Here is a 56008-nt window from a genome sequence, read left to right on the forward strand (position 1 = left end):
CAGCTGCTTTTATACTCTCGGAGTTGAGGGCAAGAAGGAACGCCTCGATAGAGGCGCACGTGACGGCGGGGCCCGGACACGTTGAGACGAGTAGTGGCGCATCCGCCGGGCCGGCGCCGGTCAGACCTCCTCACTTCACAGTTGGGGAGCTCCTCTCCCAGGCTGCCGCGCTTTGACAAGCGTGAGCACCAACATGCACACACACACACGAAGACACGAGGCATTGAAACATGCCTGGACGCGCTTGGCAGGAAGCGTTGCGGCAGCGCTGAACGGGCCAAAATGTCCGCCGCTTTGAACGAAGCCCAGGCGTCCGTTGCATCCGCGCCGGCTATACCGCGCGTCGTAGGCGAAACGTAACAGCGCCGACATCAGACGGACACGACGTAAAATTCTCGCAAAATGTTAGAATAAGTTGGCACTGACAGAGCAGAATAAACAGAGATGGAGTCAGTCAGGATCACAGCTGAAGTAGCACCGTAGCTGAAGGCGTCGGGAGTTTTCGGGAGTGACCACCCATTGTGGACTGTCCATTTCGGCCGTCGCTGATTGGTTGGAGCTGTATCAGTGAGGAGACTTGCTGGGGGCGCCTGTCTGCTTCCCACTGGTGCCCTAGCCCAGCCAATCAACACTCCAGCAGCAACCGAAATCACTTACATAATATCTCGCCCCCCTTCCCACACACACTTCAGTTCAATGAACGTCTTCACTCAAAGTTTCTGTGGCAATCACTGTATTTATTCGGATGTTCTAGAGGTAGCCTTCCAACAAGACCTCTATAGGCATCTGATAGGGAGGCGTTGAGCATTCTTAGGAAATATATTATTAAACTCAAACCTTACTACAGGAGCCGGTACATTTAGGAAAAATACATCACACATTAGTACTCCTAGTGGCTCCAACAGCCTCTGCGCAAAAATTACCTTGGCACAGTGTAGCCGAAACCAGTTAATATAAAGAAATGCAGTCCGCTGACGAACGAACACACAGCAAGAGCGTCTGTGGGAACAAGCATATAGATGTACAGAAATGTTTGGACAGTCAGTAAACAAAGCCGAGTTTGAGGCGAAGCAAGCGTGTCTGAATATATTGAAAGTTTGTGTGAATATATATATATATATATATCACTGTATCGAACTGATTGCGTACATGCATCCGTGTTTCGGCAGTCGGCAGCCAGTGCAGTTTATTATCAGTGGCATGCTTTTACACAGTTGGGGCATGCGCAGCGTTGCCAGCTTGCTACACGTTACACGCTCTTTCTTTTTTTTTCGAAAAGAAATCGTTATTGACAATTGGACAACTAATGAACCACTTAGAAAGTCAATTGGTTTGGCGAAATTGTTCATTGTAGCTCAGCCGGCAGGGTGGTCGTCTCTCACTTCTCGACCTGCGCACCACGGGGCTGGGGCTGGTAGAGGGCAGCCTGCTCGTGCGGAGACTGTGGCTGCGCCCGCAGTCTTGGTGGCGTCGCTTCCTCCCGTGTGCCCGCTGGGCTGTTGGCTTCGGGAGGCGAGCTCCAAGCAGTTTCTCTTCGTTACGATGGCGCACCCACAGACGTTGCACTACTTTCTGATGGCGATCTCAGAGGTTGCACTGTTTTCCGATGGCGAACCCATCGGGCACGTGTCTTATTCGTTGAACGGTTCCGCTGTTCGCCTAGGGTCTCAACGGCTTCTTCAAAGCAATCTTTCCTCTTATGCGAGAATCAAGTACGAGCATGGGCATACTAGCTTATGCTATGTTCAGACTACGTTCGTAAGGCGCCGATATTTCGCAACATGCGTAAGCGGAAGCGCCACAAGCCTATGCATCTAGTTCAGACTGCGAACGTAAAGGTACCGACGTTCGCAATTCACGCAAAAATCGTGGGTGAGAGTGTTAAAGGGTCGGCAACATTTACGACTGCGATATTACGACCGTTGCGACACAGCCAATGACCGATAAGCTTTCAGTTTTCAACAACCGGTGACGACACTTCCGTCCTCCCGTCTGCAGACAGCTCCGGGCGCGGGAAGTGCCATTCCGTGCGCACGATTAGGTTGGCTGTGTTCATGAAAATTTGTGCAGTGCACCTTGCGAGACTGTTTTCAGTTCATGTGGTTTATCCGCCGAGGAAATCGATGGCCGCAGATGCGTGCTCCGAACTTCGATGAGTGGTCTCATTAGGTTTTCAAGGAAGCGGGACTGCTGGGGCGACATGCGCATGAAGTTATGAAACATCGCAGCGTCACCAACTCGAATCTTGGCGAAAAGGTTGTGAAAATCGCCGTCCACGGCCCTGTCGAGAAATACTTGCCGCACCCAAACCCTTCTGCGTCGCCTTCGTCGTCTTTGTGCGATTGAATACATGACTATAAGTTTGTTTTGAGCGTGAATTTCTTCGATCTCGCCCAGCGCTCGCACGTTGACAGGAGCCATATTGGACCGCTGGTGACGTCGATTCTGCAGCTCCAAATTTGATTGGCCTGTTGTAAAAGCCGTAATTTACGCAGCAGTAAATGTGAACAAAGGTGCTGGCTTAACTGCCGTAACCTTCGATACGCCGAAAGAGCTGTTACGCGCGTTACGACCGTAGTGTGAACATAGCTTTAAGGATCTTGGCTTTGACGCGCCCGCTTCTATTAATCCTAATTCGAACAATATCACCTTCTAGAAGCGGTGGTAGCCGCTGGCCTCTTTGCATGTTCTGTTTATGTTTGACAGGCTGCGATTCGGGAGAGAGTCGAAATTCAGGGAGCGATGTACGAACGAAGGTTTCGGTGCACCAACAGTGCCGCTGGCGACCTTCGAGTGGTGAAGTTTTGTAGTTTAGTAGTCCCAGCCAGAGGTCGCTCGCTGATCCCACTTTCTTTAGTAATTGTTTGATGGCCTGGACTCCTTTCTGGGCGAAACCATTTGATCTAGGAAACCGGGGGCTGGAAATAACGTATTCAAAGTTAAATATCCGTGAAAAATCTTTGAATTATTTCGCGGTGAACTGCGGTCCTCCCTCAGTACAGAGCTGTTTGAGTAGGGCATATCGAGCAAAAATGCAGGATAACTTACTCACCACTGCTCCTGTAGTCGTTTCCTGAAGCTCCTCAAAGTCCGGAAATTTTGAATACGAATCATATACATTAATATATTGTCTTCCGGAATATTCAAAATGGTCTGCTCCTACTCGGTCCCATGGATGTTTGGGAGTATCCCGTAGAAGCAATGGTTCGTCGGCTTGTTTGTTTGCATGCACTTGAGAGCAAGCGCACCGCTTAATCATAGCAGTCATATATATAGTCATTCATTCGCGGCCAGTACATTAGCTGCCGCGCTCGTGCTTTACCATTTCCAATTCCTGAGTGACCGCGGTGCAGGCGCTACAACATTTCTTTACGCATTGAAGTGGGAATGACCACTCTTTTTTTCCTTTATGCAGTACGCCCCTGACAACAGATAGCTCATTTGCGTATCTTTTAAGCTCACCGTCGATGGGCTAAGAAGCTTGTAGGCTTTTTATCACCATCTGCAATTCGCGGTCCGTAGTGGTGGCATGAGTTAATTCTCCCATCGTTTTCGGACTTACTCGATCAAAAAAAGTGCTTATAGCATGAATTGCAACGTCTGCAGAAACAGCTGACGAATATTGGCTCTGAATGCAAGAAAGCATGTCTGCTACTATCAGCTTTTTCCTAGGAATGTGCTGCAATTGATAGTCATACTTTAACATGCTCAAAAAAAGTATTTGCAGTATATCGCCGAGCCCTTTTTAGGAATGGCTGTCAAGGAGCTGTGATCGGTTTCGATGATTTTCTGTCTGCCAACGACAAATTCGTTGAATTTTTCGCACCCGAACGCAATACTCAGGGCCTCCTTCTCTATCTGCGCGTACCTGCGTTCCGGGTCTGTTAACGTTTTGGACGCCTAGCCTACCGAACGCCAGTCTTCACGTATTTGAAAAAGTGCAGCTCCTATAGCGAAGGCCGACGCGCCGGCGGATAGCTTTGTAGGGGCTGAAGCATCATATATGGCAATGACAGGGGCTTGCGTGAGCATTTCGGGCAAGAGAGCCCATTCTCTGTCGTGCGATGCTGTCCGTTCAAAGATGGCATTTTCACGCAACAAACCACGAAGCGCTTTAGTTCGATTGGCCAAGCTTGGCAGATACTTGGAAAAGTAGTTCACAGCACCCAAAAGCCTTTGCACGTCTTTCTTGGTTGACGGTGTCGGGCAGTTCGTTATGCATTTCACTGGGTTTTCGTTCGGTTCAATTCCAGAAGCACTGATCTTAGCACACATGAAGTCGATTTGGGACGTTGCAAGTCTGCAATTATCCCACTTAAGCGTTAAACCAGCAAGCAGTGTTCAAAGTGTTATATAGCCTTTCGGTGTGCTCTTCCAACCTGGCTCCCCAGATAGTGATGTCGTCCACGTAAATGCGTACGCCGGGCAAACTGTCAAATATTTCCATCATCGTCCTCTGAAATACTTCTGGCGCCGAAACTATCCCAAATGGTAGCCGTAAGAACCGGTATAACGTCCGAAAGGGATGCTAAACGGGCATATTTTTAAAGTCTCTGCGTCTAGCAGAATTCGATGAAAGCCACTATTTGCATCCCGTTTATACTAAAATATTTCGCGCCCGCAAGCTCGCTCTCAAACTCTTCCCTGCGTGGAAGTTAAAAGTGCTCCCTCTTTATCGCTTCATTCAAGTTTCTGGCATCCATGCAGATACGCAAGTTTCCGTTTCCTACTAGTGCGGCTCACCCAATCAGACGGTTCTCGAGCTTTCGTGGTGATGGCAGTTGCTTCCAGGCGGTCCAGTTATTCCCTGAGTTGGGGCCGCAGTGCGAGTGGAACACGCCTTTCCGGCTCTGCTAATGCACGGGCGTCGTCCTTCAAGGTCGTTCTGTACTCCCATTGCAGCTTGCCAATACCTGTGAACAGGTCTTTAAACTCAAGTTGTGTGCGCTTAGACATTTCGCTTTCACTTTTCACGTCAAGCACTTCGTTTACGCCCACCAAGCCAAACTGCTGACTTGCTTCAGGCCCCACTATGGTCTGTCTTCCTTTTTCCACGACGAAGAAAGCGACAGGGTGCCTTTAGAATCCTAGCTGAACAAAAAGACGGACCTTTCCCATGTGTTTAATTTCGTTTTCTTCATAACTGTGAAGAATGTCCTTTCTTTGTAGCGGACGCTGTCGGGCATTCAATGCCTCGAATATGCGGAGTAGGTTCGCTTGGGCACCCGTGTCAACTTACAGCTTTACGTCACCGTCAAGGATGCGAGTAACGACAAGCTAGTCCCGCTTTGACTTATCGATACTACTGCTGCCGTCTGCGAAAATTTCAAGCACGCCGAAATCGCTATTGCTGTCCTGCATTACGTCGCTTTGCTGTGTGACGTTATCTACCCTTGGCGGCTTCATTCTGCAACACACGGCGAAATGCTTTGGCTTATTGCAATTCACACGCGTTTTACCAAAAGCTGGGCATTGTCTAACTTTGTGCGCTCTGTCGCAAAAGCCGCATCTGCTTTTTCCTTGGTATCTGTCTTGGTGTTTGTCCTTTGTGTGCTTTACGGCAGCAACACTTTTTTCCGCCTGCCATATTTTAATGCGTGCAAGAGCAACTTCCTGTGCTTTTGCTCCCTCGACGGCCGCCTCAAGGGTTAAGTTTTTCTTGGCTAACAGCTTTTCTCGCAGGTTCTTGGTTACAGTTCCGAAAACTATCTGGTCCCGCAACATCGAGTCTCGCAGTGGGCCAAAATTACAGCTCCTAACCTTCATTGCAGGTCCCTGTAGAGCTGTTCTAATGGGTCCCCATCAGCTTGCACTCTGCTGCTAAACACGTACGTCTCGTACGTCTCGCTGATTTGCGCCAGGGAGTAGGCTTCGAAAGCTTCCACCAGCTTTTCGTAGCCGACTTTGGCCTCTTCGCTGATGTTCAGGGTGTTTGACACATCGATGGCCTCTTGCCCGGCGAAATGAAGAAAGATAGCAGCTTTCTGCGCCTTGCTGCGTAGCTTCTGCGGTTCCTGTGGCTCGGTGGCGGAAAAGTAAAGCTGTATTCACTGCTTGAACTTCAGCCAGTTGTCAGGAACATTTTCGCCAAGCCGCAGCGGCTCCGGTGGCCTAAGCTCTCTCTGTCAAGGCTCTCGCAGGCGTGGTCGTGGGCCGGGCACTCCTGATACCATGTATCGAACTGCTTGCATACATGCGTCCGTCTCTCGGCAGCCAGTGCCGTTTATGATCAGTGGCATGTTTTTCTACAGTTGGGGCATGTACAGCGTTGCCAGCTTGCTACACGTTACAATATATGACGTGGGTTCGAGGCCGCCTAGCACCGGAGAAAATTTAAACGCTCTTTTAAAGGTCATCAAGGAGTACTACATGCACAGTGACCCAAGTTATCGTCAAAGATGTTCATTGAAGAGTGACACATACACAATGTCACATACTTAGTGACACAAGTTGTTCAAACGGTTGATCTCAAGCCTGATTCCACCAGCACAGCAGCTCGATGCTCTGCCCATTAGACTGCGAATTACTCAGTTCCCCCAAGTTAGCGTGAGAGGAAAAAGTTTATGACTTATATGTTAGGTAAATAGTCGCCGGAAAGTGCTTGAAAAAATCCTAGGAATGCTAATTGCAATAAAAATATTTGTTACAGTACATTGAATTGTCTTCGCCACTCCCTCTTGCAGGCGTCCATTACATGAAGTCTTTTCTTTTTTTCAAAGCTGAAACGACGAAAATTCAGGCCAGAAGCATATCGTGATCAATGAATTGCTAAACAAGGTTTCAGTGACAATAGAAAAGTACTGGATTTACTGAAGCCCAGAGGTACGTGATAGCTGTGTTGAACATTCCTTTTTGATGTTTCTTTGTTGTTTGCGTGAAATTGTCCAGCTTTGAATGAAAGCATTGATTTTCTTCGTCACTGCAGTCGTTTTCGAAGCGGCAAACCACAGAGCGAAATGTGGGATCCCTTTTGTATATAAACACGGAAATCCTTAAAACCTAACTGTTTGCGTCAACAACGGCACACTGCTAACTTCAAGCAATGATAAAAATAAACCACACCTGCACATGTGCGAATATCTTCGTTAAGATGCATTGTATGTCTATGCGTCTTTCTGCAAATAAATAAGCATGTCTATTCAAGAGAACTATAGCCCGAGTAACCCGCAACAAGGAGACAATGTTGCATCCATTTGTTTTGTATGTTTAATGCCGCAAGCACCGAGTTTCGAAGCGACGTTTAAAGTTGCTGACTGTCCCTGTGCCCCCACTCACATCTACGGCAGAACAGACGCCTTCATCTTCCGCGGCTGAAAAAAAAAATCTGAACCGCATGTAGCAGAAAAAAAAGGTTATGTTGAGACAGACCCAACAAGGTGGCACCTCTCAACTTTGGCTTTGGAAGGGTGCCGGACGCTCAGTTGGGCACGAAACTTCATTTCTTTTTTTCAGCGACGCGAAGGCTGTGCCAAAGCTGTTCACAATAACAAAACTACTCTTTGGGTACTCGGGTCGGTAAATTTTCTGAAGCCGATGAAAGGAATCGTTGCCACAAGATTCGCCGCTTTACCGACGAGAAAGCAGCGAAAAGTCTTGTCGAACAGCAGGTCTTACTTAGCCAAGCAGTTCCCCGAGCACAACCGATCGACACATGGATCAGCCTCTCACTCGGACGCGGCCGTCACCCTGGGAGACGACATGAGAGCTTTGAGGAAGAGAGACTTCCTGCGGAGCGGATTGGTCACGATCTTGTAAGACATGACCACCAGGACGCCCAGGACGATGCAGAGCGCGACGAGAAGGACCGAGAGGGCGATGACCTTGCCCCAACCGTTGTTCCACGAGAAGAACGACGACGGCGGCGGCGGCTGTCTTCGCTGGTGCGCGTGCGGTCGCGGTCGCAGGTGACGCCTCTCCCAGGGCGTCATGCCACGGGCGGGTTTGACGCGGCCGCTCGAGGGGGCAGGCGGAACGCCGGCCGACGAGCCGGCGCCCGAAACCACCGAGCTGCCCGCTCCGGAACTGGCAGTGCTCGAGGTCGCCGAGCTCTCGCCCGGGTCGGACTGTCCCGTGGTGGACACCATAGCGCGCTGTATTCGAGATTCTTCCCCGAGTCTTACGTTCGCGGTTTGTCTGGGAGAAGCGGCAGGGCGCACTCTTCGGACCATAGAAGAATGCTCTACTAGGCGAGGTCCAACTTGCGGACTAGTGGGGCCACGCGGCTAGTATAGAAAGTGCAGTTCCGCGGTGACAGCGCGACCCGCGGTGGGACGTTTCCTGTCGCCCGACGGGCCAAGCGCGATGTACGCAGCGGCTGGACCACTTCGGACAAGTCGAATCTGCGACGATGATGTTTGCTCAGGAAGAGTGACCTATACCCACTGTGGGGAGCAGGAAAGCGATCGGGCAGCGTGCTCGGAGAGATACCGAACGGTCTTGAACGTGAACCTATACGAACGCTAGAAAGGACTGGAAAGTACGTGAAAGTAAGAACAGTCGGAGAAGCATACGCCGATAGAAAGGAAATCGGTATACGTTGGTGCGGAATGACTTGCGTTTTCTTCGTTGTCCTCATTACAAGCGTTAGTTGAATTGACGCGGGGGTAGGCTGCACTGATCTCTACATAGTACAGATCAGTGGTAGACTGCCTCAACGAGGGCCAACAGTTGTGTTGATAACAGTAAGATGTTGTGTCGGCAGCGGCAGGCAAGCGGGGGGCCCCGACCAGCGAACGCGCGGCTAACGCCGGCGCAGTAAAGGAGACGCGGAGCGAACTGCTCCCGTTGAAAACCGGAACGAAGACTCCCCCGACCGGCGGCTGTTTATTGCTTATAAAAGGTTCACACGCCAGATGACACCTCCTGATTGGTCCAATGCTCGTCTCATGACAGAAGGGGGGGTACGCCATCTAGCTAAACAACTGCAAAACATGCATGTGCGATGACACATAGATCTGACAGGGGGCGACACTATACTACATAAGACATCTTTCTTATATAGTGCAGCCGCAGGAGTAAGAAGGCGCTTTCGTACGTACATGTTCCTTTTCTTGCATGCTGACAAGGATCGCTTGCTGATTGACGGTCTAGACTCTTGTCAGGCCACAGGAATCTGCTGAGCATCTCTTGTCGAAATGCGCTGAAATGCACTAGTTTTCCATATGTAATACATGTTTCCATGTCATATAACAGGAAATTTATTTGTGACTTACTTTCACTGTTCCTGTGAAACATATAGCGGCAGCCGCTTCTGGTGTAACCTGGTTTGGTGCAGAGATAAAGGGGTCTTTTTTTTCTTTTCTTCGTAGTTACAACCGCACGTAGTAAGCAGATAATGATGACAAGAAAGCCATAAAGGAAATAACTGACTTGCCGCACTTGGAAGCCGAACCCACAAGCTCCAGATTACGCGCGCCACGCTCTATACCACTCAATTATCACGTGGCCCCCCTTCTGTCCACTTTCTTGAGTATTTGTGTAGATCTAGACTTGGTAGTGTTAGCCAGCTACCCTCATGATCATGGCGGTGGAGGTGGAACACGATTTTATCTGCAGGCGTCACGTAGTTAATGATTTTATAGGGCAATTGGACAATAACTAGTTGTATACTATAGCTCATGACATTAAGGCTGACAAATTCGAGAGACCGTCACTGTACAATGGCCGAGAACGATGAGGCGAAACCGAGAGGTGGGGGGGGGGGGGGTCGATTCTGCATATGTCACAACCTCATCAAGTCAAGAGACTTCGTGTTGTGTGCCGTTTATCATTATCATTGTCATTATCAAAAATGTGCCCTGCATGCGAACAACACGACATAGACAAATTGTCATGCTCTTACAGCCGCTCTGCGCCGTACAGAATCGACACTATATAGCGTCTCCATTAAACGTACGCCACAGATAACGCCCCGTTCTAGGAGATACGCAACCCTGAACAAAACTACACGTACCAATAATTCCGCGATAAAGCAAATTTTCTTCTCCGCCAATGCATGTAACTCGAAACAAAGTCGGCATAGCGAAATTTCCAGTGCACTCGTCAATTTCAGTTTGTGCGTCTCACCTGCGAATACGTTTAGTTTTATTTTTTTCGGCAAGACTGCAGTGGTCTCTATACTTTAGCTCGTGGGTGCACTTGTTGGACCATGGCAAGAAATAGCTCGGTCTGTGCACGGCGAACTACGAAGGCTCCTTTAACCTTCTCGCGACAATCTGCTTTCGTCGGGATACCATGACATTAGCTTCGGATGTTTCCCATCCGTGTATGTTGTGCTAGTTCGTCGCACGCTGCTGTGTGCGTGTCATTTCATACTTCGTCGCGCTCATCTCTAGCAGGCTAGGCGAGCCACCAGGCAAACATCTTCTGGTTTCGTTAAGAATACTATCTCTAGCTAACTTCTTTTCTGAAGAAGGAATCATTCTTTAGCGGGTTACTACCACTTTTCCGTATAGGGCATGTTTCTAGCCTCTGTCGCGAGCCGATCCCGGAGATGTAGTGCAGCCTAAACACTTGGGTCGATGTGTGCTAATGGGTGCGTGTCCCTGGAACCGCTGGTCGCCATCAGGGCTTGGCAGATATACTTTGCAAATGCATCGTGATACAGAGAGAAGATACTGAGCCGATAAGTATTAGAGATTCACATACGAGATACAAGCAAACTAATTTTGTCCCATACAGGGCTTGCTATTTGTATCTTAAAGTATACCCTGATGTATTAGCTAACTCCTCATTGGGCTATAGCTCCACTTTGGGGCAGCTGCAAGCTTGCGGGTGTTTGCTTTGAAATTTCTTATCTCCCGCAGACATCGTTCCTTTCAAATTTCCGCTAGTAACATGCAAGAATGTTTTTCGACATACTAACCAAGCATTGGTATTCCGCAAAAGTCTGTATAGGGCCTACTGAACTTGCATAAGATCAACGCAGGAGGATGATGGTGCAACCTACGGGCGGATCTAGTCAACATTCGATCCTCCCTCAGGTATTCTGCGCACCGAGCGATTTTTCTATGCCGCCTTTACACTCGGTGCGATGCACTGCTTTATATGGTGCAATCATAAAGTGGGTAAGCGTGTTGTTTTGCTGAGCGTTCGCTCGTACGTGTTCGTAATTGTCCCGCACTATAAGCAGCTTTAGTGCGTAATCTGCAAATGCGCTGAAGGGGCTGCGCGCGTTCTGCGGACGTATATACGTTTATAAACAATGCGTCACTCTTTGCATTTTTCGTTTCTGTGCTTAAGTAAACGACAGCTAATGTAGCGTAGGTTGTCAGGGCACTTAAGTATGTAGAAACGCCGGAAGGTCGAAAGAACGAACTTGTTGAAACGTGCCACCACTCTCTTTAAAATGAAATACCTGTCTTCCGTACAGGGTGTCCGACGTAAATTGAGCCAAACGTTAAAAACATGCAAATGTCAGGTAGCTGGACAGAGCCAACGTAATGTCGTTTGCCGTCGCTTGGTGATACTCAGATTATTTTTTTTTCATTTCGTCTAATTATACAAGTACCTTTAATTAATTAATCAACTTCGCAAATATTATAATTAGACGAAAAGTGTCATTGACAGAATTGCAGAACAACATGAAAAACTCCCGATACAGCTTTTTGCTGCGTGACACGTGCTGCATAAAAGTATTTCTTCCGAGCGTGGAGGAAGCCTGCGAATGCACGCAAAGTGCCTCGAGCGGCCAGTCGCGCGGCAATTTTGCGTGTGTTTTCGGGCTTCATTCACGCTTTTAGGGTCCAGTCTTGCAGAAGACAACTATGTAAAGTTTTCAAGCGAATTTCAACTCCCCATTTTTATGCACGCCCACACCAGCAAACGAAGCGCTCCACTTGCGAAGCGTGCGGTGTACTTCCACACGATACTTCTAAGCGAACCCCTGAAGGCTTACGTTCTTGTAGAAAAAAATAATAAAAACGTTTCATTACTTCAGCGCTTTGAACAGCGGTGAAGATATGCGCGGCGTTTTCCCATCCACTTTCCGGGGTATTTATGCTTGTCTACTCGAACTAACCTTGGGAGCGTTAACCAGCGCCACCACTAACAGTCTTGGTGGCGGATGCGGAACATCCTTGTTTTTTCATCCACTTTCATTTCCATTGATTTATCATTTCTTTAATGGAATTATAGGAACTGCAGATAATTTACCCTATGCTGTCCTTGTTTGTTGGCTTCTTATATGGCATGGCTTCTTCACATATATACATATACATATAGACACACGCACACACATAAATATATAATGACGCGAACAGGAGGTTGCGGACGGAGACAAACATGGTCGCCCGAACACGGCCTTTATTCTTCGTCTACCTCTTTGAGCTGCGAGTTCGAGCTTGCGCGGTGTCCGCTCTTCTGTCGTCCTCGTAATTTTCGCGCTGCACCCTTGAGTACCTCGTATCCACGAAGCCGAGGGATCTGAAATTGCACGTGTACTTATTTGGCGACTCGTGAAACGTGCGGCGCATTACTATGTAGTCCGGAGGGCGGGGGGGGGGGGGGGACGCTACTAGTCGTCGAACTCCGTCACTGGAATATCCGGCATGGCGCGAGGGGCGATGCGCCGTCCTCGTTGGTGCATCCTCGTGGCGACGTACACGAGGGCCCCGAGCACCGTGCACGCCATCACCAGCACCACAGAGAGGCACATCAGCCAATACGGAGGCGTCTTCCGCACAGTCGCGCCGGGTTCATCCAGGCGGAAGCGGGCGATGCTGCCACTCTGGAAGTTTGGAACCACGGGCCCTGCTTTGAAGAAGGGAGAGGAGGAAAGACGGAGAGGTTATCCTGGGCGTAACAAGAGACAGAGGAGATGCATCCTAAAGAGAAACAATTAGGAGGTCGGCTTGTGCAAACGCGTACCAATCCTTCGTCGTGAATTCCATATCGTAGTGTATACAGTCGTCGTCATGCCCTCACGGTCATTGGTCGACCCAGGCGAGCTAGTGTGATTAAGAATGTGGCCCGATCCAGGAAACAGTGTATGTTGCATCGCTAACAAAAATCGTAAAAAAAGAAAACGGTTCAGTTTCTATTGACATATTGTTCCACGCGATAGACCTTCCATTTTAATGCAATTCAATGTCATACATGATTTTCGCAAGGGATATAGCTTAGCCAATGGAAATCTCAGAATGAGGACTATAGATTCTAAGTAAAGGTGCATTCAGAAATATAGTGTGTCGCTATACCTTGCTTGGATGCTAGTAGCATTAACATCGACAGTGCTTGTGAGATGGGTTCTGCCGGAATGTTCACCATTCCTGTACAAAATTAACGAAGGCTGAGCTTCATTTCTTCCAGCATGAACCAGCAACAAGTGGGCCAGGATGTCCTACTCAAGCCTGTTCCTTGTTTTCGATTCCGCGCAGGAACTTGAACAACGCTACACCAAAGTGGCGTCATCAACTTCATGGCACCCTTTCGTGCTTCTGCCATTTTTATAAAGAGTACCTCTGTCGAACGTTGCTATGTTAAAGTATTTGATTGTTTCAAAATTCAACGCAGTCTTTGTTTACCGGCAAGACAATTAGGTCGACCCTAGCTGGAGCCGTCAAAATCTCTGTCGCATTGGCGAACCCGTGCGGGGGACGTCAGGGTGACGTCAGGGTGACGTCGCCAGCCGTATTGGGTTCTCGTGCATTTCCGGTCGGCGAAGCATCATCTCGTGGTAATAGTTGGCATTTCGATATATCGGAAACCTGAGTTGACAATACAAGTTAACTTAATATCCCTCTTAGCTGTCCATTTAAGGTGAAGCTTTTGCACCGGAGCTCCTATCTAAATTCCTGTGAACGGATAAAGCGTTTCCTTCGGTTGGTGAGTATTGTTGCATCTAAAAGGAATAGTTAAAAATCTAGAAGCTATTGGAAGTAAATTTCCAATTTAGACCATTAATTTTTTACAAAGTTTCCTAAAAACTGCAAGAAACTGTATATCAAGTTGAAAAATTTGTAACTCTGGAATAAAAAACGGTATCACACTTCTGTGATACCGTGATACATTTAAAGCGGACACGATTGATATTTTACGCACCCCTCTGAAATATACCAAGGAGCTTTTTAGTAGGACTTTTGCAAGACCCTCGTAAACGTTGTATCAGTTGACATTGTGTTCTTTTGTAACTGTTTATACTGCTGACACTGTGCGACATGTTTCGGGTCTCCTGGAAATGGAAATGAATATTCCTTCCCCACTTGTATTCAACTAAGTATTCTATTGACAGCTGCTATACAGTATAAATGGTGAATGGCCCCCGCACTAGCCTGTGGCTATGGGACCATAGTGACTGTGCATACCTTGTCAATACGACTCATCAGTAATAAAAACACGCAGATATACCGTAATGTTGAAGTCTATTTGATGCGAAAGTTGCTTGAGTAAACGAGGTAGCCACAGTAGCGGAGGACACGAGTCAAGCCACGCCACCTGTAGCTGTCGGTGTCACGTGGTCAAAGGCGACGTACGACGCTTGTCGAGGGAAGAACGTTGACGAAAGATTTACGGGCACCGAGAAGTACGACGTAAGTCTAGATACATTTAGGTCTTCAGTACCACTCGTGTCACACTGGCACTTACTCGGGAACGCACATTCGAGCGCATGCGCAGTGGCACGTAGTCAACGACCCAAGTTGTTGTCCATTCGGCATGACAACAGCCAGAGACAAAACGAAAGAGACAAAGAAGGCGCCGCGTTCAATCAATCAATCAATCAATCAATCAATCAATCAATCAATCAATCAATCAATCAATCAATCAATCAATCAATCAATCAATCGCAAGCATTATTTTTCGAAACAAACTACACATTTCACGGCGTTAATAAGTCCTACGTCAAACGTACATAATTCCGGTAGGAATAATTTACTTTGTGTTGGAAAATAAAGTTTGTAATTGATTAATCGGTCGATTGATTGACTGACTGAGAATTCAGAACCTTACCGCCAGTATGATTGAGCCTTGCCGGTGGAGGCGCGATGTTGTCTGCCACGTTGGCAGTCGGTGGCGGCGCGTTCTTTGGATGCGGCTGTTGGACGGCGCGCTGGCCAGGAGCCCCAGAGGCAGCAGCGGAAGGGGCAACGTCGAGCCAGCCAGGATAGGCAGCCAGGGCATCACTCACCGTCCAAGGATCACTAGCCGGATACCCAGATGTCCCTGCAGCAGGTACGGCCCCTGTGTCTATAACTGGTGCAAACCCAGCAGGGAGGTCTCTGCCCGTTGTGGGCGGGGGAGACTGTGCATCGTCTTCGTTGTAGAAGCGCAGGTACTGCATGGTGAAGGCGTCGTTGCCGCTGATGTGCCCGCTGTTGACAGTGAAGTCAGGCCTTGTAGCCGGTTTTGTTGCTCTGAAAACTGCCGCACGAAGTCAGTCGCCCCTTAGCCTTCCTCGGGTTCCTCCTTCTTTCTTTCAGCTGCACCCCATATGATCGATGATGATGATGATGATGATCGCGGCGAATGACACACACTCACAGCGGGAGATTGGCCAAGAAGCGGGCGATAGGATAAGAAATGTTGCGGAGGAGGGGAGGGCAATACCAGCAATAGTATAAAGAGAATAAATAAAGCTACAATTTAGTGGTAATATAACATTTTGCGGCAATATTTAGAGGGAATAATAAAATAAATATGAAATAAAGAATACCAAAAAAATTTGTTGTTTAGCAGCCGGGTGTATTATATGCACAAAGAAAGAGAGCCGTGATCATGGAGGATTATTGGCTGAGAATAATACGATCTTTGCGCCAGAATGTCGAAGAAAGAAAAAAAAAGAAAACTGGCAGACTCAACTGTAGGTGACGTAACGATCTGTAGAGAACGGTTGCATAAATAATGTGACTGTTGGATAGCAAACGGTTATGTAGAGATTATAGGTGCACGGCAGGGGGGTGTATATTTATAACAAGTAATTAAGACAACGTTTGAAATGACAAAATATAAAATTGAAAGAAAACTGAAACACAGTGGCACGTACCCAGCGTCCCACTGCAGATACCCAGTAGCCCCTGTGGCACATAATTTTATAGAGTATGATCAGCGGAACTGGCCCACGGAAACGGCGAGATAGGCCCGCTCGCCGTAAGGTGCATGGCTGGACTGGGAGAATGCTTCGCATTAAGAAGGCAAATATACCGCAGCAATATTTTCCTGTTGCAAATTAAATTCCACACTGCCAGGCAAACATCCATGTAGCTGAAGGTCATCGCCGTGACCCCGAGAGAAGACATAGTTTCATGGAAGTCAAGGAAAGTTCAAATTGGCGAAACGAAGGTTCTAGAAGCTTCTCTTTTTGCTAGTGGTAGTGTAATCCATGGTTTCGCGTAGCAGTGGCATGTACTCGCTCAGTGAGATTCGCTAATAACACGGGCAGCACGATCATAGCGGGCGGCAGAAAGGTAGGTGGGCGGATGAGATTAAGAAGATTAAGAGGATGAGATTACCGCCTGTGCTGTTTATGTGTTTTCTTCCTCTGTCCCCGTCTTTTTTGCGGTCAATATGATTTGCAGTAAATACCAACTAGGCCAAACTGAAGTTCTGGAGATTAAGAAGTTTGCAGGGACAACATGGCCACAATTAGTACATGACTGGGGTAGTTGGAGAAGTATGGGAGAGGCCTTTGCCCTGCAGTGGGCGTAACCAGGCTGACGATGGTAATGATGATCATAAGAAGTTGGAGAATATTTGTATGCAACAGCATTGAAACAGAAGCAATATATAATTCGTAAAGCTATTTAACTTTATTCCATTCTCCTGACGTCATATGTATGTCACAGCCGACGCCAGCGTAGCGGGGACCAGCAATGGTTTCTGAAGAAATATACTTTAGAAGAGTTAACTGCTGCGCTAGTTGGTGATCTTGCATACTGAAAATATTTTGCGCCAAAATATAACACACACAAGAAAGACGACGACATCACGGGCGCTAGTTCAACTGTTTAACGAGGGTGAAAGCACTCGACATACATAGCCCTTCAAAACACCGCGCATGCCTACAAGGCAACATGGAGTACAAAGTTTTATCAGTGTAGGCACGATAGAAACTTCAGCTCAGCCTCGTAATGAAAAACTGGTGTATCACTAGCACAGTTCGGATCCGCTTTCTGTCTTACTGTGTTACTGTGTAACTGTGTTAGTGATACATGAGTGTTTCATTACGAGGCTGAGCTGAAGTTTCTATCGTGCCTACACTGATAAAACTTTGTACTCCATGTTGCCTTGTACGCATACGCGGTGTTTTGGAGGGCTATATATGTCGAGTGCTTTCAGCCTCGTTAAACAGTTGAACTAGCGCCCGTGGTGTCGTCGTCTTTCTTGTGTGTGTTATATTTTGGCGCAAAATCTTTTCAGTATGCTTTGTGAAGAGTCCAGCCAAAAGCTCTCCTCGTTTAGAAGCAGTCCGTTTTGTTTGGTTTTTAAAGGGCCCCTCCCCAGGCCCCATAGCAAATTTCGCTTATGCGCTGTAAGCTGTTACGTGTCCTCTAGGGAGCGTTCTGCAGCAAAAAATTTTCAAATCGGCTCAAAATAGCCTACGTAGAAATATTTCAGTGCCGCAAACCCATGATTTCAGGAGGCGAGCTCCACTGCCAAGCGAGACACTCTCTCGGCTTGCCCCGTCTAGCTTCTGCTAGCGAAATTCCTTCCCTGCGTTTTTCCATACCGGACCTCGGGGATCGCGTGACGCATACGTCACGGGCCCTGACTTCATTTCTTTTTTCTCGTCGCTTTCTTGCGGCGCGGCGCACTTCCGCTGACGGCGGCGCGTGCGAGACTGTTGCGATTGTCTCGTTTCGCGCAGCACACGATTTTGCGCGCTGTGCACGAGGACGCCCGACTAGCGGCATAAGTCAGTGCTACGCGAATACTGAGGCAGACACAAGCGGACCACAGAGCATGCTCCCGCGCTGTAAGCCGGTAGAATGACGGTGTCTGCGCGTGCGACTGCACGACATGGGAACAAGCAGAGGAAACGGAAGTACATCTCTCTTGCTGCGGTGCGAAGTAAAGCAAAAACATGCAGACATTCAATTTGCGTGTTTTATTATTTCTCTAAGCTTTAATCAGTCTGTTCAAGCAACATATATTACACGGATAACAGATGTTGCCTTGAATAATTCTCGAAGTCAGGCGTCACTACGAGCGACGTCACAGTGCAAAGACGTGCACGTAGGCGCACTGGCACGTGTACGTCAGCCTCCGGCTTGGAGCGCGGCGGCCGCGAGGAGAAGAGAAAACGGCGTTCTGTGTGAAATTTCAGGTCTTTCCGCGACGCGTAGTGATGTAATCCTTTGCAGACATGATCGTTACCGCGCAATGTAAGCTCTACGCTTGTCAGCTCAAATTGGCCAGACCTGGTGAGGGTCCCTTTAAGCAAATAGCATGGCCTGTGTTTTGCTTATCTCAACAGCTGAGGAGAGGCGAAGAACGCACAGAAGTGCATCACCGGAGAAAGCGTAGGTGGGTAGGTATTTATCGTGATAGAAAAGCTGAGAAGTCGGCCAGAATCAATGTTCTGACTTAATACTCGGCGTTGAGGGAAGGGAAGGGGAAAGGGTGGAGAACGAAGAGAGAACACTTTGATTATGAAGATGAAGATGGTGGTGAGAATCACGCACGCTCTAAGATTCTTCAAAGTCTCTTGTCCAGTCCGCTCTCATACAAAAATTTGTTGAGAGCCTTCAGACTATCAGGTTGATGACGAGGATCGGGCGGAGGTCCCAATAGGACCTTTTAGGTTAATGGTCCTACGACAAATTTTGACAAGATGTCTGTCAGCGGTTTTCTCTGTACATCAAATCGCGGGCAGATGCACAAGAGGTGTTCTGTCGCCTCAGGAATACCGCATTCCTCACAATTCGGACTGTCCGCCCGTCCGATGAGATGTAGGTAGCACCGCGTGAACGCCACACCTAATCGGAATCTGTGTAGCAAGCTTGCATTGCACCTTTTCATGTTCGCTGGTATCCGTATTTTCATCTCTGGACCGAATTCGTGAAGGCGGCGGTGACGATGACAGAAGGAGGAGTGTTACGCTGGCCTCTATACGATTGGGCTGAGCAGCGCTAACTCACGCCGACGAAACAGATGCTATCTTCGGCTGGTCGTTTCTGAGCACTCTGGAGCGCTCTCGCGAGCGGCGTAGTCTTCGGCTGGTTGAAAGACGGTGCGCGCCCTGCGTTCGGCTGGTTCTTTACGATTGCTCTCCTCTATCTTGGAGCGCTCTAAGGCGCTCCGAGCCCTGTCGTCGGAGCAGTCATCGAGATTGAAACGTCATCGCAGCGCCGCGTCGCTGCTGTTGGCGACGGCCCACCGTAACCTTGGCAACCTAGGCCACTGCATGCTGGCGTCTCGACGAATGTTCGTCCCACCGGCACGTCCGCCGGTTTTTCCGGCAGCGCTGGGAGCTTTGGATAGGCGAAACATCGGACGTTGGCAGTAGTCACGTGGTTTCGCATCAGCAATTTCCTCCTCCGAGAGTGAGTCGCACGTTCGGCTTGCGCGCTTGTCCTCTACCTCTGAGCTCGGGAACCGACCGATCTACCCGACTCTGCTTCGGGCCATACAGGCGACCAGTCGAAGATACCAAGAGGAGAGGCGGAAGTGAGCAGGTGGTGGCCGGCGTCTCCGATTGGTCCGCTTCCCCTTGCCTTGCGCTGGCTTTTCGACGATTACGGCGACGTGCAACGGGGTACAAAGGACGTGGTCCAAACGGATCGTCACCGGAAAAGATTTGGCAAAGCGAACCCTTTCTTCGATTATTTAGGAAGGTCCCTGCATTTTTTTTTTTACATGGAGGGGCCTTACAGCAACTTCATTTTCGATAGAAGCGCTTAATGAACAATTGCGAGCCACTAAAACCAACATCATATCTCTTCATAGCAAAGGCGGTCCCAATACATTTCGAAATAAACGCGGATACGCAAGTTTTTTTTTTTTTATAGAGCCGTAGTGATACATGCGTCGATTCCGCGTTCCATATATATTGTCCAGCGCCCGCAAGGTGGTATCCGCTGTGGAAACAGCTGATCGGCTGTACGAGTCGCGTTGTTTTTGCCCGAATTTGACGCTTTTGCTGCAATCAAGCGGGTAAACCATAAGAGCAGAAAGAGAGCAAACACCGTTTTACGTAACTTAGATATACGGCATACGTTGGTATACGGGAATGAAGTGCGTGGTGCTTCACTCAGAATATACAAATGACGCTTGATATTCCGTTCCGAACTTCATTTTCATCGTACACAAAGAAATCCGGCCTGTAGCTTCATGCCAGCCAGCGCCAAAGCGATCGGTGGGAGTCATCGTCAATTGCTTTTGGAACGGGGCCAATCCAAGGCTATTAAAAAAAAACATATTCAGTTTTGTTCGGCAGAATTACACACCTTTAATGCGTACACGTCACTGTGACGTGTTCAGTTTTCTCGGTTCCGTGACAGACAGGCGAAGCGGGCGCGACCCGACATATTTTTGCCAATTGTGGAGTGCCAATGACGACAAAGCGTAGAATCGGCAATAACTTGTCTTTTTCTTTCATATTCATGCATAAACATTGTGTACATCTCATTTTGAGAAGCGCCGTTTTCGCCGTTTTCCTGTTTTGGCGGGACAGACAAGCAACGTGGCAGTGGCACAACATTTGTGATCAGTCGCGGAGCGCTAATGGCGGAAATGGAATAGAAAACGTTGGATAGATTTACGTAATAACGACACAGGCCTGGAGTGTGAAACCAAAAAATAAAGATCGGAGAATATGTAATAATAAAATTGAATCAAATTAAACTTCACAGAATAATTCAGTAAACAAATTATGCAGATTCAACACACATGTTGGAATCTAATGAAACATAGCTGTAGTATAATGAAATGTTTTGCATCTAACGGCGATGCGCACAATTTTGTTTATTTTCATTCTATGCAACAAATAATCGGACACAGCTCCAGTGGCACATAACGAATGGCTAAATGAATGTGAAGTAAACCTAATAAGTTGTAAACAAAGTCGCAGTTTCGCCAGGAAGGCGAAGCATAGATTGCGACAGCGAATTAGTAGACAGCTATATGAAGTAAAGATAGTAGTGTTATCGCCCATATATATAAACTTGCAAACATTCGCTCACTAACTAAATTAACAAGCATGGTGCCATGCGCGCACAAGCAAACATGAACACATCTCACTCGATGACCGGGAACTCGCAGTCAAAGTGCTGGAGTGAAGAAGCGCGGCAGCAGCAGCGAGCGAAGTGACCTTCGTGCTGCCTCTCCGACGCGAACAAAGCGGCGAAAACACAGCGCACGCTAAACTATGAGCCCTCGGCCCACCTCGACTTTGTCCTCAAGGCAGATCGTTTTCAAGATAGGGCCCGCTCAGCCGCGCTACAGGTAGCATCCACCGTAGTAAACGCACCCCCCCCCCTTCGGTACCTTGCACGCGACTGAATACGGCGCGATTGCTCCCCGCTTTCCTCCCTTGGGCGCGTGAATGAGCCGCCGTCGTCGGCTCACCCTCGCGTGCTTTTAAGCCTGTTTCACATGATGCGATTTTCGTCGCACCGGAAGTGCGATTTCCGTCGTTTGCGATGAAAATCGCAGTCGCAGTGCCGTCCCCCCGATTTTCGGCTGCGACCAACCGGTTGGTCGCACAGTCGCACCGTCGCACCGATCGCTGCGATTTTCCGTCGAAATTGCGTGGAGAGCTGTCAACGGAGCTATTTCGCCGGTTTGTTTTGATGGCGTCTCGCACGACAAGTGCAATCGCGGAGACGTGGATCGTCGAATTAGGTACGTGCGCGAATTAAGGGAGAATAAAAAACTTGTACAGATTGCATTCTCCTATTGCTATGCGTTTGTTGACACGCTACACAGCAAATGAAGTGCATTTTCACGTTTGCTTCGTGCGCCTTTGCGAGTTGTCAGTCCTAGGAGGTGTTCGATCCCCAGCAGACGACGAGGTCGTCACAATTTTCTTTTGTTGAGTAGCATGCAAAAATCGCGCTTACGGAGCAGCTTGAATTATTTCAACCTCGGCAAGGGCAAATGACAAGACAGCAAAGTACCCGAAGTTTCTACGTTGCGCTGAACGCGGTACCGTTCAGTTGCATTTTCTTGTCGGTTTTCAAGCATGAATTTCCCGATGCATCTTCAAAGCTTATCTTGCCTCTTATTAAATTTGACAGAGCAAAAGTGTAGGCTATCGTAATGAATTTGCTACGGTAGCATTAAATCCGTGGCTTGAATAAAATATTACATGCACGTTAAGTTGCACCTCTTCTCTGGAGATTTTTTTTTTCTTGCACAGAAACCAGTAAACATAGACTATGTTGCGGACTTTGTATCCTTACTGCATCTGTATGAACACTTGCTCTGCAAGGTAATTAACTGTACAGCTAGCAGATTAATTAAATTGCTTGCTATATTGGCAAAGTGACAACGTACCCTCCAGCACAATTATGTAGAACTCGTGCAACAATGCGAAAAGCAGGCAAGCGGCCTGTTCTTGTGGGGATAAAACAGTATAAAACGACACGCTGAAGAAAAGTAAATCAAAACTGTGCAGTGAAGTCAGCAAGTACAAGCAGTTCTTGCACATTCACAGCGGATCAAGTGTGCAGAAACATTCATGCCTTACATGTTTCTAGTAAGTTTCTAATAAGTTTGTGATCACATATATTAGTGTGTAAATCCATATAACGATATCCGCTGCGATTATTATCTTTATAAGTAATGAAATACCATGCTACTTGCAAGAACATATATCACCCGAGGATTTCAGAACAAATTTCTGCATTTCAACTATACACAATATGTGGCTTATTCAATAAAAGACCATAAACTGGGCTTTTTTGCAATGACAAACTTATACCAAACTTTACTTACATACAGGCAAGAAAAAAAATTATACACAGAAATATTGTTCTTCAATTTGTTCACCTGCCACTGTGGCTATAGCATTCTGCTGCTAACACAAGGCGAGGGGTTGATTTGCCAGCCATGGAAGTCGCATTTCGATGGGAGTCGTAGGTGAGAAAAAAAGCTCTTGCACTTAGATTTAGTTCATCACCTTTTATTGAACCCTTACACTTCAAAATACTATTGCATAGGGGGGCATGCTTATGCAAAATCTAACACCAATAGAAAGCAAAGGGCAGAATTGTAAAACAACCATCTTTCGTGATAATTCGAATGTGTAAATATTCATTGCATCGATATGTATTGTTCAACAGCACTGCACAAATAAGCATGATCAGGTATAGCAAGTACTCTGTCAGGAAGCTGGTTCTACAGATGTACAAAAGGCATGAATGCTTATACTACGTCGCACACATAGCACAAAGAAAACCTTTTTCAAGAGTTGTCCCTTTTGGCAGATATGAGTGGGCCATAAGCAGCAGAAACTTTATTGCAGGACATTGTGTAATACCGCTTATGAAAGAATGAAGAGAGTGAAAAGGCTTTTAACAGCAGTACCTCATGCTGCTCTAATAAGAGGAACGATGAGCAAAAGCATTTCTGGTAGAGCACTTAAACAGTAACTTTCTGAAAGACAGAAAATTCCAGGTGAGAGTTGGAGGTACATTTGACCCACATGCACCAACAACACGGGCATACTACAAGAAACACTACAGCCTATGGTGTATTACAGTCCATGGGAAAGCTACCTTATACAGAAATCAAGAATGATGCAACAAGCCCTCGACAACACTGCAGACTTTCTTGGCCAGTCTGGCCTCTCGCTTTCTGATAAGTCGGCTCATATCAACGTCGGAAAAAAAAAAGACTAGAATCAAGAACTACCCCAGATTGCACATTGTGATCCTCATAGCTGGACAAATATGCCCGCAAGTCAACATCCACAAATCCTCAGCTAGTGTAAGCCCATGACGGCAGAGCCAGCACGTGGGTGAAACAATTATGCAGTGCCTGGATGCAACTTCCACATCTGGTGAAAAGAATAATCTCGAAATAATGGGGGTGGACGAGTGGATACTATAGAAAATCACAGATGCTGTGCTTGCGTCCAAGGTATCGTACGGTATGAATTACCAGCAGTACACAAAAAGACAACTCATTGAATACAGGCATCGGGTAGTAATAACAGGTCTTTCCAGCTGTACCATGCTTGAAGACCTCTATGAGAAAGTAACGAACAAGCACCTAGACGGAGTAGGGTTGCAGCCTGCAGCACAAATTCTTTGTCTCAAGAGCTCAGAACCTCGTCCCAAGATACTATGCCAGCTAGCATATGAGATGCAAAGACGACTACCTCTCCCTTCAGAAACACAACGTCGGGAGTACCTGAACTTGAAACACAACAGGCCCATACCGTGGAATATGGGGGCAAACAATTAGGCCAGAAGACTATATGCAACTGCAAAACACACAGAGGAGGTTGCTAATCATGAAGATGCAAGCAAACATAAGGCCCATATAGTACACTGATCTGGCAATAGCAGTGTAACAGTAGTACGACACTACATAAACTAAACCCCATATAAGTGAGTACCATTCCAGGTCATCCTATACCTAGCAAAGCTGAACTGAAAGCAATCAAAGCAGCACTTGTAGTGCAGATTACACCCTGCACAACACCCTGCATGGATTCACCAGAAACTGTCTGTGCCTGCACATCACACAAGATTGTCAGGAAAATCAGGTGATTGACACGCGACTTGCAAGCACATGGCCAGAAATTAAATTACAGGATACGTAGCCATGCAGATATTCCAGGACACAAGCAGGCTTATAAGCCCGACATAATAACTGAAAACTAGATGAGTTTGTGTGTATTCATTATTAACTAAAGTGCAACAGATAGACAACAGACAAGAACGAAGCGCTCTGTGTGTTCATTTCGTTCCTGTCCATCACATTTCTGTTGCAATATAGTTAATGAATTCACGAGGCTGCACAGAAGAATGATACCTCTGCCCCAGGGCGCGATTTCACATCCAAATCCATGCCTGTGTGCGCGCGCACACACAAATGTTGCAAAAGTGCATAGCGTGAAGCAGTATCAACAGGATGACACTAGATATGGATGAGGACTAACTTTCAACTGAGGTTCATTTGTAAAAATGTGGCGAGTCATATAAATTACCAGAAAAAAAAGGACGATGAGCAGGACGAGAACAAGGTGAAAGCAGGAGCCAACATTTCGACAAGTGGACTTGTCTTCTTCAAGGTCCACGTGTGGAAACGTTGGCTCCTACTTTCACCTTGTTCTCATGTTGCTCATCATCTTGAATTTCCATCTCCTGCCTTCCCCGAGTTTTCCTCACAAAAAGAAAGACATCTTTGAAGGATAGATAAAAATTGGTGCTTGATGCAGCCAAACATAAATAAAAATGCTACAGAAAGAAAATAGAGAAAAATTCCAAGTGCAGGAAAAAATCATTACAATTGCCAATCCTGCATGCCAGCACCTTTCAGGAAACACTGTTGTTATTCCAATAGACAGACTGACCGCTTGCTTATGCAAGCACATTCTTCCAGTTCCATGCCATTGGGAAAAAAATGAGTTTCCTGGAAGGTAGCCACATGCACACTTGGTGATCACAATGTTTTTTTCCCTGGACTTGTATATCTATATGTATTTTCTCCCTTTCCTGCTTTTATGTTTGGTTTCATCAAGCACTAGTCTTTATCAGGTTTTATTGCTGTACTACTTCGTGGTAGCCTTTATAGATCACTGCATTTTCACAATAGACCTTTTAATTAGAAGTTAGCATACCCTGTTCTTACTGCTTCACACTGTACATTCTTGCTACATTGGCCAAATAAAAAATTTTGTAAGGTATCATGAGGGCCATTAAAGTGACTTGTTGCAGTCTAAAAAAAAAAAAACGAATAGCCTGGCTGCAAATGGCAGCAGAGAACACATAGGACAAACAAGAAAACCGATATGATTTAACAACCAAAAGTTTAATGTACACACCGAGTAAATGCTCGCTGACAAGCAATAGACTGAACATACACAAAAAGGAGAAGCAAAAATTCATGTGCATTTCCTGACAGGAAATGCATCCATTTCTAACGGAGGCTGTGCTGACAAGATTAACCCAGCATTTTTAGATCTACAGCTGCCGTAACTTCTCTAGGCAGCCGATCTGCACAGAATGCTAGCTTCTTCCTCTACAATGCACATTCAGATGTGGAGAGTGCATCGTAGAGGAAGAAGCTAGCATTCTGTGGAAATCGGCTGCCTAGAGAAATTATGGATGCTGTAGATGCAAATACACTGGGAGAATCTTGTGTCAGCATGGTCGCTATTACACTTTCAGAGATGGATGCGTTTCCTGTTGGGATCTGTATTGACACACATCAGATCTTGCTTCTGCTTTTTGTGTAAATTCGATTTATTGCTTATCAAACAGCATTTACTCGGCATGTTAAATAAACTTTCATTTGTTAATACACCTCATGACTGTCTCGGTCTCTAGCAGAAAGGTGTTCATTCTTTTTACAGTGAAGCTGTATATGCCTATGTGAAACACCCATGGTCCAATCCCAAAAACCCTAGTGTAGGGGTGTGAGCCATTGCATTCGTCTTGCATGATGGACGGAGACATTTATTGTTGGGTAGACATAGAAATGCTTATGCATTTCAAACATACATTTATCTGCGTATTATTGCAGGGAAGGGACACAGAGGGGGATGGGGTTAAGACAAGATCATGATGTCATTATTATCTCACAGCAAAGGTGTGGTGGGCCATTGGCTAGACCGATAGTGACGTCGTTTCTCTCTAGCAGCAGAGCACGCGTGCAGCAGTCTCTTTCAGACTTCCCAATAGGTTCGAAAATGTGTCCCTGTATTTAATTAAATGAAATGTGCAGCCCCGGTGTGTCACTTCGTAACTACAGTGCATAACTGAGTCATAAACATTATGATTAACGCATTACAAAACACAAGTGCATAACAGTATTCAGAAAGACTTTGATGGACCCGCTGGATTAACACAATGAACCACTCATTGCACTTTTTATGAAGGTGATCTTGCAAAGTGCAATGTGTGGCATTCCAAATAAACAATGTGATAAACCCAAGCCAAACATGTGCATAACCTCATTAAGAAACACAGACATAACCAATAATATAGAAAGACTTGAATAAACCATTGGAATTAACCCAGTGATAAACACTGGGGCTGCACATTTCAGCTTCGCTGGTTTACCGTCTGTACAGGGTGCATGGGCAGTAACTTTTTCTGTTATTGTTTGTCAAGTATTGTATAATGTTGTGCCAGTAAAACATGTTGGGCTAGTTGGTGCAATGTATTGGTACTGCTTTTTTTGCTGGTTTTTTTCTTAATGTTGTGCCCTTCTTCCTTATGTAACAACTTTCTTATTCCCCCTTGCATAATACTCCAACCTTGCAGCCTGCGAGGTATATAAATAAGTACATAAGCACGTCATTCATTCATCTGCATACACCTCGCACCATTCCTTGCTCAACAAACGTCACTGTGTTGATGTCTCGCAGCGTGCATCTACATTAACTGCCATTTGCGTTTCGGTATGGTTTGTGAACAGTGTAATGCATAAAGATTACATGACATTAAGGTTGTGACCTATGCGGTGCATAAGCAAACCTTGCAAAAGATGACATGTTGGATTGTTTAAAATAAGACAAATTGTATATATCGCAGTTACTTTAACAGCATTTAATTGACCACTTGACAGACACCTCACTTTGCATAGATTCCAACACCTACACTGAATATGCAGTTTTCTTTTTTGCTTATTAATGCATGGGCCATGGTATTACTGCATGGCCACATGGTAGATTTGAAAACAAAGTGAAATAAATTAGTTTGTTGCAATATAACAATATGTGTAGATCACTGCGATTGTAACACGAGAACTTAATACAAACATGCACACTATAGGATGCAGACAAATGCTCAGGACAATCTCCAGAATGTTTGCATCCTGATACTTATGAAAGTGAATGGTTTCATTCCATGGCTGTCAATGAGAGGGAGAGAAAAACTTTATTGTGTTCGTGGAACAAAAACGCATTGATATGCTTAGACATATAGTCATTGCTTAACACTTTCGAAATGAATAATTATAGCTTGCTATCGACATTGGAGCAGCCTTTCGGCAGCAAGAAAAGGAATCAGTTTTTCCAGCTCTGAACATTGAATTGCAGGAAATGCAAGCAGGCATAAAATTCTGCCAATATAATCTGTTTAGGAATACGAAATTGGAATAAACATTGAAGCTTGCACTTGTACTTTCTCTGGCTGAGCAATCTAGTTTGAAATGACTCCCATAAGCATGTCATAACAATGTTGACCTAATACAGGTTAAATGCATGACTAGCTTAAGAAATCTGGATGATTGCTATAAATTACAGTGAAGAAACTATAATATCTAATAACATTAATAATATAATAATAATATTTATTTCCACAAAACAGGCTAACCGTGAGAGGCGTGCGAGGCTGAGCAGAAAGCTGAAAAATTCTACAGCAAGTGCGCCTGCCGTGGGCCTACGATCCTGCATTATGAATAGCGCGTATTGATATGGTCTTCTTGTTAGAAGTTCCGAGTATACTACCAGCGCGAGACTCGGGACAACAAAGTGGACGAGAAGCGTGTCTTTTAGAATGCTATATTACAACGTACAGGTTTCTACAAAAGCGACGGTAACTGCTCGAAACATTTAATGCGTCGGCTTTTGCGCCTTTAGAAATATTTAGAGAAGGCTCCCATATATATATTCGCAGCGCAAGCACGGCGATGGACGAACCAGGCTAGCGCTAAGGTTGGATTTCACAACACAGTTTTCATTCCACGTCCTAATCACACTGATCGTTTGAGGCTTCGTTCAGGGGCACACGCGGGCGTTCGGGTTGGTGCTTCTTGTTGCGTTTGGCGTAAGAATATGGCTAGGAGCAGGCACCACATATGCGCAATGACGGGCAATATACACGCATCGTTTCTCCAGAAGCTGACGCCGAGCACGCGTAGCGCGAGGATCTTGCTGGGCTGACACAACTTCGTGGCAGCCGAATTCCGAATACTGCATATACGGTGAGGGTAGCTATATGAACTTGTCGATAGGTCATCTTGTAGATTGTTGAAGCACAGGCAGAACGAAACGGTCATAGAATGTAGATAAGACAACACACAACGCTGAACCATAGAATAAAGAATCGCTGGCTGAACCACCTGCGAACAGCTGTTTACGTGCGCGATGTCGCACTGAACTAACAAAACCGCCGTCGCGCACCCCAAGACAAATCTTAACTAACGTTCTTAAATTAGTAAACGCACATATTATTTGCTTCTAATCAAGAGAAGTCAATAATATTATAGTGTAAACGTTTTATTCACTAAAATAAAAGAATTATGCACCGTGTGTCACGAAACCTGGCAGTAAGCAACCCTGGGCGTGGCACCAGTCGCATTGTTGAAATCGCAATCATGTGAAATGAGCCCTCTAAAAATCGCATTGCGACGCGTGCGACAGCACCGATTTTCGTCTTTGCAGTCGCAGCATGTGAAACAGCCTTTACTCGCTCCTACAGCATAGGGCGCGCGGCCGCGATGTGATCGCCCTTGGACTTTATGCGAAACATCACGGCGACGACAGAATGCGCCTGGAGTGTCCATATAATTGCCGTTGCAATAATATAATCAACCATTTTATTAATAGATCGTTCTGCTTTAGGCATATCTGTGAGTTGACATCGTACTTTCATGTTCATGTACGAATCGTACGTAGTGGGACACGCCCATTCTGGAGGAGTGGTCCGGAACGTGGTAGGAAATATGGATGTTTAAATCAAAGAAAACAGAAACTGCCAATCCAAGCACTCCGTACAGATGGTTAACATGCGAAACTGAAACGTGCGGCCCCGGTGTTCATCATTGGGTAAATCCCGACGGTTCATTAAAGTCTTTCTCAATTGCTGGCTACGGCTTCGTGTTTTTTAAGAATAAATAAATAAATAAATAAATAAATAAATAAATAAATATAACGAAAACAGGATCAGTGGCACGAGCGCGTTCGCGCGCTAAGGCCGAGTGGTGCGAACGAGCCAGCTGTGAAAGAAGGCGACGACGCTGGACCCAATGCTGATGATGATAGTTTTTTCTATACGTGGACACCATAGTGGGAAAGGAAGGAAGGAAGGAAAACTTTATTCGGTCCTGCAAGTAGTGATAATTAACCACTAAGCGGGCCGCTCCCACGTCGGGACCGGAAGGCCAAGCCTCACGGCCACGTCGTGAGCCTGCGGGACAGCCCAGAATTGTTCATCCAGGTCCGGGCTGCGAAGTGCAGCCTCCCACCTGGAACTTTTCTCACCATAGTGGAAAAAGTAGTAGCCCTTAACAACTTCGCTGTAAAAGAAGTCAGAGGCGATTTAGCGGTAAATGCTAGAGAAATGCGCTAGCATTACGTCACACCTCCTTGAGGTCCAAGATACATGATTTACACCGTGTTCACCATATTGGAACGTGTTGTTCAAGAAGCTCATTCGACATACGGCTTGGCTTGTCTCTTCGAGGAGAGAAGTACAACTGATGGTGGTCCGGCGTAGTAACAGCAGATATATCATCATCATCATCATCATCAGCCTAGTTAGGCCCACTGCAGGGCAAAGGCCTCTCCCATACTTCTCCAACTACCCCGGTCATGTACTAATTGTGGCCATGTTGTCCCTGCAAACGTCTTAATGTCATCCGCCCACCTAACTTTCTGCCGCCCCCTGCTACGCTTCCCTTCCCTTGGAATCCAGTCCGTAACCTTTAATGACCATCGGTTATCTTCCCTCCTCATTACATGTCCGGCCCATGCCCGTTTCTTTTTCTTGATTTCAACTAAGATGTCATTTACCCGCGTTTGTTGCCTCACCCAATCTGCTCTTTTCTTATCCCTTAACGTTACACCGATCATTCTTCTTTCCATAGCTCGTTGCGTCGTCCTCAATTTCAGCAGAACCCTTTTCGTAAGCCTCCAGGTTTCTGCCCCATATGTGAGTACTGGTAACACACAGCTGTTATACACTTTCCTTTTGAGGGATAGTGGCAACCTGCTGTTCATGATTTGAGGATGCCTGCCAAACGCACCCCAGCCCATTCGTATTCTTCTGGTTATTTCAGTCTCATGATCCGGATTCGTGGTCACTACCTGCCCTAAGTAGATGTATTCCCTTACCACTTCCAGTGCCTCGCTACCTATCGTAAACTGCTGTTCTCTTCCGAGACTGTTAAACATTACTTTAGTTTTCTGCAGATTATTTTCAGACCCACCCTTCTGCTTTGCCTCTCCAGGTCAGTGAGCATGCATTGCAATTGGTCTCCTGAGTTACTAAGCAAGGCAATATCATCAGCGAATCGCAAGTTGCTAAGGTATTCTCCATCAACTTTTATCCCCCATTCTTCCCACTCCAGGTCTCTGAATACCTCCTGTAAACATGCGGTGAATAGCATTGGAGAGATCATATCTCCCTGTCTGACGCCTTTCTTTATTGGAATTTTGTTGCTTTCTTTGTGGAGGACTACGGTGGCTGTCGAGCCGCTATAGATATCTTCCAGTATTTTTACACATGGCTCATCTACAACCTGATTCCGTAAAGCCTCCATGACTGCTGATGTTTTGACTGAATCAAACGCTTTCTCGTAATCAATGAAAGCTATATATACGGGTTGATTATATTCTGCACATTTTTCTATCACCTGATTGATAGGATGAATATGGTCTATTGTTGAGTAGCCTTTACGGAATCCTGCCTGGTCCTTTGGTTGACAGAAGTCTAAGGTGTTCCTGATTCTATTTGCGATTACCTTAGTAAATACTTTGTAGGCAACGGACAGTAAGCTGATCGGTCTATAATTTTTCAAGTCTTTGGCGTCCCCTTTCTTATGGATTAGGATTATGTTAGCGTTCTTCCAAGATTCCGGTACGCTCGAGGTTATGAGGCATTGCGTATACAGGGTGGCCAGTTTCTCTAGAACAATCTGACCACCATCCTTCAACAAATCTGCTGTTACCTGATCCTCCCCAGCTGCCTTCCCCCTTTGCATAGCTCCTAAGGCTTTCTTTACTTCTTCTGGCGTTACCTGCGGGATTTCGAATTCCTCTAGGCTATTCTCTCTTCCACGATCGTCGTGGGTGCCACTGGTACTATATAAATCTCTGTAGAACTCCTCAGCCACTTGAACTATCTCATCCATATTAGTAACGATATTGCCAGCTTTGTCTCTCAACGCACACATCTGATTCTTGCCTATTCCTAGTTTCTTCTTCACTGTTTTTAGGCTTCCTCCGTTCCTGAGAGCCTGTTCAATTCTATCCATATTATAGTTCCTGATGTCCGCTGTCTTACGCTTGTTGATTAACTTAGAAAGTTCTGCCAGTTCTATTATATATATGTATGGCTTCCCACACTTCGCACAGACATATAGACATTTGAGAACGCAGCACTTAGGCGCGCGTTCCTTGGGGTTGAGCGTCAGCGTCACTCGGCGCAACCGCGCGAACGCTTTCGCCGTCGTCTTCCGAAGTTGGCTCCGATGCCGGTAATCATGCCAGCTTTCCCTCGCTGCTTCTCCCTCTGCAATTAGCTGATGGCACTGGCCCACGGCGAGTCGGTGCGGTGATTCCAATCTCAAATTCCTTGCCTCAATATATCGCGAAATGTAAACACCTATCGAGCTGCGCTGAAATTTCGCACTGGAGAGTATTGTGATTGCCGGACACCTTTTTTCCCACATTGGCATTGCGAATGCTATCACATTAAATATAAACCAATAAAACCGTTAAATATAATTCGCAATTCCATTAACAGAACGGCGTGCTTTAGAGATGCAGGTTAGTTGACATTAAATATGCATTTTTCATCAAGGAAGTTATTTTCAGAGCGCCGCTCTTAAGCGCCCGTTCCTGCGGCGAGCGTCGGCGTAACCGAGCGAACGAGCACAGCGAAAGATGAGAGCGAACGCGGCGCGCAGCGGGAGATGAAAAAAGCGGCGAGAGCGAGGAGGCACGAGAAGGCGAAGAGGAGGGTGCAGTAGAACCATGAGGCGGAAAGCGGAGGGGGGCATGGCGAATGGGTGAGGAGGAAAGCGGGGTGCCGGCAGCGACCAAGCAGGCGGCGTACACAAAGCGCTGGCGTGGGCTTCGGACCCACTGCGCATGCGCAACCACGCCTATGGCGCAGCCGCCGCTAGAGAACGCGCTCCGCCCGAGCCACGTGCTCCAGCGTTCACGCTTTCTTTCTGAACAATGAGCGACGCAACCGGTGGAAATGCTTCGTCTGCCGCTACTGCTCGAGCTTCCCGAGCAGAGGCTCAGCTCCGCTGCCGAGACGACGCTGTCGTTCAGAATCAAATTTTTTGCTACACTTTATCGCGCATTCAAAACACGTAAAAAATTAGATTACGGGGTTTTACGTGCCAGAACCATGATCCGATTATGACGTACGCCGTAGTGAGGGACTCCGGAAATTTGAACCACCTAGGGTTCTTTAACGTGCACCTATGTCTAGATATGTACATAGGTGCTTTCGCATTTCGCCCCCATGGACATACAGCCGCCGCGGCCGAGATTCGATCCCGCGATCTTGTGCTTAGCAGCCCAACATAATTTTTTTAAATTTATTGCCGGTGTAGCCCAACATCATAGCCACTAAGCAACCACGGTGGGTAGAAAATAAAATAATAAGTAGTAGTTTAATGATTGGGAAATGTAGAGAGGTCGGCCGGAAAATGGAGCATCTGGCCTGCTACTCTACGCAAGGGAAGGGGAAGAGGGGAAGAAAAAGGGTCACAATGAGGGGTGATAATGGGGCGAGAAAAGAAAAAAAAACACCTATACAGCTGCGCTGAGAATTCGCATTAGGGAGTATCGTAATCGTTGGTGAACACATTTTTTTACGCAGCTTATGTTTTATGTAGCAATCATACGTAGTGAAACATGCACATTCTGGGTAAGTGAACAAGAACCAAGTGGCAAATACTGAGTACGAATCAAAGAAAAATAATTGAAGAATTTGTTCACCATTCCATTAATAGATTGGTGTGCTTTAGCGATGCCTGTGATCCGACATGATCCGCTCAGGTTTCAGTAGGAAATTGACATAACATTTGTTTTAATCATCTGCATACTTGGTCAGCATAAAAAAGGTTGTATAAGCCACTTCGATGGTGGTTTCGTACGAAATTCGCATATATAACCGCAAATATATCCGCAGTGATAGCGACTGACTGCACTTCAAACTGTTATGTGCAACATGATCTTTTTATAGTGTGTTCATTTCCGTTAGTAGCTTTTGAGAACTGTCTGTTTTCATGTATCTTGTCATGGCACGGTCGCGAATTGCTGACCTCCTTCGATTTGATATGTTCTGTTACGTCTATTAACCTTTTCTTTGCCACGTTTGTCAACACGCTTTGTGAGAATTGGGAACGATCGTGTCTTGTTGTCCACACTGCAATATTAGTCATGCCTGTGAATTGTAAACCAGCTTTTTGTGTGTGTGTTTGCGACCGTTTTCTTCGTTGACTGTCCTTGAAACGTCTGTTTGTGCCCGTGGATACCTTATTCTTGGACTGTCCTTCAAACTATTGCTTGTGTGCAACATGGACATTGCGTACCACAGGCTTTGAGCGAAAATGCTTCGATGACACGAAAGGCACAAGAAGGCTACGAACCCTCGATTTTCGGTGGGAGTCGAAACCACAACCTTTGGTGATAATTAAGGCGAAATTACTGAAGGCGACGTTAATTAAGATATAGTTAATTAAAGCCCTCGAACCCATGATCTTTGGTGGTAGTCGATCCCACCACTCTGGTGATAATTAAGTCGAAGTTAATTAAGGCACAGGTGGCTGAGATAGAGTTAAGGCATTCGACCCCCAATCTTTGGCGGGAGTCGAACTCCGGGACTTTGGTGGGACTCGAACCCACGACCTCGGGTGGGAGTCTAACCGTCAACCTTCGGAATTAAGAGGGATGAATAAGCGAAGTGCACTGAGCAAATTAAGGGAGATGACTAAGCGAATTAAGAGGATGAGTAAGCGAATTAAGAGGGATCACTAAGCGAAGTAGACTAAGCGAATTAAGGCGGATGTGTACGTCATATGTCCGTCTTTAATGCATGGGCGCTGGGGCTTTTGTCTTAGAAATAACATAAGCGACCCTGTGATTTTCTTTTTTGTGTGTGCACTAGGCAATCGGGTCTACAACAGAGTAAAACATGGCCTGTGGTTGGGTCCTTCTCACAAACCCAATATGGTTCATAATTACTACAGCGCAAACAACGAATCAATACCAACTAGCCCAATTCACCATTCTCCAGTAGGGTTCTTACCTGACGTGGCAGTATTGGCAAAACAAATCTTGCTTTCTCAGCTTTCATCATGCCTTTTCTTGATTCAAAAGTTGCAAAGACAAAGCAAACATAGACTTGCGCCCATTAAAAAAGTTTAAAATAGTTTTGTGCTGCCCGATGCGATTTAATTTTGTGTGATGGAATAACAGCACCAATAAAGTGCTTCATGAGAAACGTCAATGAACACGCTAAACTAAAGTGGGATTCTCCTTTCATGGTCTAGTTTCTGCAGCGCGAAGCACTGAATTGCGGAAAGGTAAAAATGATGAAGGAATACCACAAGAAGGACAAACACTACATATAAACACCATACATGAATATTGCTATTCCTTCATCCTTTTGACCTTTCCGCACTTGAGTCTATCGCACTGCGGAAATTACACCATGAACTTAAATATGCTCGCCCACATCGCTATTCTTATTCAGTGCTTCTCCTTTCGCCTTTTGACAGCGCTCGTCAGCAATATTTAAGTCTCTTGCGTTTCAGAACGGAAAAGAGCCGTAGAAATGGATTAAAGTGTCACGGGGAAAAGAGTTGATTCTTTCCTCAGTTGCCATATTGCCGCAGTAGAACCAATCGAACAAACCCAGGAACAACATCCTGAACAACATCACTCGAAGTGAACGAATTGCGGGTACGATGAAAGGTCGGTGCTGAAGGAGATAGGGTCAATTACTTCACACCTACTACTGAAGCTATATGTTTCTATATGGGGACATTGCACTTCAGAGTGTGTTGTTTTCTTTAATATTGTATTTATTCGTAAGTGCTGGTTATATGTGTCAGATATACACTGTTCAGGTGTTTTTGCTACAATACGATTAACAATTTTTTTTTCAGCGTACTTCTCAACCGCCTTTTATATGTATCTGTTGTATACGTACACTCGGCTTTCCGAAGTCGCCAAATATGCTGAAAATTGCTGACAGCTGGCACGTGCTCTGACTAGCGAGACTCAAGAACGTCAAAAGACACGACATGACCGCGCTCATCAACCATCGCACAACTTTGCTCCTGGTTCGCTTGTTTGGCTTTGGATACCAGCCCACATTCCTGGCCTCTCTTACAAACTCCTGGCGCGTTATCACAGTCCGTACCGGATCATCGATGCCACTTCACCGGTCAACTACATCGTCGAGCCGCTCACAATGTCACCAGACCTGCGTCGTCGTGGGCGAGAGACAGTATATTTCAACCGCCTGAAACCGTATTACCTCTGTATTACCGTATTATCTCTATTAGCTCATCATCTCTGCACCCCGAGTTGCCAGGATGGCTACGCTTCGCTCCCGGACCATTTTAATGAAGCAGACGCACCCCTGCGTATGTGCCGAGTGAAAAGGAAGGCGCAGCACCTTGCCGTGATCGCGAGAGAGTCCCGTGCTACAGATAGACCTTGCAGTGTCTTCCTAAATATAGCCTTCCAGCAACGTTGTCAACGGCAGTAAACCTCTTCGCACTGTATATACATCGTCATAAAATATTCACTCTTCTCGCGTAAAGCCAGATTCCTTAATATAAATGTCGGTGTTTCTCGGCTTTAATAAAGACCGCCACACATAATATCTACATATAATCAGAATGGTCATCCTGGTTAATGCCACGCGTTCAACGTTAGACAAGCTTTCAAAGGGGACACAGCAGACATATAGAGGTTCTGTAGATTCTTAGTATATTCACCGCAACTTTTTTTTCTGGCAAATACACAGACTCAGACATGCGTATTCTAACGTTTATTTTGATTTTTAGCGTATTGTTACATTTACAATCTTTTTCAGGCGGCCCGTTTATTGACCAATCGCCGCAGTGGGTAAGCGCCATTCGCTTGGGAACAAGAACAGGAGGTCACCGAATGCGCCACGTCATGCATCGAGACAGGTCGAGCAGCCGGCTCACGCGAACCCCAACGGATGCCACGAGCCGGGTCTCCTTGGACCTGACCCGCTCTGCGGTCAACAAGCCGGCACTGCCCAGCGGTGTGGCCCTCTCCCCTTCCTGCCAGGACTGGAAGCAAGAGAAACTGGCCAAGGCCCTCCTTGAGCTGGAGGCAGGCAGCCGCTCGCTAACCTCGCCAACGGCCAGCGCGGAGGAAGCGTCATTGGCAAGAGGTGCGAAAAAGGAAGCGCATCGTACTAACTAACATGCGTTTAATTATGAGTAGTTTCATGGCCATCCGCAGGAAGAGCCGTATCTGTCAGCCTCAACCTTTTTTTTTTTTTTTCTCACGCATGGCACGTGCCTTCTTAAAAGGCCCCTCACCAGGCCAGATAGCGAATTTCGGTTGTACTCTAGACGTTCATACAAGTCCTCTAAGAGTGTTCTGCCGCAAGAATTTTTCCAATTAGTTCACTAATAGCAGAGATCAAAATGCCTGAAGTGCCGCGAACCCATCATTTCAGGAGGCGAGCGTCACCGCCAACATGGGCACTCTCTCCAGTTGCCCGGGCAACTGGAGAGAGTGCCCATTTCGTTTGCGGAGGCTATATATGGGCCCATATATAGCCTCCGCAAACGAAATTGCATCCCTGCGTTCTCCCACACCGGAGCCGGAGGATGGCGTGACGAATACGTCACGGGCTCCGCTTTCTGTCTCTCTCTCTCTCTCGCCCGCATTTTTGCATTTTGGCGCACTTCCGGTAACGGTCTCACGAGCAGGCTGTGAAGTTCAGTTAAGTTAAGGCGCAGGCGTTATTATTCTCTAAACCGAAATTCGTCTAATGAAACAACAAATTAAATAAATAGCTGATGTTTTCAATAATTCTTGAAGTCACGTGTCACTATGAGTGACGTCACAGCACTACCATGTACGTAGGCGCACTCGCGCAATCGGTGTCCGGCTGGTAGCGCGGCGCCAGCGAGAAGGGCAAACGATGCTTGCTTTGAAATTTAAGCTCTTTTTGGGGCGCGTAGGGTTGTAATAGTTAACAGACACGACTTTCAGCGCGTATTGCATGCACTGCGCTTGTAACTTAGAAATGGCCAAATCTGGTGCAGGAGCCCTTTAAGCGAATGGCAGTAGTTGAGCACTTAGTAGAGACGAGGGCAAAAAAGCAGGCACACCGACGCACGGGTCTCCTTTTTGTCCTCATCTTTACTAAGCGCTCAACTACTGTCATTCAAGATGAACCGACTTCGCCACCCTTTAAGCGACTGTTCGCTCCAGTACGTTTACAGCTGCGAAGTCGCCCAATCATCCACACAAAATCTCTTTCCGGAATCCGAGTGACTTGGTTTCGGTGCTGCTGTAGTTCGCCACCCCGTGTGTCATCCTTAAAAGGTAAACGTGGGGAAGGCAGGAGATGGAAATTCAAGACGATGAGAAAAGCGACAACAAGGTAAAAGCGGCAGCCAACGCTGTCGAAACGTCGACTACCTTGTTCTCGTTTTGGTCATGATCTTTAAAGGGTGCGTTTTATAGTTTTATACCGGTGGATAGACGAGGGCTCGATGAAACTTCGTAGGGTCTGGTAACCGTATGATGAAGAAACTGCAGTCACTGTAAAACTCAAGGTAAAAATAAATATAAACCAGGTGTTTCGGAATCCGCGTTGGTTCCTTGCCCATACCAAGGCAGACAAGAGCCGTTTGTCCTATTTCGTGCCAACATATGACGTATTGAGCCGGAGTATAGATGTCAGGTACCTACCCACCTATCCTGCTGAGAGTGCCAGCCGTCATGCGAATCAGCAAAGATTCCAGCAAATGCCAGATCAGACGTCCGAAACGTATCTGTTTGTTCACCTTGGCTTGATGACAGTGGCGTATAGCCAGCAATATTTTTCGAGGGAAGGGAGGGGGGGGGCGGCTCGAATTTAAACAGGGGAGCGGGGTGGGGGCTTGTGGATGCTGTTGTTGCACGTCGTTTTATGTAGGTATCCTGTGAACAAATTTCGAGGGGGGGGGGGGGAGGACAGATACCCGGTGTGTCAGTATCTTGCTACGCCTCTGGTCAGTGACCGCAACTTCTCCACCATACCGGTGTATTGTAAATATCGAGGTACTGAAGGGCACGGTACCCTGACTTAAGTAAGCACTGTATACAGGTGGGGTATTTTGTAATAGTCCACCTAGTGGGTTGTACATTTCGGCCGCTGCTGATTGGCCAGAGCCCCTCATCTCCTGCTCGCTCGTACAGCTGCAATGGAAATTCCACTAGGTGGACTCTTACAGAATACCCCACAGGTTAGTTTAGAATTACTCAGCAGCCGTTATTACACTATCGAGGCTGTTCATGACGTTGCCCGGCAGACACAACGCCATAGCGCAAAACAGTTTCTTTCGCTGGAGCCGAGTATCGCGGGTAAAAGCGCTATTAGGTAACTCAACATAAAGCTCATGTAAAGCTGGCATTAGAGCCTTTCGGCATTGCGCTACATGCACCGGTTGTGTGCCGTTCGCGTATACGCTAGGCTACTGCGCATGCTCGTGTTTCAACTCCGGGCCGCATACGAAAGCCCTATAGCAAAACAATTCACCTGAAAGCTGTCGTCTCCGCGTGCTTCTTTTCTACACCAGCGACCGCGTCGACGTTCGGGAGCGAGGGCAGTGGAGGCGGACCCAGCCGGGCTTCGCCGGCGTCCAAGCAGCTGGCCATTCGGATAGCGAGCATAGTGGTCGCCCTGCTGCTCCTCCTCGTGGTGCTCGTCTACTTCAACCTGAGCGCCATACACCGGCGCTGAAACAGCTGCGGCCATCTCCCTGGGCCGCGCTGGGGCGCAGGAACTGCAGCGACGTCGGTTTTAGCGCGCGATACTGTCCGATCGAGAGACTCGACGATTTCAGATAGTATAAGCGGCCCGTACATTCACTCGTTTGCTTCTTCGGAAGACGCAAGTATAGGTAAATAATTAAAGCTCACATTGCGCATTAGTATACTCCTTACTGCCGCACGACGTCTGTATATGTTTCAGCCACGGTTCACGCTTACCAGCAGGGTTATATGGCTGCGCGCGACGCCGTGAACCAAAGCAGCGCCCGTGTATTGTAAAACTACTCCATTCTGACTTTATTCCAAGCTCCCTACATCAAATTTACGTAACCGCCGATGCAAACACCGTCCGGGGACCCGCAGCGTTGTTTGAATAGCCCAATCAAACGCTATCCCTGTTAACAGCAGGTCACTTTTGTTTTCTTTTAAAACAAACAGTATTGCCTACCTTGACAGGTTGTAATGCGTTAGCATTCTTTGGGTACTTCACGTACTTTGCGGGAGCTATCTATGTTTGTTGTTTGTGTCTAACAGTCTTCCCGCCTACCTGGGTCACTGAGTAGTCGGTGGTGGAATGGGTGGCGCATCGGGCTGCTGTACAGGGTTCGGAACCGACCACCGAACCAACTTTGTGTCACTGAGTATGTGGCAATGCGTGCAGTGCGCGTTACCCTTGTGTAGAGCCAGTCTGAGGGTAGTTGATGGGCCCGAGATGCGTCCGGGCATGTTTGGCCACACTTACAGACGAGCCTTGCTCCATTGCTCTTTCACTGCCCGCGGAAGCAGACGATTAGCTAAGCGTCAGCGAGAAGGCACCTTTCTTGAAACAAACCCCGGTCTCGGCTCGCGCTGCTTCGCTCCGCGCGAAAGCGAAATTGCCGCGGAAGCAAGTAGCAGTGGCAAGACGAAGGCGCTGCGTAAGCGTCCGCTCCCGCGGGAATTGAAAGAGCAAGGCCTGTGTGTATGTGTGGCCAAACGTGCCCAGACGCATCTTATCTCGGACCCAGCAAATAGATGCCGTCGCTGGCTGGCTCCGGAGCGCCCCAGGCGGCAGCCGTTCGCGCTCTCAGCACAAGGGCGGCGCGCGCACTGTACATGGTGCCGCTCTTCAACGAACCTGTTTCACGTCGACATGGGTCACTGTAGACGCGGGACTGGGTAGTACCGCTGTTCGAAGAACGTCTTTGATGCCGACTATATGAGTACTGGGTATGTGCCAATCGGTCTGTGCTGGTCTGCAATAAAGACAACACAGACTGAGTGGCACTTTATTAAAAGGATCCTTCCTCAGGACCCTTTTAATAGAGTTCTTCGTATCCGTATGAACCTCTTCAATGCCAACTTGGGTCATTAGGTATGTGCCACTCTACAATGACGAGAATGATCCCTTAAGTTTACCCGATGCGAGCGGAACCGTAACCACGTCACGAGGGCTCCTCAGGGACAGCAACTTGTCGCATTATCAGTCTGCGCCACAAATGCACTGGCTACGTGCCGCTTTTCAATGAGCGCCTTTCACGCCAATGCTTTAGCGAGCTTTACCCTGAGTGCAGCAACCATTAACCTCTCTCCGACTTCGGTCACTGCAGTAAGTGCCACTGAGTGCACGGCCAAGCGAGGGAACAATTCTCAGCGTTCACAGGCAGCAGCGCACCGTGCCTCTCCTCTCGGAGGCCGCGCGCGGGCTTCTCGGCAGTGCCACTAGATGGCGCAGTGTCCAGAAGGAGGCTAAGATCCCTGAAGGGAAGCGCGAGAGATGGAGGCGTGGTGTAACATGGAGGCCTGGTGCAGCCCGAAATATTCTGACCAATACAGTAGCGCTGATGGCGAGAAGGCGTAAAATTGTAAAGAATTGTTTCGGCTTTTGTTCGGCGTCACATCACACCAGATGTGTTTTCGCGGCTTTCGTGACGTCACGTGACTGACAGGTAACATGGGGGAGGCCTGACAAATGTTTCACCAATCGTGGAGGGATATCGGCGAAAACAGAATACAGACAGATTGGAATACCTTTACGTTATAGCCAGTGGCGTAGCCAGAAATTTCGTTCGGGGGGGGCTCACTTTGCAGCTCGGCCTGCTCCTTACAAAATTAGTCGAGGGATCAATATATATATATATATATATATATATATATATATATATATATATATATATATATATATATATATATATATATATATATATATATATATGTCATTCAACAACCTTGTTAATATTTTTGTACATATGCAACGAACAGGGGAAAATCTCAACGACACTTTCCTTTGTAAGAATGTATTGCGCAGGACTGTCAGCGGTTGTTCATTGCGAGTAATTGCTCCGAAATTAAAGTCGCAACAGAGAGCACATATAAAAAGCAGGAGTTCTGCAACATTTACGAGGGCGAGTCAAATGAAAGTGAGCCAATTCGAATATATGACAAACCGGGTACTTTATTTAAAAGTAGTCACCATGAGTATTTAGACACTTGTTCTACAAACGAGTCGCGTAATTCCCGTATCATAAAACTCCTTGGATTGCTGCCTCAAAAATCTGTAGATGAGTACACGTCATCTTTCGACACGAATCTGGTTCCCTTGAGCAGTTTCTTCAAATTTTACCAAATGTGCAAGACGCAAGGCAACAGGTTTGGGCTGCATGAGGGATGTTGCAGCGCTTCCCACTTGAACTTTGCCAGTTTTGTATTAACCACATCAGCGACGTGGGAACGGGCAATGTCGTGAAGGAAGATGTCCCCAATGCGCAATTTTCCACGTCGTTTGTTCTTAATTGCGACACGCAGCCGATCCGATCTTTCACAATATCTGAAACGATTTAGAGTCTCTCCAGGTTTAGAAAATTCGATCAAAAGTGGCCCCTAACGATCTAAAAAGAAGTCAACGCTTTCCCGGCATAACTGACGGCCTTTGTTTTCCTTGGGAGCGGTGAATTCAAATGTTTCCACTGTAAGATTTGCCGTAGTGTTTCAGGCTAGTAGTAGCGGCACCATGTCATCCCCGGTCACAATTGCAGACAAAAAGTTGTTACCCTCATCTGGGGTTCTTTGACGTGCACTTAAATCTAAGTACACGGGTGTTTTCGCATTTCGCCTCCATCGAAATGCAGCCGCCTTGACCAGGATTCGATCCCGCGACCGCGTGCTCAGCAGCCGAACACCATAACCACTGAGCAACCACGGCCTTTTCAATTGTGTTGGGGGGGTTTGCACGGTGGCTTTAGCCCGGCCGTGGATCGTCTTTGTAACTTTCATGTGCTTCTTTGAACAGTTTGCTACAACGCTTCTTAGTGGCCAATGAAACGCAATGTTCAACGCATACGTCAGCCATACGGCGAATAATTTCTTTTTGGGAAACATCTTCATTTGTCAAAAACCTCACGACACCAAGCTGTTCAACTTTTGAAGTGTCAATAATGTCATGCAACCATGTTAAACCCCGTGTATGAGAGCATTAAAGAACATTTAACCTCACCTCTGCATGTCACTTGTAAATGAGATGCGTATGTGCTACACGCATGCCTCGAAAATAATGAACCGAACCATTATTGTGCCGGGCGGGTTGTTTCACTTTCATTTGACTCGCCTTCGTACATTAGAAATGCGAAGATACGATGGAATATACAAATGTGAAGATACAGTTTGATACAAGGCAAAAAATTGTCACTGGAAACAAAGTTAACTGCGCATATACACAAAACCTCGCAACAAGATGTTTAAATATACGCATAAGCCTCCAATAAATCTACGTACCTAAGAAAAAGCCACTATATATGATGCGTCAAATAAGGCAAATAAGCAGGTTGCGCAACCACAGATTCACAGATCACAGCACCCCCCCTCCTCCCTCCACTCCCAAAATGTATCGCGTGCGACGGAAGGCGGCGCGCTTCCTCCCCGCTTTTCTCCCTTGCGCACACAAGACTCAGCCACCATCGTCGGCTCACCACCTCCCCTTCCCCCCCCGCACGCTTTCACTCGGACATAGAGCATGCGGCGCGCGGTCACGATGTTATCGCCCTTGGCCTTTATTTATACGGAACATGAGGGCAACGACAGGAATGCGCCTGGAGTCTTCATAGAGCTGCTATCGCAATAATAAAATAGTATCCGGCAACTGAAGCATCCCGTCGCCCATAACTTTTCGCAAAAGAAGTAACAAAATCGAACTTTCACCATGCGAAAATTCGCTGCACCACAATAATGTCTTCTTTTTTTTTGTGGGCGGGGGGCGGCGAAAAAGTATAACGCAAAGGAAAGCATGTTGGCTACAATCGAATGCCTACTTTGGGCACCTAGTGTGGCTACCGAACGATTATCGAAGAAAGCGTGTGAAGCTTGGTCCACAGAAAACCATACGCGTACGGCTCGGTATCCTACACCGGCGAGACAAAATTTTCCGGAGTGGTTGCGCTCAAGCGAACGCGTTGCAATCCATCGAGTCCCCGCAGTGCTGGCGGCGAGCGACTATGCATTGTTTCTTTTTCTCGTCTGCTAGCCAGAAAGCGTCCAAAACTCTGCCAGGCGAAAATGCAGTCGGCCAGAGAAAAACAAACGCGCATCCAAGTGCGCCGCGCGGTTATCGATGCGGCACGAGAAAAACGCATGCGCTCTGGCTGGATCGGAAGCCCGCGGGTTGCGAGAACAAAAAAAAAAAAGAATGAGAAAGAAAGGAGAAAGAGGCTCAATATATCCTCGCGAATAAAAGTCTAGGTCGAAAAATAAATAAGAACTTAGTTACAATGGTGGCTTTAGTGTCTTGACATGGATGCTTTGGCGCAGGTGAAAAAAAAAAAATGTTTATATTCTTTTCTGTGACCTGATGGCACAAATGAACCACCAGAACGCTTTGTCTCATTGGACCTCGCTGCGTGCTTTGTCAACTTGTCTGATATAGTATGTTGATTTCGCTTGTCTCGTTGTATGGCCCGATGTACGACTTTAGAAAAGTCGATGCACCTTTGGCGTCAAATGTTTACAACAGCATTAAACCCAAAAAGTTCCGGAATCGAAAATCTAAAGCACGACTTTGAAAATGTCAATGGACCTTTCGCATCAAAATGTTATGAGAACTTTACACCCACAACGTTTCAGAATTGAAATCCAAGCGCTTCGTAGATTCCGCAGCCTCCGCGAAATGCCGAGACGACCCCCCCTCGCCTTCAAAACGCCCTTGAAATTTTGTGCCCGGTGGGGCTCCTTGGGTTACGATATGTGACTCCCAATTCATGGGGCGTTGCCCCGAAATCCAGCCCGATTTAGCAATGTTCGCGCTAAAATGTCTTTTCGAGCGTGAATTAAGAACATTCTAGACAAAATCGAGCATGATTTCTGGCGCCGGGAGTTGTTTTGGTCGGCGGCACATGACTGCACGAAAAAATTTCGGGGGGGGCTGAAGCCCCATAAGCCCCCCCCCCCCCCTGGCTACGCCCCTGGTTATAGCGCCCCGGAGCCACTATGCTGTAGTCACTCTTCTCTACACGGTATTTCACTTTGACTTGTGACTTCCTGTCAACGCCGGTATTTCTTTTCTGTCCAACTGGCGCAATGGTGGTGGTGGTGAAAAACGTTTATTTGCTCTATTTACACATGGAGTTAGCGGTTCTTCAGATGGCTTCTTCCATCTTGATTTGCAGTTTTGGTGCCCCTAGTCCAGGGCCCCACTGAGGGTAGCTGCCGTGCGAGCACGCCTTACTAGCCCTTGCTGGACTTTCAGGCTGTCGCTGGAAAGCATCCTCTCCCACTGTTCCGCACTCGGGTTTTCTATTATGGTTATTTCTTTTGCTTTTTGGCGGCCCACGTGATATGATATAGCGTGGGCTTGTCCCCGCACCAGGGGCATGTGTTCTCATATTGGGTAGGGTAAATTTTGTTTAGAATGTATAAGTTCGGGTATGTGCCCGTTTGTAGTTGCCGCCAGATTACGGCTTCTTCTCTGTTGAGTTGTTTGTCTGGTGCCGGGTATCTCATTCTGGCGCCCCTGTAGTAGTTTAGCGTGTCAGCGTATGTTTGTCCTACCGGTTCTGGGTCCTCTATGGCGGCAGTGTTCTTGGACGCCCGGTTTGTTGCGTACCCTCGAGCTATCCTATCTGCCTCCAGATTTCCCTCGACACTCGTGTGTCCCGGTATCCAAACTATCGCGTGTTTGCTTTGCTTGTCCGTGGGTCGGCCGTTAGAGCGGAGAATGTTCAGCGCTTTGCGGCTGATCCTGCCATTCATGTAATTCCGGCATGCTGTTTGCGAGTCTGTTAGAATCGTTAGGGATTTGCCTAGTCGATAGCCCTCGACAATAATACCCACGTTCAGTCTTTGCTGCATTTGCTGTTGCCATGGTGTTTGTCGGTATATACTGTTATTGCTGGTTTTGTTTTGGCTGTTGTAGGCGTGATATCAAGTCCAGCGGATGTAATGTCTTCTAGCAGTTGACTTATCAACACAGCATTGTGTGTGCTGGTCACTCCCTCGGCGTTATGCGGCTTTGCGTTCGTTTAAGGAATACTATTTTGCACAAGTCCATATGCTGCTCATTTTACGGCTTGATCGTAGCACGAGTAAAGACCGCGGATATACAAAGCTCGGCTGCATGATTGAGAAGGTGCTGTGCAACGAGTTATAACGTTAAAACTAATCACACTATGGAAACACTTCCAAATCTGTTCTTGTGCCAACTTATTTTCTCCTTGGATTGGAAGCCATGCATCACACAGTTTGATGCAAGTGTAACCATCATTCCGGCTCGAATGTGTGCGTGTGTGCGTGTGTGTGTGTGTGCCTGTGTGCCTGTGTGTGTGTGTGTGCGTGTGTGTGTGCCTGTGTGCCTGTGTGTGTCGTGTCTGTGTGTGTGTGCCTGTGTGTGTGTGAGTGTGTGTGTGTCTGTGTGTGTATGTGTGTGTGTGTGCGCCTGTGTGCCTGCCTGTGTGTGCGTGTGTGCGTGCGTGTGCGTGTGTGTGTGTGTGTGTGTGTGTGTGTGTGTGTGTGTGTGTGTGTGTGTGTGTGTGTGTGTGTGTGTGTGTTTTGACGCGTCTCATGGGCGCACTTCCAAGTATCGCCACTAGGTGTAGCTATCTATAGTCCGCTGCTATCAGTGTTTAGACGGAAGCCGTTGGAAGCCGTTGTAGATCTGTGACACGATCATACAATACCGTAAGGAGCAGCATGGGTTCATCAAATTGTATTAACGTTTAGGAAAGCTCGTGTAATGCTATAAGCAGCTTTCAAGGAACAAGTTTGAGCTGTACTCAAGTATACGACTGGTATCATCGATTCAAGGATGGCAGAATGGGCATTGAAAATGAACCTCGTTTGCGTCACTCTTCTACCAGTCGGACAGGCGAAAATGTTGATATGATTCGTGAAATGATAAACCAAGATCGCTGAAATGACAATCTGTGAGTTATCAGAGAACGGAGCCGTTAGTTGGGGCGCATGCCAACGAATTTTGACTGAAAAATTGCAGGTTAGACGACTTGAAGCACAATTCGTGCCCAAGCTGCTCACAGGGGAACAAAAACAAACTCAGTTTTCGATGGCTCAAGAGTCGAAAATGAAATTACAGCAGACCCAGTTTTGTCGAAAGTGATAACAGGAGATGAGAGTTGGTGCGACGGCGACGACGTGGAATCCAAACAGGCTTCACGTCACTAAAACACTCGTGGATCACGATGACCCAATAAATACGACGAAGTCGGTCAGACGTCAAAACAATGCTGATAGATGCTCCCTATATCGACAATGCCCTGAACGCGTCCAAGACTTTGTCCATAGGGACTTCGCTCCAGCCGAACTGAGATTTATCTGGGGTTTATAAAGGGCCTGCAAGAGGACATCTGAAGGAAGCGAATAGATCTCTGGCGCAGTGCTGATTGGTGTCTTCATCGTGACAACGCCCCCGCGCACTGTGAGCTGAGCGTGCGGCGGTATCTGGCGTCGCACCGATGGATGGCCATTCCACAACCACCATATTTCGCGGACCTGGCACCTTGCGACATTTTTATTTCTTGAGATGAAAATAGGTTTGAAGGGGCAGCGTTTCGATGATGTACCGGCCGTAGAAGCAATTTCGCAGGTGGCCCTCGACAGCATCACACTGAAGAGTTCCTAGGATGCATCGAATAGTGGAAAAAAACGAATTGTCCAGTACATAACAGCTCAAGGCGGCTACTTTGAAGGCGACTAGCTTTCTCCTTAAAAGTGAATAAAAATCATGATTCTCATAATATATGTATAAGCCAACAAAGAAAGACACCAAGGACAACATACAGGAAATTACTTGTACTCACTAATTGAAATAAATGTATAATTAATGGCAATGAAAAAACAACTTGTGGGGTACGATCCCACACCTTCACATTAAGCGTGCGGTGCTCTAACCAGTCGAGCTACCGTGGCGCCGTTTTCCCATACTCTTTCTTGCGTATTTATGTTTTTACCACTAGAACTAACCTTGGGAGTGTTAGCCAGTTAGCCGGAGCTACCACTCACAAACCTTGGCGGCGGATGTGGAAGATCCTTTCTCCCGCAGGCGTTACAAGTACGTGATCTTTTTGGGTGAAGGCAACTGGTCAATAAACCTACACATGCTACCTGAAGCCATCAATGTTGCCGGATTCGAGACTCTCGTTATGTAATGGACGAGAAGAGAATGGTCAACCGAAGGACCTGATTTTTATTAATCACATATCAGGAGAAGCCAACAATCAAAGACACCAAGGACAACACAGGGGCAATTACTTGTGCTTAATAAATGAAATTAAGAGACGCAAACTTAATGGAAATTAAAGTGGATGAAAAAAACAACTTGCTGCAGGTGGGAACCGAACCCACAACCTTCGCATTTCGCGTGCGATGCTCTACCAGTTGAGCTGCCTAAAGCCCCTCAATCTCCCAAAGTAGCGCCATTCACTTCTCTCCTCCTCCGCTCGGCGCGGCCTCGACGGTGGCGCCGCCGGCAGTGGGCCTGCCGTAGCAGACGACGGCTAACACGCTACGGGAGGAAATCCGCGGAAAAGTTCGTTCGAGTCCTGCGGAGCAGTTTTTTCAATCTAGATCTTGCTTTGTCAGTCGGCAACTGGCCTTAAGAATGTCGTGTCGGATTTGCGGAAGAAATAGAGAAAAGCACCATTATTCAAGGCGTATTTAAGGCGTAAAGCGCGCGCACGTTGAAAGTTCGTGTTGCTGAAACACGACACAAGCACGCGGTGTGCTCAGACACGCGAGTAATTACCAGAGTTTCAGGTTTTGACAGCGCGAAAGTATGTGCACGTGGTTTCGTAGGTTAATTTACGTACCTGCAGGATGCTTTTGTTCGGCCGGCGCGTGAGAGATTCCGACTGTCTGCGGTCAGCAATGCCTGGCAGCAGGGCCGTTTCTGTTCCGCGCCTTTTACAGATGTACGTAGCTCATGCACAGGTTGTGGTGGCCATGAGCAACGTTTTCACACATAGGCGGTATAGATAATTTTAACAACTTACCAGCATATGAAATCGTTATTTATTTATTACAGTGCAAATGGTTAGAATTTGATAGAAAAGAAAGAAGGAACTTGATGGGACAACTGGAAAGAGGTTCAGAAAATAATTATCCCCCTCCCTCATTGGCACCAGCAACACTTTTGTTGAAGTGCTAATTTTATCTCTGTATACTACGTGCGTCTGTATTCTTTTGCGTTGTAAGTTTTCACAAGGAAGCAGTGTTGCGTTAACTGGAACAGTCAAGGCACACAAGACAGAAGAAAAGTTGATTCTTGGGTTTTACATCCCAACACCACGATCTCATAAGGCACGCCATAATGGGGGCTCTGGATTAATTTTTTTTGCAGCTGGGGTTCTTTAACGCACCCCCAATGCACTGGACACGGGCCCGTTTTGACACGGGCGTCAAAAGAAGAGGTTGGAGGAGCCGTGGCACTTACTTCACAAAGCCGCGCGTTCTTTGCCACTTGCTCGAAGTCAGCCCGCCCGATCTTGTGAATCCACACTTTTCTTCGTTTTGCGTTGCGCCCGGCGGATGGTAAAACAAAAAGCTTTTTGCCGTCACTGGGTCTGTTGTGGCAACCTTAGGCGCAGCAGCACGGCATCGCAATTAAGCACTCGGCCCTAACACATTGTATAAAACTACCGCGCTCCTTCAAACCGCCTGCCGTACTTCGTCGCGGAGGCCCAAAAATGGGGGTCGCAGGCCCAAGATTGGGGGTCGCGCGCGCTGGAAAGAAAAGATATACAAAAGCGCGGCACCTGCTCTGCGCCGGAAAGAAAAAAATATACAAAAGCGCGTGGCCCGCTTTCACGTGACACAGATTGGCCAATGGGGGAGCGGAGGAGGCTGGGGCGACAGGAGGAGTGGAGGAGGAAGCGCCTGGGTGAGCGGGGTGGCGGAAAGATCTAAGAATGGCGCTACTTTTGGAAAATTGAGGGGCTTTAGAGCTGCCGCGGCGTGGTTTCCGCATCTACTTTCCTGGGTATTTATGTGTCCTAGTAGAACCCTGGGAGTGTTAGCCAGCGTTACCACTCACAGACCTTGGCGGCGGACGTGGAACGTCCTTCTTGCCGCAGGCGTCACGAGAACGTGATCTTTTCGGGTGAAGGCAGCCGGTCAATAAACCCACATATGCTACCTGAAGGCATCAATGTTGCCGGATTCGAGACCCTCGTTATGTAATAAATGAGAAGAAAGGGGTGCCGCGCGCGCAGCGCAGCGTCGTGGGCTGTCTCGTTGAGGTTGGGCCAAGGTGGGCGGGAAACCAGATGACGGTGTGGTGCTTGCGGGTGCTCGGGTCAGCGCCGCGGAGGACGCGTAACGCCTGGTCGGAGACGACTCCTCTCTCGAAAGCTTTGATAGCCGGTCTCGAGTCGCTGAATATTGTCTGGCGCTTGTCGTCGAGCGTTACCAGGGCTATCTGCTCAGGTCTTTCCTCATTCTTCTAAATTATACTCTAAAATGGATCTAAATACAAAATAATGGACTGCTCGCGCTGGTAAGTTTTGCTCCGGCCGTCCTATTCGGAGTGCACCCCCGAAAAAGTTAACTACCCGGAGCGCGCGCCAGGCTGCCCCGAGATGATGCTGCTAGCCGACCACTGGTTGACGTTCGCAAATGCCATTCTGTGCCTAAAATCGTATATATCTTCGCGGTTGGGAGTTAACCAAAGATGGGGTTGGGTCGGCTGGTATTGGGAGCCCATGGCAGAACCACAAATGACGCAGTGCAAGGGTATGTAGGTTGGTCCTTGTTTGAAGTCAGAGAAGTGCAGAGCAAAATTAGTTTTGAAGAGAGTCATAAAGCGAAAGAAACAGAGACCGCGAATTGGATGCAAAGGATGGAAACGAAAAACACCATGGAGACTTACAAGAATGAGAAAAAAGCAATTAGAAGGGAAAATCTGTACGATAACACGAAGGGAACTGCCCTGACATTTGAGGTTCGAGCAGCAGCCGAGGACAAAAACATACCGGAGCAAATATTCGCAACTAGACGAGGCAAGTGTATCCTTGAGCAAAAATCCTGTGACCACTCAGCACATCCTAATGGAGTGCGAAGGGATTCACGCAGTAATACCAGTACGTAAAGTACAACTTCCAGAAGCGCTTGCATTTAATGTCGACAGAATTTTCAACTGACCAGCAGTCGAGATGAGCAACAGCCGTTTAGCGTATTGGTGGGCAAAAAACAGGGAAGAGACTGATACAACGGGATCCTTTACATACATGGGCAGCGGTACAAGGTAGACTGAGAAGATTAAAGATTTGTATACAAGAATGCGAGAAGGAAAAGCACTGATAGCATACCCGAGAAACTGAAGCAGGCTATGGTGACGATGTGTCCCCGCCCCGCTTGAAAGGGGGTACCAATAATAATAATAATAATAATAATAATAATAATAATAATAATAATAATAATAATAATAATAATAATAATAGGTCCGTTACAGGCATAGGCAGCGGTACAAGATAGATAGAGAAGTTTTGAGGAAGAAAAAATAGATGAACTAGCTGTATACAAAAAAAAAAAAACGTCGCAGTTTTGACCGAAAGGCGAAGGATCAATTGTAATAGAAAATTAGAAGATAGTTATGCGAAGTAAGGATAGTACTTTTATCGGCCGTATCAACTTCGAAACATTCGCTTACTAACTGAATTAACAAGCATGGTATCAGCTCGCACAGGCAAACATGAACACATCACACTCCATGACCGCGGACACTCGCTTGTCAAAACGCTGACGTGAGCAAGCGCGGCAGCAGCAGCGAGTGAATGACGCAGCAGCGAGTGAAGTGACCTTCGTGCTGTGTGTCGCTTCAACGCAAACAGCGGCGAGAAAACAGCACGCACAAAGGTATACGAGATGTCTGCAGATCAGTTTCAAGATACGGCGCGCGCGACCGCGCGCCGCCGCGCAAAGTGCGCAATGCTGCAACGAAGTAGAAGACGGAAGCGCATCTCATTATCAAGGAGTAAAGCCCCTTGATAATTTGAAAGTAGCCACACTCTCCTCCTCACGGCGCTTTCCTCCTCGATTCTCCTCGCCCGCCGACTGCGCACGGCGCGCTATTCCTCCTGGGCTCCCGCGGACGGGCCGCAGGATTCTATGGAGGTGTGTTATTTTGGGCCAGTTGCGCGCCTCAGTGGAGTTGAAAATTTTGAGAAATGCAAAGAACAATAATAATATATGGGGTTTTACGTGCCAAAACCACTTTCTGATTATGAGGCATGCCGTAGTGGGGGACTCCGGAAATTTTGACCACCTGGGGTTCTTTAACGTGCACCTAAATCTAAGTACACGGGTGTTTTCGCATTTCGCCCCCATCGAAATGCGGCCGACATGGCCGGGATTCGATCCCGCGACCTCGTGCTCAGCAGCCCAACACCATAGCCACTGAGCAACCACGGCGGGTAAATGCTAATAACAGTATCGATAATGCTGGAGGCAACGTTTATGAGGAGGTTGGTTTTTTTCTTAAAGCCGTATGAACGGGGTATACTGATTTAAAGGGAGCTTTGAGGCGAGTTCTATACTCCAGACAATTTTTCTGCCACATGATCGGATGCTTTACTTCGTGCGTCTGGTCTAGTATTGCTTGTGACACATCCCTTTGTGTGTGGCTTATTAAGCGAAAGCCTTAGACCTCTGTTTCAAGGTCCCGTTGTGAGCTACAGAAAATATCACGTGACCGAAGGAAGGCGGGAAGCGAACCAAAGCATGTGCAGCCGCGTATAAGAGATGGTTAATGATTACCAAAGTAATGATTGATTAGTGATTGGATTGTTGGTCATGCACCCTAATCCACCCCAATCGGTCTTAATACCCTTTCATCAACACTTCACCTTCATCCACCATAATCCGCCTTGATCCTCCTCCACACACCTTAATCTTTATTCATGCATCTTAATCCTTCGCAATGCACTCTAATCCACCTTAATCTTCTTTAATACACTCTAATCAACCTTAACCCTCCCTAATCCACCTTATGTCAACCACTAATAATTCATTAATTAACTTGGGTAATCATTCTCTTATACAGGGGTGGACAAGCTTTGGGTCCCCTCTGGCCTTCCTTGGGTCACGTGATACTTCCAGTTTAGCACGCGACCTTGAAACATAAAGATCTAAAGGCTTTCGCCTTAAAACCCTAAAAAAAGCTCAATTTTGACTACTTAACGCTCATCACCTACAATACTACGGGGATACTTGCCACTAATTTTTTCAGGGCGCAAAGAAGAATCAATAATACTGCGCTTCCGACTGAATAACAACAGTTAGCGACGTGCGAAGTGATGAAGCCGCCCCAGAATATTAAGCATACTGAGGACAACCGCAACAAAAAGGCTGGTGAGCAGGCCGGAAGAATGAAAAAAAAAATGCAGCATTACGGGATGCTTTGCTACGAGCTAAAAGAAAGACTCCTTCCTCAGCTCGCAAACAACACTGTTCTTTGTCAGAACAAAGTTGCTTCGGCCAATGTCATGCAGCCACTGCTTCCTACGCAAGCCGTTATACGCTTTCGTTCTGGTATCATAAAAACGGCATAACCATCTTCGGGCTTCTTGCTGCAGTTATATCCGCAACAGCCCGGCATAGCGCTAGCACATAGACCACAAACACTGCCCACAACGTTCGCTACGCCGAGCTAAAGCACTGAGCCAGCCGTGCTCAGGAGGAAAATGGCGCGAACGAAAAAGAAAAAAACACAAGCAAAACTCAAGATCCGCGCGTTTCCAAGGGCAACGGCAGGGAGGCCAATCGTCGTGCAGAAAAACGGGGGCAAAAAGGGGCGAGAAGGAGGCGAGGAGGTCGCACGGTGGCGGCAAAATTCAAAGAGTGTCGCTACTTTCAAATTATCAAGGGCTACTATACCCCAAACTCCAGCGCAAGACGCCCAAGGGCGTCTTGCGCTGGAGTTTGAGGTATAGTAGCGGCGCCTGGTGGCGGCGCGGGAAACGACATCTGGGTCGTACCAGCTTGGGTCGTATTGAGCCCTGGCTGTGGCGAAGCACGTTTCTCGGCCGAGTTTTGCGTCGATTCGCACTTTTTTCTGCCCTGTTGCGAGTGCGAAAAAGCTCGTCACTTCTCGCAGACCATGCCGACCACGCTGCGAGCTCGCCGCAGCCTATAGTTTAACGAAAACGGGCTCTCCGTGTGCCGTGGGACGTAATGCTGGGAGCAGACGGAATCGGTGACGCCGATCCGGAGAGACCTAGCCCAGCCTTGAGAAGGCGTCACCGTCATTACTTCTGCGTCGTGGGCTGCCATGAGCAAGAAGGCCTGAATCCCAACATCAGATTCTACCGTTTTCCTTCAAGGCCTCACGAAGTGGAGCGTCGGGCACGCTGCATAGGTGCAGTTCGTCGCGCTGAGTAAGCGAAACTTCGCGCCATGCTGACTGCTTCGCCTGTCTTGAAGCTTGCTTGATTATCTGCGTTCTAAATTTCGGTCTTTTGCACCTACAGTCCCGACAGAACACCGACATAGCAGCAGGCATGGCTGGTAATTCACGATTCGAGACCCGGCCACAGCGACAATTAACAATTCGACCGATGCGAAGTGGTTAAGTGACCAGGTGTGTGCAAATGACCACAAATGGCCGGGCTGATTCGGTGACGATTCACTACCCCACTACGAGCAGCACAGGTTAGAGAGTTAAATGTGCTCATACTTGACCTCAAGTCAGCATGTTGAGGCAGCGCAGCAAGGTAGTATTGATTACAGCAGATCGATATTCGAGCGCTGTCATTAAAAGCAACGTCAAGCGAGCAGCGCACGAGCTCGCGCTGCAGCGCGATTCGCACGTACGTGCGAGCTCATATGCATTGCATCAGTTATTAGCAGTTACTAAAAGGGACAGATGGCCGCTACGACAACGCAGGCATGGATGGATGGAAACAACTTTATTCTGAATCCGGCAAATTTGACGACCCGGGCTCAGGTCTCCCATGAGGGGACTTCGAGGCTTTGCCTCGTCGCCGCCTCTCGGGGTTGCTGGACAGCCCACTCTTGTGTCTTGAGGTTGGAGCTGCGCAGAGCGGCGGCCCACTTCGACGCAAGAGCCTCCGGAGCTACTGCCATTGTAGCTGATGTAACCCGACACTCCCACAACATGTGTGACAGCGTCGCTCTAGTTGCCTGACATAATTTGCAAAGAGCAGTCGGGTATTGCGCGGGGAAAATGTGCTGCAATCGCACCGGACTGGGGAAGGTTTGTGTTTGCAATTGTCGCCAGATGACTGCCTGGCGACGTTTCAGCATGGGGTGAGGTGGGGGCAGCAACCGCCTGCCTAGCTGGTAGTGCTTGGTGATGTCATTGTACCTGACCAGGCGTTCTCGCGTGTTTTGAGCCAGCAGTTCTGAACTCGAAGAGGCGGTCTCCGATTCTGCGCGGCGGGTCAGTTCTCGCGCAGAGCGGTGTGCTACCTCGTTCAAGTTAATGAGGCCCTCATCGGTTGGGGTGGCGACGTGCGCTGGAAA

At 47.4% G+C, this 56008-nt stretch overlaps 2 protein-coding genes across 3 annotated transcripts; one reads left to right on the forward strand and one right to left on the reverse strand.

The window, feature by feature from the left end:
- The first annotated feature begins 4770 nt into the window (after positions 1–4770).
- Positions 4771–40329, forward strand: LOC139047510 (uncharacterized). Its single transcript, XM_070521321.1, has 3 exons — positions 4771–4879; positions 37125–37454; positions 39862–40329. The coding sequence occupies exons 2-3, from the start codon at positions 37199–37201 to the stop codon at positions 40023–40025; spliced, it is 420 nt and encodes a 139-aa protein (XP_070377422.1). The 5' UTR covers positions 4771–4879; positions 37125–37198; the 3' UTR covers positions 40026–40329.
- On the reverse strand, positions 12265–15433 carry LOC135899027 (uncharacterized). 2 transcript variants are annotated; one of them, XM_065428273.1, is made up of 2 exons: positions 14947–15433; positions 12265–12750 (listed from the first exon to the last, which is right to left on the reverse strand). In XM_065428273.1, exons 1-2 carry the CDS (start codon positions 15275–15277, stop codon positions 12515–12517), a joined length of 567 nt encoding a protein of 188 aa, XP_065284345.1. In that variant the 5' UTR covers positions 15278–15433; the 3' UTR covers positions 12265–12514. The 2 variants fall into 2 exon arrangements, with proteins under 2 accessions (XP_065284345.1, XP_070377421.1); XM_070521320.1 differs by having other exon boundaries at positions 12265–12753.
- Positions 40330–56008: the final 15679 nt, after the last annotated feature.

This window comes from Dermacentor albipictus, chromosome 7 (genome assembly GCF_038994185.2).
Source record: "Dermacentor albipictus isolate Rhodes 1998 colony chromosome 7, USDA_Dalb.pri_finalv2, whole genome shotgun sequence".
NCBI classification, from domain to species: Eukaryota; Metazoa; Arthropoda; class Arachnida; order Ixodida; family Ixodidae; genus Dermacentor; species Dermacentor albipictus.

Coding starts and splice junctions, on each gene's coding strand:
- LOC135899027 (XM_070521320.1), bottom strand. CDS start 15,277: ATGCAGTACCTGCGCTTCTACAACGAAGACGATGCACAGTCTCCCCCG. Junction 12,754..14,946: donor AAGGCTCAATCATACTGGCG/GTAAGGTTCTGA, acceptor CCTTCTTCAAAG/CAGGGCCCGTGGTTCCAAAC.
- LOC139047510 (XM_070521321.1), top strand. CDS start 37,199: ATGCGCCACGTCATGCATCGAGACAGGTCGAGCAGCCGGCTCACGCGA. Junction 37,455..39,861: donor GGAAGCGTCATTGGCAAGAG/GTGCGAAAAAGG, acceptor TTTCTACACCAG/CGACCGCGTCGACGTTCGGG.